The sequence below is a fragment of the Nerophis lumbriciformis genome, linkage group LG11 (genome assembly GCF_033978685.3).
Source record: "Nerophis lumbriciformis linkage group LG11, RoL_Nlum_v2.1, whole genome shotgun sequence".
Classification (NCBI taxonomy): Eukaryota; Metazoa; Chordata; class Actinopteri; order Syngnathiformes; family Syngnathidae; genus Nerophis; species Nerophis lumbriciformis.
The window spans coordinates 11,213,325-11,285,413 of NC_084558.2; the positions used below are offsets into that span (position 1 = coordinate 11,213,325).

At 40.7% G+C, this 72,089-nt stretch overlaps 1 protein-coding gene across 1 annotated transcript; it reads right to left on the reverse strand.

The window, feature by feature from the left end:
- Positions 1–11,661: 11,661 nt before the first annotated feature.
- LOC133610099 (uncharacterized) lies at positions 11,662–14,722 on the reverse strand. Its single transcript, XM_061966168.2, has one exon. The coding sequence runs from the start codon at positions 14,699–14,701 to the stop codon at positions 11,732–11,734; it is 2,970 nt and encodes a 989-aa protein (XP_061822152.2). The 5' UTR covers positions 14,702–14,722; the 3' UTR covers positions 11,662–11,731.
- Positions 14,723–72,089: the final 57,367 nt, after the last annotated feature.

The window sequence follows — 72,089 nt, forward strand, 5'->3', positions numbered from 1 at the left end:
GCAGTGAAGTGTATATACTCACAAGAACCCGAATAGCTTTGTCTTTGACCTTTTTTTTTACTTACAACTATACCTACTATATAAAGGGGTGGAAAAGTGACTATTACCTGCAGGGCAAACATTAGCTAACCAGAAGGCAATAACAATGTAAACAAAAAACACCTGCTTAAAAGATCTAATACAAACATTTATATGCACGTACAACACTTAGAACTTTTAGCATATCAGTATGTGGAATTAAATGATGGAATGGATTAAGTAAAGAAGTTAAAAATTGTACTGATATGATCCAGTTTAAGAGGTTGTTCAAAATAATAGTGCTTACAGAGTACAAAGAAGAAGAATTATGAGAAATACTTTCAACCTTATTGAAAATAAGATATTCTTCATCTCAGTATGTTAATAATGACTGAATTAATTAATTAATTACATATTACAAAACTGTTGTATACTAATTCATAGATGTTATTTTATTATATAAAAAGGTCAGTAAATGATTCTATATATTTGTAAACGCTTTGAAGTGGGAAAGGGGTAGGATTAAATAATCTTTGCTTCTTCCTACTCCTTTTCGGGCATGATGTAAAATGAAATGATATGAAATTGTGTGATGTATTATGATGTAAGTGTGTTCATGTTCCAAATAAACTAAAGAAAGAAAGAAATGTCCCTGAGCAATGTAAGGCGGGAGTACTGTAATTACCTAACGTTACATTATTATTTTCCATAACAATTTAGCCCCCTCCACAATATTAACCCGACGTTAAAACAGAACTAGCTATTTATTGATTAGCAATTGCCGAATCATGTAGCATTAGCTTAATGCTAAAAAGCCAGGTTACTATCACATTCTGTAACAGACAAATAATTTCATGTAGGCTAATACCTACCTGCTACCTCTGTATTTTCTCGTTTCTCCTCCTCTTCTTTTCTCTTTTTTCTTCCCTGGGCACCTGACAGTTTTGGCCGTTTTGACATCTTGTGTTGATTTTTTGATGTGGTGACGTCCAAAAAGAGTCATGATACGGGAAGGGAGGGGGCGCACCGTGCGGGGGGGCGTAATGTTGTAACAAATAATATTTCTATTAAATAGGCTTTACTTTGCATTTTAATTAACGTGGGATTATTTTTTGTATTTAGAAATAATAGTACCAACTTTTTTTTTTTCTTTTTTTTTTTCTCCAACATTTGTGGCACTGGCGTGGCGCCCCCTGATGGACGGCGCCCTTAGCATTTGCCTATACGGCCTATGCCATGGGCCGGCCCTGCCCCTATCCCTTGTGGAAGGGGAGACACACAGATCCGGTGGCCATGGATGGGGTGCTGGCTGTCCGGGGTCGGGACCCGGGGTGGACCGCTCGCCTGTATATCGGTTGGGAACATCTCTGCGCTGCTGACCCGTCTCCGCTCGGGATGGTTTCCTGCTGACCCCACTGTGGACTGGACTCTTACTGTTATGCTGGATCCACTATGGACTGGACTCTCACAATATTATGTTAGACCCACTCGACATCCATTGCATTCGGTCTCCCTAGAGTGGGGGGGGTTACCCACATATGCGGTCCTCTCCAAGGTTTCTCATAGTCATTCACATCGACGTCCCACTGGGGTGAGTTTTTCCTTGCCCTTATGTGGGCTGTACCGAGGATGTTGTTGTGGCTTGTGCAGCCCTTTGAGACACTTGTGATTTAGGGCTATATAAATAAACATTGATTGATTGATTGATAACTGGGTGGCATTCGGCCACAAACGACGATAATTGACACATAAAAATATTGAGAAGCTGCAAATGTTGTGTTTACCATGTTTCAATGTATTCTGTCTTCCCCTGACTCTACTGGACAGCCGAGCATTAACTTTGGTACACAGACATACATATCATTTAATGTCAACTAACTTCTCCGGTCCGTCACTCAAATACATCTGTGTGCAACATAAACAGCGATTTCCAAGTTCCTACACAGTGACGGTCGCTTAATACATTCGGACTTGGAAACACTACAGCTAAAAATACACCGCATTAGTCCACTCTACAAGGTAAATGCTGAACAGTATTTTTTATTTATTTCATAAAACTAAAGTAGTTGTTTGTAGTCCATTATATTGTAATGTTTTTTAAACCATATTTCTTGAATAAAATTTATTTTTTTCTTTGTGAATTGGTACCACTCTAAGTTCTCAACAAAGTACTGTGGCCCTAATGTTTTTTTAGCTACTTCATTATGGATGGATGGATGGCATTGGCTACTTTCCGTGCCATGTCACAATTCACCAAGCAATGACTCGGGCGGTGTCGGCTTTCCCTACAGACACAAAGAGTTCAATATTTACAATCGTCGGGCCAGACCCATTTCCGAGCCAATTATATTGGGACACATTCACTTTAGTTAATACATCTCAGACCACAGGACAATCTTATAAGACATACGATAATCGGGCATTTGCCATCTTTGGTCTAAAAGGGAAAAATCCGGACAAACAGCTCAATTGTCTTTTTGTGTGTACCCATCTTTAAGGATGTGCCCACTTTTGTTGCCAGTGGTTTTGACATTACTAAAATGTTAAAAAAATGTTTTATTATGGGGACGTTAGGGAACTCGGATTAACATTCCAATATAGCTGATCTCAATGGGACAAGGGAGGGTCCAACCAGTATCATAGAATAGATTTTGGTCAGAGGTAGCTGTGTAAAAATGGTTGTTATCACATAAAAGCTGTATGCCAATTGCAAAATGTCAACCTTTTTCTTTATTAACACCTTCATTCCCAGCACATTTACAGTAATAGCTCCCTGGTAAATGCTCAATACTGAATCCTCATCCCTGGACATGTCTTTTATACCATCATGTCCATGCTGATGCTTGGTAACAGACCTGACTGAGCAGCAAACAACCCAGCAGACTTAGAGTCAGCCATATTTTTTCCCAATATAGGCTAATTAAACCTAATTTTAATGGGTAATATGGTTTGCTGCCAATGTGCAGGTTTTTTTTTTGACAACAGTCAATTTGGCCTTCATGCAGCCATCTTGCTTGCCAGTGTGACCGCTCATATGTTGTTGTAGTCTCATGTAGGCCAAAACCGAGTCTGAGACTGAATACAGGACATGGAAATTTAGAAACTAATTTATGAGCTCGGAAAACCGACGTGAATTCCAAACGAAGGAACCGATGGAGGGAGAAAGGAAAACAGTGAATTGCAGGTAAAAGGGAGCAGCAGTCCAAAGAGTTTATGTTTGCTCGATAAGATCTCCCTGCCACAAATAAAAAACACATTAGTAGTTTGTTTCCACAAACCTCCTTTAAAACTCCCAGCTTGCACTTAGCACGGACTCTTGGAGTAAGTGGTCAGATCTGCACTGAGATTTCACAAATGACCTAAGCCATTCTCTTCATCACTCCACCTCCATCCAGCAATAATCCATGTTAGTGCCTGATGCATCTAATGACCCCCAAATAATGTTGATTACTTTATAAAAGACCCTTCTAATATCACCAAACACTGCCCTTCACCTGTAGTACCAAACCCCATGATCTACTTTAAAGCAAGTTCTGCAAGACAGCAATCTATTGAAAATCAGGTGAGGTCCAGATAGAAAAGAACGATAAATTAAATCAAATCAAAGCATTCACCAGAGACCATGAACCTCCAAGCATTCCAAAATAAAACGTGCTGTTTTTTGTTCAGTGATATATAACTTGTTTGTTTATATATGTACACTGGATGTGGACATGTGTGGATTCTTGCATGGCCATATTTAAATTTGAATTGATGCCTGGTTAAACAGTTGCACAGGTAAACACATTTAGCAGGCTTACAATGACAATGCACTCGTATCCATACCGCAGTCTACCGCATATTCTTTTATTGACTTGAAGTACTTTTGCTTCCACGCATTTAAAGGGGAACTGCCCATCGCTTTGCCTATCGTTCACAATCATTATGAAAGACATGACGACGGATACACTTTTTTTAATGCATTCTAAATATTAAATAAACGTAAATAAAAGTCTACTTACAGTGGAGCCAATGGGAGGTCCTCTATTCCGCCAAATAAATCCAATAAAGAACCATTCAAAAAGTGCCAACATTACTCCATTAACATTTTGTGACTTGAATATTAACCAAGTGTTAGTGATATTGTTATTATAAATGCTAACGCAGACAAACTGTTTATAGCGGCGACACGGTCACTATCGTGTGTCCCTATGTTTACATCATCGTGTGGTTTGCTGCTTCCTCACTTCCCTGCTCCCTGTGAGTATGTTCTACATCATAAATCTTGAATCTCACCTGGAAAGTCAATGGCTGAGACTGTAATCCGACAACACTTTGACAGCCATTTAGGACCTAGAACTGGCGGGAACGACACAAAAAGACAACTGGTCCTCGTTGGCCCCCTGCCCTGTTTCTCTGCTAGGATTATGAGTCATTCTTCATCTAAATGAACATCCTAGCAGTTGGCATCCCAATGACAGCAGACTTTGTACAGTAAGTGATGGTTTATGTTTGTTGGCTCTCATAAAGTCTGCACTGAGCAGAAATCAGTGATGAAGAAAAAAAACAAAACCTTGGGATGCTTTTTTGAAATGAATGTGCCGTGTATGCTTAAAATGATCAGAATACGTAAGTATTAAATGTTATTATAAATGTGCCCTTTACTACATTACATACATACTTACATAATGTATATAAAACCCAAATGGAGGATTGTTTGGATGTTTTTTAAGGTTTTTTTTAATGGCAGAATAGAGCGGCTCCCATAGGCTCCATTGCAAGCAGACTTTATTTAATATTTAGAATGCATTCAAACAAATAAAAACATCCATCGTCGTGTCTCTCAGAATGATTGTGAACGAGAGGGAATATCCCAAAAAGTGCAGTTTCCTTTTAAGACGCTGGAATAAGTCCAGCGCCGCTGGAAGCATTATATGCATTATATGCATTATATTGCACTTGAAGTTTTGCAAAAATCCATTGAAATGACACTACAGTAAAATGACCATAATGCCACTCTGAATTAACTATCTAAAACATTGCCCATTATTTACCTGCTGTGTCTCCTGGAGCGTTCAAAGCAATAAACGATTAAGGCTGCCCCGTGATCATTGAACTATTTGACTATTTAATCAAAATGACATGTATACAGTACTGTATCGTTTATCAGATGCTATTAAAAAAAAGATGAGAAGGTGATCATCAACAATCGCTTTATTGAACAGATCAGCAAGAATGTAGCAAGCAGAATAACTGTCACCGACATTAATACTTAACACAGCTCTTCACATCACAAATCAAATCAAAATAGCTACACTAAATAATCAAAACAAAATGTTATCTACCAATTAGTATTCACATCCATCCAGGAAGATAAAGCTATTAATAAGCACATTACATCACCATGACGACACACACACAGCATGTAGCACGGCCTGGATTGACACCGCCTTTTCAATTGTAAGTGTTATCTTCATCATGGATTTCAATGACATTCACAAGTGTTAGTAAAACTTTATGCTCCGTTATTTTCCCACAGCCAAAAAAATGCATCGTGGTGAGGTCCGCCTCTTTAATGATTCAGCCTTCAAGCGTAACGTAAAACAAGCCCTCAGTACAAACAGGAGAATAGGACCCATTAAGACTAAATATGGCTCACTTGCTGGTGTGCATTTCATTCTTCTTCTGTTGTTATTATTGTTGCTGCACACATATTGTACTGAGGGTGTTGTATGGCAGGGCCGGCCCCTGGCGTAAACACTGTACACAGTAGTTTAGGGCCACAACCTCCAGTGGCACAAAATCAAAAAGGCGCCAACCATATTGTAGTCAATTTAGATGCACACTGTTTATATATCCAATGACTACACATCTGGAGTCTTGGAGGGTTTCATTTGATCAGCAACTTATAAAATTCAAACTTATTAAAATTAAAGACTGAAATGACAATATCCAAGAGACTGTTTGTATGCTTATCAATATTACCAAATTGTTGTTTAAATTTGCTGCATTGAGGTGGTGACTTGTCCAGGGTGTACCCCGTCTTCCGCCCGAATGCAGCTGAGATAGGCTCCAGCACCCCCCCGACCCCGAACGGGACAGGCGATAGAAAATGGATGGATGGTAGGATGGATGTTTAAATGTGCGGGATATATCACCAAACTGCGACTGTGGTGCATAACAATCATTCCAATCAATATGCTGTCTTAACAATCTGAAGCACACAGTCCTTCCTGAAAATATTCACAGCGCTTCACTTGTTTCACATTATATTAGTTACAGCCTTATTCCAAAATGGAATCAATTATTTTTTTGTCCTCAAAATTCTACACACAATACCCCATAATGACAATGTGAATGAAAAAGGCTTTTTTTTTTTTTTTTTTTTTTAAATGTTTGCAAATGTATTGAATATTTTAAAAAATCACATCATACATTATTCACTGTATATTGTGACACAAACCCATCTGACTTTTTATTATGTTTGTTGTGAAGTTGGTTACCTTTTGATTGTGCACTGGTTTCTCAGACCCTAAGCACGATAATAAAATAATAAAAATAATAATACGATAATACAAATTAATAGAGACGTCCGATAATATCGGAAATTATTGGTATGTTTTTTTGTTATTATCGGTATCGTTTTTTTTTTTTTTAATTAAATCAACAAAAAAAACACAAGATACACTTACAATTAATGCACCGACCCAAAAAAACTCCCTCCCCCATTTACACTCATTCACACAAAAAGGTTGCTTCTTTCTGTTATTAATATTCTGGTTCCTACATTATATATCAATATATATCAATACAGTCTGCAAGGGATACAGTCCGTAAGCACACATGATTGTGCGTGCTGCTGGTCCACTAATAGTACTAACCTTTAACAGTTAATTTTACAAATTTTCATTAATTACTAGTTTCTATGTAACTGTTTTTATATTGTTTTACTTTCTTTTTTATTCAAGAAAATGTTTTTATTTTATTTATCTTATTTTATTTTATTTTATTTTTTTTAAAGTACCTTATCTTCACCATACCTAGTTGTCCAAATTAGGCATAATAATGTGCTAATTCCACGACTGTATATATCGGTTGATATCGGTATCGGTAATTAAAAATAATGGACAATATTGGAATACCGGATATCGGCAAAAAGCCATTATCGGACATCCCTACAAATTAAATATTTTTACGTTTAATTGTTGAATTAGATATTGTTTATCCCGTTCTAAGTAGCCACTACAGATATATGTTGCCAGGTGTTTAATTTCCAAATGTATTACCATAAAAAAATATTTATATATTGTTTATCCCTGGTATTCTTCGATGGTGGCATCATAGAAAAGCCAAGTAAAAAGCACAATAGTTGGCTTTATCATTTAGTGCATATTAGATGTTAGCTGGAGGTAGACTGGCATAAAATAAGCTGAAGTATTTGTTCGTTTGTTTATTCGCAACTTTATGCAATCAATATTGATAAAGAAAGCCACCTTTCACTACTTTTACCTTTTGGAGGGCTTCTGTGTTGCACTTCACCTTGTGTAGTGTGACAAACATCAAGAGACGGTGGAGCAGCATATGTTTTATTTTAATTTAAGTTACCATCCTTAGTCGTCGTTAGTCCGACGCCACTGATTGCACCCCAAGGTTGCTGGGAACATTGGAGGCGTTGTATGGCATGGGAGCCTCCAAGTCTGATAGATTAACATTAATATGGACTGAGGGAGAAAGCTGGGCATATTAAAGGCCATTTCCCTCTTCACGGCTGCCGAGGGAAAACATAACGGGCCATTGGCGGCAGGGCCACACATACACTCACAATACACACGAAAAGATACAATCGGACATGGAGATATCGGGTGCAGATGTTAGAGGAACACATGGATGAAGAAAAACACTGCACTGGTAAACCCTGCTGTGTTGACAACCCATTAAAAAAAATAATTCATTTATAACCCCTAATTTGGTAATGAAGAATTGTGAATTTCCTTGCTCTTCAAATTGCTGGCTTCAGGTTCTTGTCACACTGGGCCTGTTTTCTCTCTATAAGTTCAACAGCCAGGACTCCCCATTCACCTACTAAATGTTGGAGATTGCTCCAGCCAATATAACATTATTGCATGGCCTTGCCGTGTATATTTGTCACTGTACCTCCAGCTGGATGCGGTGAAAACATGGCTTAGGTTCTTTGGCAGAACTGTCCTTCAAAATGTCACTCCTGAACTCCAAGGTTTTATTTTATGTGGCAAATTCAGGTTAACAAAAACTGTAGCTAAATAAACATAATTTCTACCGTTTGATACCTACAATGTTTTATTTTATTTAAAGACACGTCAAAATACAATTACAGTAGTGCCTCGACTTACAAACTTTACTGGTTCTGTGAAGGAGCTGTTAACTCAAAACACTTGTATCTCAAATCCACGTCTCCCATTAAAATTATTTGAAATCAACTTAATTGCCCCCCTCCCCCCAAACAGCATCATTTAACATGCAACACGCCTTTTAAAATGAAAAACTAACTTTTAGATAAGAAATATTGTATAAAACGATACAATAGCCTGCACTACTCTTAAATACAGTCGTTTTTTGAACAGTGGACTTCTGAAGTATTTCTGTTGAACTGCTTCTCTTTTAAACACTTCATCAGCAGCTTTTCCATTTTTTCATTGATTACTGTCCGCTGTTCAGATATTATTTTAACGTTCTTGACTGGTGTTCGACTCGTTCTGCTTCAGTATAGTGCAGACTTGCAGTCGTACGCTCAAATTGCTTCAGGTATTTTTACACTTGAATTGTTGAAATTAATGCACTTCATTATTTTTGAGTCTCACCTGTATTGTGCATCAATATAATTGCGACGATCCGTCACTTCATTTCTGTTTGTGCTTCCTTGTTTTTGTGTTTACTTCCTATCAGTGCTCCTGTTTAGTTGATATTTCCTGCTTGTTCTGCTGAGCGCTGTTTTCCCGTCACCTGCTGTTGATTGGCAGCCAATCAACATGTTTCTATTAATGCCTGTCTCGCGCGCTCCTCAGTGCTCGAGGATTGACTTTATGTTCGGACCTTGTATGCACAATTGCTTCATTTCCTGTGCTAATTACATTAAAATCCTCTTACCTGATCAGTGTCCTCCTGGTTCCTGCATCTTGGGGTTACAAATACTGCAGCCATGCGAGTTCCTGACAATAATGACGACAATAAATGCAATGTACACCATCTGATGTATCCCTGAATGTTGTTGTGGTAAATTACAGTTAAATCCTGAAAACTGGGAGTCAAACAATAGATGAACAGTTATCAATAATAAAATATAGATGAATAAATCATCTTCATATAGTATATGTGTTTACTTGCTGTCTTTCAAAAGAGATGCTATAAAAACGATGTGTTTTGAAGCGCAAACAAAAGACACATTTTCAGCAGTGTACATTCAGTAAATCTTCGCAGAGCTGCAGGAAAATAATGTCCTAATTATTTTCATATTGTCATCACCTCTATAACTAGTTCAGTGGGTACCTCATAGGCTATCCCATTCTCTTGTTTTTTACCACCACGATAACAAATGTTGCGACCCGGCTCGTTGACGCCGTGTTTTCTTTGGTTGCGCTCCCATTTCGGTCTTGCTTATTTAAAACCGGCACAGCTCCATACATTACCCGCGGACATGAGTCCTTACGTGATGTCACTAAGGGGATCGCGGTTTTGCTTCTGCACTTAAAAGCCCCCCGATGACGGACAAAGACATAATCAAACAAACTGTTGAGGAAAAATGTGCCTGCTTTTTACCCTGCACAATGCAAACCACCCACCAGCATTGTCAATCTATGAGCTGATGCTAAGTGATTTTGCACTCGAGTGACAGCAAGAAGGACCCGCTGTCTCAAAAAGTTTAATGCTTTGGGTCTCTTGAAACAATTCATAATTTTCCTCTATTTTCAGACCCATTAAATATGTTGGGGATGTGCATTGACGCCCATGTGAAGGAACCAAATCATCACTGTTGCATTTTTTACACTGTAGCCTAGATATTCATTTTAAGGAGTCCCTGAGCACAAGTCTCATAACCATAAACTTAGTGTTTGACAGCACTGACCACCACAATTGTCTGACCAGTCACATGACTCATATGACATGTTTTCCCTTGGTCGTTCTAGTCAAACATGGGGCAGAAATAATTACCTCATTTTTACTGTTTTTTAAAACCATACGAATGTCTTTTTTTTTTTTTTTTTTTTTTTTTTTTTTAATAGCGCACAGTACAAGAGTGGACTCAGAAAGGAGTTGGCGTGGCAGTTTGTTGCTCCTCAAGGAAAGCATTGACTCTGGTTGCCCAATGCGGCGGCCAACTGGGTGGTCTTGAATAAGGATTTCTGGGAAAAATGTGTTGTCTGTCGCTGGTGAAGTGACATAGTATTAGACATTAATGAAGAAGTCCTTCTTAGTGTTTTTGTTTTTTGCATTGGGTACAAAAAAGTGTTGACAACATACGTATGTCTAGTGATTATGTCAGACCCCTACCATGACTCTTTTTCACAAAAAGTTACTTTTTCTGTTTTTGGAGATTTTCTCCCTGCGTAGTCACAACATTGTCCTGTGTAATGCCATTTTGATCCTTTCATAGGTCTTTGTAGGGGTCGATGTGCAATTCTCTGAAAACCTTAAATATATACAGAGATATCCGCTGACCTAACTCAGGCAAAATACATCACTAAAATCTCAAATTCCAAACTGCTCGTTTAGAGCAAGTTTTGAACAAGGCAAGATTGTTTCAAAAATATCTTCGCCATGCCTCCATGGTTTGATTTCAGATTTTTGGGACTTACTGGGATCCTAAATTAGGTTTGTCCCGATACTAATATTTGGGTAATGATACTTATACCAAAATGTATTCCAATACTTTCGATACTTTTTAAAATAAAAAGGACCACAATCAAATGTCAATATTGGCTTTGTTTTAACAGAAAACCTTAATGATACTTTAAACATATTTTTCTTATTGCGCTCAAAGAACAATTGTAGAAAATTGAATTAAAAATTTAAAGTAATTAAACACATTGGGCTTTTCTTATTGCACGCATATAAAATTGTAAATTGTTCTTTTTTACATATAACCTTCCAAAATCTAGGTTTAGGTTAGAATAGAATAGAAAGCTTTATTGACATTGTATTAAATGCTTAATGGTTTATGTTTGCCACTCTTGGTCGTTGCTTTAAAGAAATATAGTCATTACACACACTTTCCTGCCTGCAGCATAACACTTGCTCAAATAAGGCAGAATGGAAGCAGGCATGCCACTATGTCCAAAAGGGCACTTGTACTGCCTTGCAAGGCTATTGGAACCCACTATGTGATCGTATCGATTCATGTGAATACAGTGGCAACATTCAAAGTCTTTTTGTAGGCCTGAAACCTGTCTCCGTTCCCTCACTAGTGAATTTCTGACTGATCTGGAATCTCAACTGGAATGTTGGGCTGAGCAATATAATTTAGTCTATGCCCAGCCTGTCACAGCTAACAAACGGGCAATAACTGCTGCTGTCCCTGAGCTCTGCCCTAAATCTGACCTGGATACTGTGTACATACATCTACTGATGCTTAGTCTGGACACATCCTCAGTGACCTCTTGGATTCACCGGGCGTTTCAAGTCTCTCAACTGGTCATACGCCCTCCTCCAAGCGACCCAACCGGGGGTGATCAAATCCCCCGGCTTGTGTCCAGACGGCTCGCTAGCTACCATGACTCCAAGGATCTCCTCTTTTGAGCCACAACCATCTCGAGGCCCTTTCCGCCGCTTCGGTGGTACTGCGGATGGCTCTCCTCTTTCTCTCTCCATCGATGCCCAAACTGCTGAAGGCTCTGACCAAGGAACGGGTTGCAAATCCTCTGCATCCAACCTCCACAGGGAAACACATTGCTCTCCAACCAGCCTGCTGACAGTCGCTGACCAGTCCTGCATACTTGGAGAGCTTCCTCTCGAAGGCTTCTTCCAGGCGATCTTCCCACGGGACTGTCAGCTCCAGCAGCACAGCTTGTTTGGTGGACTCAGACACAAGGACAATGTCTGGTCGCAGGGTGGTGACTGCGATATGGCTGGGGAACTTCAGCTGCTTTTCAAGGTCCACCAACAACTGCCAGTCTTTTGCAGACGTCAGGATGCCTGCTGATGTTTTCCTAGCAGGAGTTGGCGTGTCCCCAGCTCTGACAAAGGCGATGGTTTTCTTGGAGGGTTGGAACTGTTTTGCCCATGCCAGTCCTGTGCTAATGGCTTCAGCGATGGTCTTCAGGACTTGGTCATGCCTCCACCTGTACCTTCCATCTGCAAGTGCCTTTGTACAGCAACTGAGGATGTGTTCCAGGGTTCCTCGCTTGGAGCACAGTGGGCATGCTGATGTCTCTGCAATGCCCCATGTGTGCAGGTTTGAAGGGCTTGGGAGCACATCATACACTGCCTGGATGAGAAATTTGATGCGTTGCGGCTCGGCTTTCCAAAGCTCAGCCCAGGTCACTCTCCTCTCAACCGCATTCTCCCATCTTGTCCAAGCTCCCTGTTGCTTCATTCCAACAGCCTTGCAGGTTCTTGTCTCCTCCACTGCCGCTCTCACCTCATTCTGAACAAGACGTCGGCCTTCCTTCCCCCCAGTGTTCAGTTGGGGAGTTGGAAAGGACCCTAGTCCAGCTCGACCCCGTGTAACTGCTCCAACCAGGCTCCTGTGTCGCAGCCTTGCATCTGCCTCTTGAACTGCTTCCTCTGCCCTCCATTTCCTGCCAGTCCTCACTTGGATCCCTGCTTTGGCCACCTTCGGATCACTTGAGTCCCTGTACTGTACCACTTCTCTGGCTCTAGTTACCTTAAATTCCTCCTCCAAGGATTTGAAAGGCAACTGCAGTTTGTTGCTGTTCCCGTAGAGTGCAATGCTACTCAGGCTCTTAGGTAGTCCCAGCCATCTCCGGAGGTGGTTGCTGACCCTCCGCTCTAGGATCTCAACTGTCGAGATGGGGAACGAGTAGATGAGGAGGGGCCACAGGATCCTGGGAAGAATGCCATGCTGGTAAATCCAGGCTTTAAACTTCCCAGGTAAGCCTGACTTGTCCACGGATTTCAGCCAGCCATCCAACTCAGCGCATGTCGACTGGATGGATGTTGTGTCTCTCAAAGAGCAGTCAAAAACCTTGCCCAAGCTCTTGACTGGCTTCTCTGAGATAGTTGGAATGGCCGTGCCTGTGATGTTAAACCGGAACTTGTCCTCCACCTTACCCTTCTTCAGCACCATTGATCTGGATTTGGCGGGTTTGAAACGCATTCGGGCCCACTCCACCAACTTTTCAAGTCCCTTCAGAATCCAACGGCAGCCTGGGACTGATTCTGTCATGACTGTGAGGTCATCCATGAATGCCCTGATGGGTGGTTGCCTTTGTCCGGAATTTGTGCGGGGCCCTCTGCACTCTGGCTCAGCAGACTTGGTGAGCATGTTCATGGCTAGTGAGAACAGTGTCACAGAGATAGTACACCCTGTGATAATACCAATCTCCACTTTGTGCCAACTGGATGTTGTTGGTCCGGAAGAGACCCTCATCCTGAAATTGCTGTAGTAATCAGCAATGAGGTCTCTACACCTGCTGGGTACATGATGTTTCATCAGAGTGAGTTGAACGAGCTTGTGCGGAATGGAGCCGAATGCGTTTGCCAGGTCAAGCCACAGTACTGATAGGTTGCCCTTGTTCTCTCGAGCCTCCCGAATGAGCTGTGTCACCACACCGGTATGCTCCATACATCCTGACATTCCTGAAATGCCGCCTTTCTGGACAGATGTATCGATGTAGGTGTTCTTTGCCAGGTAGGTACACAGTCGTTTGGAAACGGCGCTGAAGAAAACCTTTGCCTCAACACACAGCAGGGAGATGATGCGGAACTGGTCCAGCTGAGTGGAGTTTTCCTCCTTTGGGATCCATACCCCTTCCGCCACTCGCCATTGCTCAGGGATCCTCCCCCTTCTCCAGAAGACTCGCAGGATTTTCCACAGACGCTGCAGGAGTTTGGGACAGTTCTTATACACTTTGTATGAAGTGCCACTCGGTCCCGGTGTAGAGCTTGCCCTGGCTCTGCGGACAACCTCCCTGACTTCCTTTAGCTGCAGCTCCGACATGTCAAACTGCATTTCTGGTTCAGGGGGATCTATTAGGTTGTTACACTCTCCCAACTCCTGCTCTCTTGCAGGGTCACTGTACGTCTGCTTCAGATGTTGATCTATGTCTTCCTGCGAGGAGGCCAGTTTGCCACTGCGCTTCTGTCCCAGCAAATCCTTCGTGAACTTGAAGGGGTTAGCAATGAAAGCAGCACGTTTACGTGCCCTCTCGCGTCGCCGCCTCCGATGCCACTCTGCCCGACGGAGAATTCTGATCTTTTTCCGAAGGATGCACATCAGCTGGGCCAGGCCAGTGCGTTCCTCATGTCCTGCCGCCTTGTACTGGAACTTCAGCGCTTTCATCTCCTGCCTAATGTTGTGGATCCTTACAGCTCTGTGGTTCTTTGAGTACGTGGTTCCGGAGCTTCTCTTCTCCTCCTCGCCGAACCGTTCAGCTGCAATGCTGACAATGATTGTTGTCATAGCTTGTAGCTTCCCGTCGGCTTCTCCCTTCGCCGTTGCCTCCAGAATTTGGTCAATATCGTCATCGAGTTGCTTCCAGAGTGAGGTCATGCTAGCTGCAGGCCACTTGATCCGCCTCTGTTCAGACTTGATACTCGAGGGATTAGTTTGCAACACATGGAGGTTCTGGGCACTATGGGGTGACTCTGGGCCTGGCACCTCCTGCGTCTCACCAGGTGTAACACCTGTGCGTTGTGTTGCTTCTGCTCCCATCAGGCACTTCTTCCTCGCTTGGTGGATCTTTAAGCCATGGATGTGATATATGATATATGATACTGACATCACCATTGAGGAAGTAAAATCTGTCATGAATGCCCAAAAACAACAAGTCTCCCAGAGCTGACGACCTCCGTCCTGAGGTTTTAAGGCAGGTGGAGATGTACTCGCCTGTCTTTAACACCATTGTGTTAAACAGAGGATATCTCCCAGATGTCCTCTGAGATGCGAAGATCATCATCATCTATAAAATCAAAGGGTCTCCTTTGATTATGGCTTACAGTTTTTGAAAACCATCAATTGAAAATCTCAGAAAATGTGCGGTCTTTGAAAACTGTAAGCCATGATCATCTAAATTATAACAAATACAAGCTTGATATATCTCACTTTACATGTTGAAAGGTAATATCACATATTATTTTCACATTTGACGTTAATCTGCTGACATGAATGGACTTTTACACGGTTTTCTAATTGTATGAACTTCACCTGAGCAATGAAAATGACTGAGTGAATGTGGTTGCAGGAAAACATTCAACTTTTCTCCGACTACAATTGAACATTCACTTCTTGAAAATTGGTAGAACTGTGGAAAATTGGTGCAAGTTTTAAACCACAGACTTAGTCGTTGCTCGTACACTTCCCTGCCGCGGTGAAAGAAAAGATGCTTTAGCGCTGGACGGCAGATATGGAATGAAGCTCATACTTACTGCCCACCTCAAAGCCAGTCAGAATCTGTCTTTCGTCTTGCTCATCTAAATGAGAAGGCATTCATTTCAATTTATTAGGTAATGCTAACATGATAGGCAGGGACAAGCGGTAGAAAATGGATGTATGGATGGAGTTAGTACCTGTTGTATTCACGGTAGATTACGTGCTAGCATTGCAGCTGCTGGGATGAGATCAACACGGTAAAAAAAATGCAACACTCATTTATAATTGTTAAATGCTGTGTGTTCAAATGTTTCACCACATTTCTCCTCCTCTTGATTAAGTAGCAGTTGCAATCGTTTCTTGTAAAATGTAGTCAACTCGAGAGCGTTTGTTTTGCCCGGGCACTGCCATTTTGCTTTCTGACGTCACTACGCACGTCATACCCAACCACTGGCATCATAAGGAAATCACCTGAAAAATTGGCAAACGGTTCTAAGAAATTGATACACTAGGATCCGGTGCTGAAAAAGAACCAGTTTTCGATTCCCATCCCTATTGCAGAGCCTTTCAGGAAGCATGCAAGTCATTCATGGAAGAGAGACGCTTGAAATGTGACAAGAACGGCCATAGTCGTAGTAAGAGACATTTATAATTTTTTTATGGGCATTTTATCAGCAGTCCCGCAATGCATCTACATTGACACCACTTTTTTTTTTGCAGCGGAAACTGCACTCATTGGTGAAGGGCTGTACTTACTGTGGCTCAAGACGCTTTTATATAAGCAATATTTTAATAATATATACAGTACAGGCCAAAAGTTTGGACACACCTTCGTATTCAATGTGTTTTCTTTATTTTCATGACTATTTACATTGTAGATTGTCACTGAAGGCATCACAACTATTAATGTGGAGTTATGTACTTAACTAAAAACATGTTTTATATTCTAGTTTCTTCAAAATAGCCACCCTTTGCTCTGATTACTTTTTCGCACACTCTTGGCATTCTCTCAATGAGCTTCAAGAGGTAGTCACCTGAAATGGTTTTCACTTCACAGGTGTGCTTGAAGCTCATCAAGAGAATGCCAAGAGTGTGTAAAGCAGTAATCAGAGTAATTTTGGGTGGCTAATTTGAAGAAACTAGAATATAAAACATGTTTTCAGTTATTTCACCTTTTTTTGTTAAGTACATAACTCCACATGTGTTCATTCAAAGTCTTGATGCCTTCAGTGACAATCTACAATGTGAATAGTCATGAAAATAAAGAAAACCCATTGAATGAGGAGAAGGTGTGTCCAAACTTTTGGCCTGTACTGTATATTCTAAGTGAAATAAACACATGTCATTTAAAATAAGGCATCAATTACATTTGTTTTAAAATCTAAATCTTCTAGCAGCTATGAAATTATAAAATGCTGCAGAAGATATTGTTATGATCCGCTGCCCGGATCATAGTTTGTTTACGTTTTCAGCATACTTGCCAACCTTGAGACCTCCGATTTCGGGAGGTGGGGGGAGGGGGTGGGGTGGGCGTGGTCGGGGTGGGACGGGGCGTGGTTGGGGGCGTGGCTAAAAGGGGAGGAGTATATTTACAGCTACAATTCACCAAGTCAAGTATTTCATATATATATATATATATATATATATATATATATATTTATATATATATATATATATATATATATATATATATATATATATATATATATATATATATATATATATATATATATATATACATATATATATATAAGAAATACTTGACGTTCAGTGAATTCTAGCTATATATATATATATATATATATATATATATATATATATATATATATATATATATATATATGTTTATTTTATTATATATATATATATATATATATATATATATATATATATATATATATATATATATATATATATATATATATATATATATATATATATATATATAGGTAAAAGCCAGTAAATTAGAATATTTTGAAAAACTTGATTTATTTCAGTAATTGCATTCAAAAGGTGTAACTTGTACATTATATTTATTCATTGCACACAGACTGATGCATTCAAATGTTTATTTCATTTAATTTTGATGATTTGAAGTGGCAACAAATGAAAATCCAAAATTCCGTGTGTCACAAAATTAGAATATTGTATAAGGCTAATACAAAAAAGGGATTTTTAGAAATGTTGGCCAACTGAAAAGTATGAAAATGAAAAATATGAGCATGTAAAATACTCAAGACTTGGTTGGAGCTCCTTTTGCCTCAATTACTGCGTTAATGCGGCGTGGCATGGAGTCGATGAGTTTCTGGCACTGCTCAGGTGTTATGAGAGCCCAGGTTGCTCTGATAGTGGCCTTCAACTCTTCTGCGTTTTTGGGTCTGGCATTCTGCATCTTCCTTTTCACAATACCCCACAGATTTTCTATGGGGCTAAGGTCAGGGGAGTTGGCGGGCCAATTTAGAACAGAAATACCATGGTCCTTAAACCAGGCACGGGTAGATTTTGCGCTGTGTGCAGGCGCCAAGTCCTGTTGGAACTTGAAATCTCCATCTCCATAGAGCAGGTCAGCAGCAGGAAGCATGAAGTGCTCTAAAACTTGCTGGTAGACGGCTGCGTTGACCCTGGATCTCAGGAAACAGAGTGGACCGACACCAGCTGGACTGCTGCTGAGTGGTCCAGAGTCATGTTTTCTGACGAAAGCAAATTTTGCATTTCCTTTGGAAATCGAGGTCCCAGAGTCTGGAGGAAGACAGGAGAGGCACAGGATCAACGTTGCCTGAAGTCTAGTGTAAAGTTTCCACCATCAGTGATGGTTTGGGGTGCCATGTCATCTGATATATATATATATATATATATATATATATATATATATATATATATATATATATATATATATATATATAGCTAGAATTCACTGAAAGTCAAGTATTTCTTATATATATATATATATGTATATGAAATACTTGACTTGGTGAATTCTAGCTGTAAATATACTCCTCCCCTCTTAACCACGCCCCTAACCTCGCCAGCCCCCCCCCCAACCTCCCGAAATCGGAGGTCTCAAGGTTGGCAAGTATGCCTTTTGGTGCCGAGTTTATTAACTTTATTTTAAAAACATGTTGCAGGTCACCCCGGTTTACAACAAGGTGCAAAATACAGGTTACATTCAGTAACTGGAAACCTACTTCAACTAAGATTTTCCAAGGAAAGATCAAAAAAGCCTTGGATGTTCTTGAATCCAAATGATGGGTAGAGAACAGCTCATGATCCAAAGCATACCACATCATGTATTTAATGTGTTGGTATGGAATGGAGCTCGCTGGTGTTTCTTGATGATGTGACTGCTCTATGATCACATTCGACCTCAAACGTCTTGTGAAAGCAACTCCAGACTTTTTGAGGGCAAGAAAATGGATTATTCGTCAATAGCCTAATCTCAAAAAAATGTCCATACTCATCACTTACAGAACACAAAAGTGAAATACATTATATTCCACATCTGTAAGTGGAGCCTTCACACGAGCAACAAATCCCCCCAAATATTCCTTAAAGCAGCGTTGAACCTAAATTTCCATCACACATGTAGTCGGACTGCAACAAGACCCTCGGACTGTCAGCGCAGTATTGTGCAAACAAATGAGCCCAGTGATTGATGGAAGGGAAGTTGAGCACAAAGATCTTCCTGCTGTGAAGATAGGACACCCAGTGTAAAACAGCATGTGGCATCCAGTTGTACTGACTTGCGTTTAAAAACCCTGGTTTGTCTTGTTTTTATGCACAATGTACACCCACAATGTGTCCCTGATGCAAAACAACATGCAGTATTTATCCAGATGTGCTTTGTGAGCACAAAATAGGTTTTTAGGAGTGTGTGTGCTTGTGTGTGTGTGTGTGTGTGTGTGTGTAGTGATGCGCGATACCGCTGATTTTATTTCCGATCCGATACTGAGTAAAATTCAGGCTTGTATCAGCGATACCGATCCGATACATTATGCAACTATATCTAATGTGTTTGGTAAAATTCAAAAAGTAATGTACACTGAACAGGGCAGCACGGTGGAACAGGGGTTAGTGCATGTGCCTCACAATATGAAGTTCCTGAGTTCAATCCCAGGCTCGGGATCTTTCTGTGTGGAGTTTGCATGTTCTCCCCGTGACTGCGTGGGTTCCCTCCGGGTACTCTGGTTTCCTCCCACCTCCAAAGACATGCACCTGGGGATAGGTTGATTGGCAACACTAAATTGGCCCTAGTGTGTGAATGTTGTTTGTCTATCTGTGTTGGCCCTGTGATGAGGTGGCGACTTGTCCAGGGTGTACCCCGCCTTCCGCACGAATGCAGCTGAGATAGGCTCCAGCACCCCCCGCGACCCCGAAAGAGACAAGCGGTAGAAAATGGATGGATGGATGGTACACTGAACAAAAATACAAACACAACACTTTTGCTTTTGCTCCAATTTTTAATGAGTTGAACTAAAAACATTTTAATGTTAACTATATACACAAAATAACTATTCCTCTCAAATATTAGTTAATACTTCTTTTTTGCCAAGATAACCGGTAACAGTTAGAGATGTTACCTCAGTAGAAGCATCCCATCTTTAAACTCATTTTTATACTCTAGCCTTTAAATAGACCCCCCTCTTAGACCAGTTGTTTATTTTCTGCTCTGCCCCCCTCTCCTGCGTGGAGAGGTTATTAGGTGACCACAGATGAGGCACTAGCTGTTCAAAGTCGGGACCCGGGGTGGACCACTTATCTCTGCATCAGTTGGGGATGTCTCTGCGCTGCAGACTTGTCTCCACTCAAGATGATCTCCTGCTGGCCCCACTATGGACTGGACTCTCACACTATTAACTAGATCCACTCGACATCCATTGCACCGGTCGCCCAGGGCGGGGATCCCCACATCTGCGGTCCCCTCCAAGGTTTCTCATTGTATCCCATCGGGTTTAGTTTTTTCTTGCCCTGATGTAGGATCTGAGCCGAGGATGTCGTTGTGGCTTGTGGAGCCCTTTGAGACACTTGTGATTAAGGACTATATAAATAAACTTTGATTGAGTGATTGATTGATTGCTAATCCATCCCACCTCACAGGTGTGGCATATCAAGATGCTGAATAAACAGCATGTTAATTGCACAGGTGTGCCTTAGGCAACCCACAATAAAAGGCCATCCTGAAATGTGCAGTTTTGCTTTATTGGGGCCCAAGAGGGGTCAGAAAAGTAGTCAGTTTCTGGTTTGACCACCATTTGAACCAATGGTACTCCAAACTATGGTATTAGTTTATTTTGAACACGCATTACAATTTGGTACATCACATATTCTCAATTTCAAATGTGTACGTGTGTGGTTATTTTTTCCATATTTCTACACAATAACTTAGATATGGTAACACTAGCAAGCAGTAGAAAATACGGAGTGATTTTTGTTCTCAAACATATTGAGCTTTATTTATATTGAAGTATTTCCTGCCATCTTTAGGTTGTATAATTTTATATAGGATTTCTAGTTTGTTTTATCTATTATTACATCAATAAATCTGATTTATTTTACCTTTTCAGTGTTTACTTCATCCATTTGTATTTGTGTTTAACTTTCTCTCCTACTGTTACCGAATAGCATTATTTTAGTTTTACTGAGATTCAAAGATAGTCTGTTTTTGTCAAACCTGTTATGATCCGTTGCTCGGATCATGTTTTTTTCTGTTACTTTGACTTCCTCAGTTCTGTGTTCAGCACCCCTGGGTTTGTGTGTCAGTTGCCATGACTGCAAATTAAGTTCACCTGCCTCTGATTAGTGTTCGGGACGCTCACCTGCTCCTGGGCACTAATCAGAGAGCTATTTATTCCCGTTTCTCGCCACAATCAGTCTGCCTTCCTTGTTTGCATTACGCAACAGTGACAACATTTTCTACTTGCTTCCATGCAACCCGTACGTCAAGTATGTTTCTACGATCTTTGATTCCTGTCCCTGTGCTAAGCTTCGCCATAGCTCCCATGCTATCGGCTCGCTTTACGGTCTTTTGTATTTTTGCATGATTTCATGGGCAATAAATCATTGTCTCACCTGCACGTCGCCTCCGGAGTTCCTGCTGCATCTTGGGAGAATAACCCCCGCCATACTTGCCAACCCTCCCGGATTTTCCGGGAGACTCCCGAAATTCAGCGCCTCTCCCGAAAACCTCCCGGGACAAATTTTCTCCCGAAAATCTCCCGAAATGCAGGCGGAGCTGGAAGCCACGCCCCCTCCAGCTCCATGCGGACCTGAGTGACGTCAGGTGCGCAACACCACGTAAATCGTTGGCCAACAAAAAATTAACCCCAGTACGCTATAGCCAACATTCACCAGGAGATGGCAACAGACAAACATAGATCACTATTACATTCCTCCCCTTTTAGAAATGTATAGAAGTTACTCAAAATAAATAAACAACCCAACCAAAAAATGCAGCACCTCAATTAAAAAACTGTACTCAAGCCACATCATTTTCTTTTTTTTTAGTACTGAACTCTTAACCCTCATTTAAAAAATAAACATGCTTATTATACAAACAGTATTTGTACACCTTTAACACAGATTTTTATGCTGTCTTCAGAGATTCCGTTTTTTTGGTGGTACTCGAAACTTTTCTGGGTACCTGCGAAAGGGTGTTCAGCATGGTTGGAAAAATAGTGAAAGAGAATAGAACAAGGATGGACAGTTCAACCCTTAACTCAACAATGAGTAGATGAGTGTTATGTGTGTGTATATGTGTAAATAAATGAACACTGAAATTCAAGTATTTCTTTTATTTATATATATATATATATATATATATATATATATATATATATATATATATATATATATATATATATATATATATATATATATATATATATATATATACATATATATATGTATGTGTGGGGAAAAAAAAAATCACAAGACTATTTCATCTCTACAGGCCTGTTTCATGAGGGGGGTACCCTCAATCGTCAGGAGATTTTAATGGGAGCATTCGCATACCATGGTTTATATAGGGCACAGAGTGGGTGGGTACAGGCTGGCCTAGGGGCGTGGTGATTGGTTCATGTGTTACCTAGGAGGTGTTTCCGTCTATGGCGGCATGAAACTGTTTATTATCTACCGTCCAGACCTGTCATCCCTCAACAAGCGCAGCGAAATTGTAACAACATGCCGCCATAGACGGAAACACCTCCTAGGTAACACATGAACCAATCACCACGCCCCTAGGCCAGCCTGTACCCACCCACTCTGTGCCCTATATAAACCATGGTATGCGAATGCTCCCATTAAAATCTCCTGACGATTGAGGGTATTTTTTGGATAACCTTATTAAGACATATATATATATATATATATATATATATATATATATATATATATATATATATATATATATATATATATATATATATATAATAAAATAAAAATATATATAGCTAGAATTCACTGAAAGTCAAGTATTTCTCATATATATATGTATGAAATACTTGACTTGGTGAATTCTAGCTGTAAATATACTCCTCCCCTCTTAGCCCCACCCCCAACCACGCCCCCGCCCCACCGCCCACCTCCCGAAATCGGCGGTCTCAAGGTTGGCAAGTATGACTCCCGCAGTAAAATGCGACCCCCGTCGTTAAAAAAACATATTTTTAATGTATTAATTTTTTCTGTTATTTGCATTAACTTTGATATGTCCTCTCCTTAACATGTGGTCTGCAAATAGGACTAACTTTTCAGTGCTTTGTAACTTATACAAATGTAGATATTGAACAATTTTGATCCCTGGGGTACGCCACAAGATATATTTAGAAGCTGTAGACAGCAGAAATCTTTCCTAACAAATCTAAAATCCCTTTTGAAAGACAATAGAGAAGCTAATTCATGCTGATCTCAGCTCTCTGAGTCCTATAGTATGAACATTTCGTAACACATTAGTATGGGGAACATATTCATCATTAATTAGTTGCTTTATTAACATGCAAATTAGTAACATATTGGCTCTTAATTAGTCATTTTTAGGTACTTATTATTGCCTTATTCTGCATGGCCTTATTATACAACCAGTAAGCCGGTAACACTTTAGTATAGGGAACATATTCACCATTACTAACCCTAACCCTAACAATCTAACCCTAACCCTAACCCTAACCAAATAACTCTAAATTAAGTCTTTTTTACTTACAATATGTTCCCCTAGTGTCCAAATAACTCTAAATTAAGTCTTTGTTACTTAGAATATGTTCCCCATCCTAAAGTGTGACCAAACATTTACAGTAAAACTACCCGAAGATGAAGTTATCCCACCTCAGCGTTTATCCTGGAGTCCTCCGACTGAACCGTGCACCAAAGATTGACAGGTGAGGGAGCTGCAGACGTCTCATCTGTCAGGACGCAGGCGATGATAGATGGATGGCGGGATAGGTGAGTGGAGAAAATGACAAAGTTGTGTTTAGGCGGGAGGGCAAGTGGATGAGGGGCGAGAGGCCTCGATCCCTCTGGTATCCAGAGAGGTTGTAACCTAACCAGCAAGAATCGTTAATGGTATTTTATATAAGTTTTATATTGAATATAGAAGGGCTTTTTATTGTATAAGCGGGCCATGTGCATTGAGCAGCTAAATCATTGGAGAGGGAGCATGAGGGTAGGTTATGAAAACAATAACAATAAAGATCATTCAAAGGCCTTCGCCAAAAGCTACATTTTCATTTACAAAACAGTCAGTCTTGCGCGTGATCCGCCGCTGGTTTCATGTGTGACCCGGGTTCATCCATAGTGGCTTCAGCTGCCTGCTAACAGGCGCAGCAGCGTGCTCTGCGGCTGACGGTCGACCGCCGTTCTCACTCGTGCTGCCGCCCCACCGCCCCTCCGGGCTCCTCGGGGAGCTGCTCCCATGCATGCAAAGACAGGCGGGTGTACTGGCGAAGATGTAGCCAAGCTGAGGGAGACTTGTGGAAACTTCCTGGGCTCCGCCGGGAGCTTGAGGAAATGTGTTACCCCTCAGTCTCAAAATTAGAACTCTGCCAAAGCAGAATGTACAGATATCAGACACACTGTTTGAAATAAAATATAAAAAAAAGTCTGTGAAAGTCTTTGTTCACATCTGTGAAGAATTCCCTGCGTTTTTTTCAGGCAAAGATACTCCCCACTGTTTAATGTTTCTCTCCTTCGGTAAATGTTAAACTGCAGTTTTAATGTTAGACTTAGCAATCCTTTTAAAATAAGTGCTCCATGTTTTTTTTATTGGCACCGTTAATTGGCATTAACAGCTGCGACTGTAGGCAACCTCCTGTTTTGTTGTTGTGCTTTACAATAAAATCCTTACTAATAGTGATGGGTCAAACGATACGGAAGCATTGATGCCTTAATTATTTGTATTTGTTTTATTTATTAACCAATCCAACAAAATAATACACCATAATATAGGGTTGTACGGTATACTGGTATTAGTATAGTACCACGATACTAATGAATCATTTTCGGTACTATATCGCCTCTGAAACGTACCGGTGCTGCACCCCCCGCGCCCTATATATATATATATATATATGTATATATATATATATATATATATATATATATATATATATATATATATATATATATATATATATATATTAATAAAACATTTTAAACTTTGGACTTTCCGCGGGCCGTATTTTGGACGCTGGCGGGCCATAGTTTGGGGACCCCTGATCTAAATCGTTTCACATTAATTTAAAAAAGTGTAAAAAAATATATATATTTTTGACACAAGTGGGCCTCCAAATAATTTCTGCTTCAGGCCCTAATTTAGGGCCTGTATAATGATATAATTATAATTATAATTATAGATGTTGCTGCAATTGATATTTTAATAAAAACATAAAAGTTGCTGAATTACAGTAAATAAGTCAAGAATGGGAGCATTTTATATAAAGTTTTATTAAGTGGTTTTGGAATTGTGTCAGGAGGAATTGGTTTGTTTTTGTTTTTTGTGTTGAACATTTGTTTATTTAAAATTGATCTAAATCAATGGTTCTTAACCTTGTTGGAGGTACCGAACCCCACCAGTTTCATATGCGCATTCACCGAACCCTTCTTTAGTGAAAAATAAAATGTTGTTATAAGTTATATGTTTTTGGTAACACTTTAGTATGGGGAACATATTCCAAGTAGCAAAGACTTAATTTAAAGTTATTTGGTTAGGGTTAGGGTTAGGGTTAGAGGGTTAGGGCCAGGGTTAGAGGGTTTGGGTTATAATAAGGCCATGCCGAATAAGGCATTAATAAGTACTTAATAATGACTAGTTAAGAGCAAATATGTTACTAATGTGCATGTTAATAAGCAACTAATTAATGGTGAATATTTTCCCCATACAAAAGTGTTACCATGTTTTATTACTTGTGCAGAAAATGAACCGTGCATGAACATCACCTGTTTAAACAACGAAACCAACACAGTGCATAAACTCACAACAAATTACACACCTGCAAATCAGTGTGACTTCTGCTGTTGTCGTATCCGTAATAAGTCGATAGGGAGAATTTTTTATTTAAACGATGAGTCGGGTGTGTCTTGACCTCCGCGGAACCCCTGAGCCCGACTCACCGAACCCCTAGGGTTCGATCGAACCCAGGTTAAGAACCACTGATCTAAATTGTTTCACATACATAAAAAAGTGCAAAAAATTAAATATTTTTGACACAAGTGGGCCTCGAAATCTTTTTCTGCTTCGGGGCCTAATTTTTGCAGGGGTGGCCCTGTATAATGATATAAATATAACTATAAATGTTGCTGCAGTAGATATTGTAATAAAACATAAGATTGCAGTAAATGAGTAAAGAAAGGGATCCATCGATGGGAAAATGCATTTTTTAACAATATGCTAGGAGACATTGAGAGTAACAAGCGGTAGAACATTGATTAGAAAGGACAGATTTAAAAATATAAAATAAATAAATAAATAAATACATTTTTGTACGCTGGCGGGCCGTAGTTTGGGGACCCCTGGCTTACACAATCTAGTGAAAAGATTCAAAAGAGCTGCCGTTGTCGACAGAACACTGGCAAACTGCCGCTTCCAAGCTAACAAACACAACTGAGCTAAAATGCTGCTCTGAGCGTGCTCTCGCTTACGTCATCACTTTTAAAAGGCACACACGAAATGACTCTCAATTGCACGAAGTATGACAGATATTTGATTTTTTTTCTTTTTTCAAGTAAAGCATTAATTACTTTCCCAAGTAATTAATGATATTTATTAAAGAGGAATTATGTTAGTAAACAAGTAACTACAATTTATTAAATAGGTTATATTTGTATAGCGCTTTTCTACCTTCAAGGTACTCAAAGCGCTTTGACACTATTTCCACATTCACCCATTCACACACACATTCACACACTGATGGCGGGAGCTGCCATGCAAGGCCCTAACCACGACCCATCAGGAGCAAGGGTGAAGTGTCTTGCTCAAGGACATAACGGACGTGACTAGGTTGGTAGAAGGTGGGGATTGAACCTGGAACCCTCAGGTTGCTGGCACGGTCACTCTACCAACCGCGCCACGCCGTCCCCGGTTTGAATAAGTAGTCTTCTTCTACTGCTATTGTGACACATATGCCTCGCTGTTGCCCCCTGCAGGGTGGCGGGAATATGCATTTTAACAGAAGTGTAGATAGAACATGTTAAAAGAGAAAGTAAGCAGATATTAACAGTAACTGAACACGTAGATTAAAAAATAATTTTCCACCACTTGTCCTTAATAATTGTATAAAATATAATGATAATAAATGTGGTGCCCAGTTGTTATATCTTGTTTTTTTACATTTCTGAGTCTCATTTGCAAGTATGCATTAATTTCACTTTGTCCTCGCTGTGTTGCCGTAGTCAGGATGTAGTCTTAACAGTGGCGCTTTTGGGAGAGTGGCTGTGCCAGCAACCTGAGGGTTCCTGGTTCAATCCCCACCTTCTACCATCCAAGTCACGTCCGTTGTGTCCTTGAGCAAGACACTTCACCCTTGCTCCTGATGGGTCCTGGTTAGCGCCTTGCATGGCAGCTCCCGCCATCAGTGTGTGAATGTGTGTGTGAATGGGTGAATGTGGAAATAGTGTCAAAGCGCTTTGAGTTCCTTAAAAAATTAGAAAAGCACTATACAAGTATAACCCATTAGCCATTTTTAACCTTTAAGTTGAACGTACCAGCCTTGTCTTTTGTTGAACCCTACAGAATGTTTTTACAGTAAATATTGTACTTATTGCACACCAATGTGCATCTTAGTTATAGTTTTGATTACTATATTTGGAGGTGTGGATATCGCGATGTAAAATCTCTAATGCTAATCAGTAGCATGTGTATGGCATAATTATGTAAATTAGCATAGAGATTGTGCATTTTGAAAAGTGAAGCCTTAGTTTTGAGTGCTTTCAATCAGGCACGTTTGCATTGTTGGAATTGAAATTGGGGCACACCTGAATGATCTCTCAAAACACAAAAAATGCTGCACAGTGGTTGGGAATTTGTTTTAACCCACTAAATAACACACTCTTCTAATCAGCCATTTTTTTATAAGCAGCACACGGTATACCTGGCGAGGGCCACCACCATTCATCGTGTCAACGAAACCGGAGAGAACTGATGGAGTGCTGGCGGGTACGTGGACGGATGGGCACGGAAGAGTGGAAGGAAAGCGAAACGGACAAACAGCTGGCAAAGCGAGAGGGACGCTCTATTGGGGAGGAATAGATGCGCGAATTGGCAGCTCATGGACAGACGGAAAGTGCGTGTGGCAAGGTTTGCACAAGGTGTGTGTCGGGTCGGTAATCGAGAGTATAATAGAGTGTGGCATGATGGGCATGGTCATCCTGTGCGCCACAAACCTCCCATGCTCCAGTGATAACTTGCAGCTTTTAAAGTGTTCCTCTGAGCCACAAAGAGGCCTAAGAAATGGCAGGAGCTCGGCCAGAGGCGCACCGTTCCATCACAAACAGAGACCTGAGACCGTTACTCTTCGAGTCGGAAATGTCTCTTAAGCCAAATAGCACCCAGTTTACTCTGGCACCACTCTGAAAACCAAACCTTTCATATGCTGAGCTTAAGCATCATTTTTTTTTTGTTTTAACGAGCGAGCAGATGATGGACGAGGTCGGAAAGCTACTTGCTGGTACACTGAAACGTATCAAGTCATAAGCCTCCTCACCACTTGTAAAATGTGGAATCCGACCAAACTTTTTGAGACAAATATGACGTTAGCATGTACCTCACCAGATCTCAGCCATAACTGTTTCAAAAGGCAGTTTGCAACTTGCTATTTTTTATACCGTATTTCCTTGAATTGCCGCCAGGTATATAGTATGCGCCTGCCGAGAATTACCGCTGGGTCAAACTTGTTTCGCAAAATAATTAGCGCATGCTTAACATTACCGCCGGGCAGGGCCAGCCCGTGGCATAGGCCGTATAGGCAAATGCTAAGGGCGCCGTCCATCAGGGGGCGCCACGCCAGTGCCACAAATATTGGAGAAAAAAAATAAAATAAAAAAAAAGTTGGTACGGCGTGGCGCAGTGGGAGAGTAGCCGTGCGCAACCCGAGGGTCCCTGGTTCAATCCCCACCTAGTACCAACCTCGTCATGTCCGTTGTGTCCTGAGCAAGACACTTCACCCTTGCTCCTGATGGGTGCTGGTTAGCGCCTTGCATGGCAGCTCCCTCCATCAGTGTGTGAATGTGTGTGTGAATGGGTAAATGTGGAAGTAGTGTCAAAGCGCTTTGAGTACCTTGAAGGTAGAAAAGCGCTATACAAGTACAACCCATTTATCATTTATTTACTATTATTTCTAAATACAAAAAATAATCCCACGTTAATTAAAATGCAAAGTAAAGCCTATTTAATATAAATATTATTTGTTACAACATTACGCCCCCCCCACTCCCCACCCGGACGGTGCGCCCCCTCCCTTCCCGTATCATGACTCTTTTTGGACGTCACCACATCAAAAAAATCAACACAAGATGTCAAAACGGCCAAAACTGTCAGGTGCCCAGGGAAGAAAAAAGAGAAAAGAAGAGGAGAAACGAGAAAAGAGAGAGGTAGCAGGTAGGTAACGTTAGCCTACATGAAATTATTTGTCTGTTACAGAATGTGATAGTAACCTGGCTTTTTAGCATTAAGCTAATGTTACATGATTCGGCAATTGCTAATCAATAAATAGCTAGTTCTGTTTTAACGTCGGGTTAATATTGTGGAGGGGGCTAAATTGTTATGGAAAATAATAATGTAACGTTAGGTAATTACAGTACTCCCACCTTACATTTTTCAGGGACATTTGTATTAGATCTTTTAAGCAGGTGTTTTTTGTTTACATTGTTATTGCCTTCTGGTTAGCTAATGTTTGCCCTGCAGGTAATAGTCACTTTTCCACCCCTTTATATATTAGGTATAGTTGTAAGTAAAAAAAAAAAAAATGTCACAGACAAAGCTATTCGGTTTCTTGTGAGTATATACACTTCACTGCCGATGTGGGGGGGCACCACCTAAAATCTTGCCTAGGGTGCCACATTGGTTAGGGCCGGGCCTGCCGCCGGGTCAAACTCGTTTCGCAAAATATAATTTTTATTAGCGCATGTCTAGAATTTCCGCCGGGTCAAACTCGTCGCGTCACGAGTGAACTTCACCTGTCATCATTTTCAAAATGGAGAAGACTGATTTCAATACTTTGAAATCGCATAAAGGGAAGAAGATTAAGAGCTATTCGGTAGGATTTAAGGTCCAAGCTATTGAATATGCTAAAAAGAACAGTAAGCAGCTATGTTTTATTAATATACCGTAGCTGCGTGTGTCAAATATGAGTCATTAAATGACTCCCGCCTCCTGGTGGTAGAGGGCGCTAGTGATCCTTCTTGCGACTACTCGGCTGCAGAAGAAGTGACAACAAGCAGCAACAGTGAGCAGCGATCGTTTATTTTTTCCTCTCGCTTGCACTTTTAACATGGAGGATTACATATGTAAAATAAAAAAGTTTTCTAAACTGGACTTTCAATCGAAGCAGGAGGTAATAATTAAAGGAATATCTCCATCGAGACAAAGAGACTTTTAAAACTGAAGAAAGATAAGGAATACTTCTATAAACAAGTTAACGATGCTTTTGTTCAGAAGGAGCTGCACATGGACTTCATTTATAAGTAAAGGTAAGACCATAATAACGTTTTTATTATTAAATGTGCTTTTCATGATGGTATCCTTACATCACACTCAAATTTATAAGCACAGGTCTAAATTTACTGCATGCCTTTGGTAAGCGCCAGAGTGAGAAGAGGTTTTAAAATAATTAGCGCATGCTTACATTTACCGCATGCCTTTGGTAAGCGCCGGAGTGAAAAGAGGTTTTTAATTAATTACCGCCCCGGCGGCAATTCAAGAAAATACGGTAACCAAAAAATGTAACAAGAAAGCTACTTACAGTATGTTAACATTAGTGGTTTAACAGAACACAAGTTTATAAAGTGTCTAAAATTTTCACAATTTCTAATTATATTGAATGAAAATTGCTTATAGGTCCGAGGAATTTGTTGTGTACACATCCACAAAAACAACCAGAGAAGCAACCGACAACTAACAGTCAAGTTGTTGTATGCTGGACTATATATTCAATAATGGCTAACGTTAACTATCCAAATTGCTATCATTAGGTGACAATACACAAAGCTAATGAGTTGTAGTTACGTCATTATGTGCTGTAAGTCGTAAGAGGGCATGTTTTGTTTTTTCCTTTGGATTCGTGCGGCCATTCTCATTAAGGGAAGACGAAGGTACAACAGATGTTCAACACTAATGGTATGGTATGCTCTTTATTGTCTTTACACAAGTACAATGACATTTCATTTTCACCACAAACCCAATCAAGATTAGACAAACTGTACAAATTGTACAGGAAGACATAGCAGGAATGGTGATGGGCCGCCATTTAATGGCTCCATGTAAAAGGTGGGAAAAAGGTAGACACTGGGGTAACCTGAATAAAAAAATAGTCGGAGAATGAGTGGAAAAAAAAGTCGATATCAGACTGGGCTCCTATTGGGGAGGGGTACAGACTGTGGCCAAGAAAACAACTTGAAAGCCAATAAGCACACACAAACATTTTACACAGAAACTACAAGACTTGCAACAGGAGGGGAAGAGGCATGTGGCCCGAAGCTGCCAGCCACTAGGGCGCTGCTCCGTTGTTCGTCATACCACGTGGGGTGAAGCGGTGGCAAAGACGTGGGATGGGGGTGGGGTTATGGGTGCATATGTATCCATGGTCCATGGTGTGTACGTTAAGTCTGTAGGCCTGGAATCGCTCCGCAAGCGGTGGCAAAGAAGAGAGTTTATCTTTCCACTTGTTGTTGACAGAGAAGGAGTTTGTTTTGTCTTCGCTGCACTGTCTTTGAGGGGAATCTTGAAGCAATGACCTTGCCACTGCTTAGCCAGGGAATAATTGTGCTGAGTGAGCAAAAATAAATTTAAACTTTTCACTCTTGTCTATTTCTGGTCTTCAAATTTATTCTGCAGGGCAGACAGTCCGATGTTAATTACAAAAGTCTGAGTGTCCAGAATTCTGCCTGCATCCTCCAATCATTTGTGGCAGTTTTGGGGTACCTTGAATGGCTGCCAGCATATTCCAATTTGTCGATACAGGGCAACGCCTACTACGATCAGCAGATGTCCTGTTATCATGATTCCAAATAGGCAGATGTCGTCAGTGTCTTCGATTGAAAGGGTCGCCAGGCACGCGGCACTCCTCTTCTCCCAAGAGTCCGTTGTGTGTTCAGCAACAACCGTTCTGACAGGGCAGACAGGTTCTCCTGAACCTGAGATCTTTTTAAAAAATTTGAGAGGCCAGTTGATCAATTCCATTGTTTAGATTTTAGAGAGCAGTGCTAAAAGAGGAAACAAGAAAGTTAAACAAGATAAAACAAAGAAGCGAGCAGGGCAGACACGGAGAGGGGAGGGAGTGAGACCGTCTTTGCCAAGAGCCAAGACAGAAAATTAATTAATTAATAATAATCATAAAGTGAAGTAAACTGACTCAAATTGGGAGCAGAAAATAATTGCGCTATTAGTGGTGAGTTTTCTACTTAATGTTATTTTGTTCTCATTCCCTTTGGAGTATATCAGGACTCTCAAATGGCGTTGACCATTTTTCTGTGGACAAATGGTATAAACTTTGTATATTTTGTGAATGGTGTTGAGCATTTGAGACAATCCGTTTGACAAGAAGGACTTATGTTATGTTATGCTTTGTTAGCTTTTCACGCTAGGTGCTGGCTACCTAGCCAGCTAACTGCAGGCTGTCTAGCTAGCCAGCTACCATTTGCATTTCAATTGTTATTAAAAGTAGCATTTCTTATTGATCATTTTAAAATGTTTTCATTAATTGATAGTACTTTAATTGAGTCGTAAATTGAAACAATTACATTTACAAAAACCTACAATCATTAAGATTACTGTATTATATATGTTCTTGTTTGACACTTAGAAATGTTTAAAACCCAATAGTAAATTTCAGTTTACTTTGGAGTCCTGTAAAATTTGAGTGTGACTTGTTGCAGTATAACACGTGTGTGTGTTGATTTGTTCCCAACAACGTTTGGTTGATTTAATCGAAGCATGATTTCAACTGAGAAAAGAACAATTCAGAAATAGCTTTTCTCTTCAATTTGAATTTTGGTGCCCATCACTACCATCCTTATCTGCCTCTTCCAATCTCGGCTACCTCCTTTTACCTGCTTTTATGTCGCTGCCTTCCGCAACCTAATCCACCCTAATGTTTACAGACCACTGCAGTTCTTAAAGGGGGTGTCAGCTGGTGTTTCTCAAACAAACCCCTCAAAAACAGATGAGCCTTTGCAGAGGTCCAAGATGCAGTATTAGGACATTTACACACGTGAAATTTCAGCGAAAACACATGTTTTTAAACATTTATTTTCACATCCAAATATCACTTCTGCGTTTAGATAAATACAAAATGTGTTTAACGGTTGCCTCAACCATCCTTTTGCCCAAACGCCGCACTGTGTTGCAGGACTGGGAGACGATCAGAAGCACCGAAACAAGCTCACTATTTAACTAACCATCTAGCTAGCTTACTTCTTATTGCCTCCGTTTGCACTCCAAGCCACAAAGTTGGTGGATGTCCACTTTGCTGCTAATCATATTTGGATGATTATGATCCTAACACCGTTAATTCCGAACCAGTTGTAGTTTGAGAGTATTCATTAGTAGCCATTGCGAAGGTATATTTTTGACATGACGGATCGTAAACAAAGGTCACAACACCATTACCCAATGGAGATGGCTACAGGATAGCCTAATGGGAAACATTTTCTGCGTTCTTTGCATGCATGTAATACAAGTTTATATTACATTTTCAATTATGATAATGTCAGTAAATCATCTACTAAAAAACTTGAAAAAATGTGGTACATTACATGGGACATGCGTAAGTGTCAAAAAGACAGCCAAAAGAGGTTGGCAGATGAGAATAAATCGAAAGGTAAAATAAAGTGTAGAAATGCACACTGGCCCTGATAGAAATGCCCCTAATTTGTTCTCAAATGCTGCATTTAATAGCGTAACATGTTTTTCAGACACTGGTATCATTAATGCCACTCTTTTTCGGTCGTGCCCTTCTACTAATAGAATCCGTTGGCTAAAAAAACAAAACATTTCTATATATTGGAGCAAAACTGTGACATTCCTATGATGAAACATGATTTTTATGTGCTCTTTCTGAAAAACATTGTACTATTTAGCCTTCACGATCCTTAGGAAGGAAACCACAGTATTTTATGATGTGTAACTGAAAGCGAGACTAAGATGCTGAAAAGTTACATAGCGTAGTCAAAATAGGTGAGGAAGATCACACAAGTAGTCAAGTTAAATAATATCTGTCATATGTGTCAATTTATCTTATGGAAGATGCATGATTTTATGTCTGAGCCAGGGTATCAATGCTTTGACAGAGAGCAGGGAGGAAACTAGAATTCTGATGGGATGGGATGACATTAAGGGTGCAAAGTGGATATGTGAGGGGGTCAACACCGAGATTTAGTACTCTTGGGCCAAGAGTTATTGTGAAAAAATGTACCCAATTTATCACTCAATCAACATGTATGTTTATAGCCCTCAACCACAAGTGTCTCAATGGGCTTTACAAACAACATCTCTTGATTTAAACATACATCCCAATTTGTTCATTTATGTTGCCGCCCCACATCATTGCAACACAACACTAACATATTTTTTAACATTACAAGTAGTAAGCACTTAAGTCTCCTTGTCATTTGTTTTTTTTTAAAAGACCATCACTTAAACATGCAAAAGGCCAGTGTTAGTGGGGTCAGTGTTTATCAACCCGTAATCTAAATCAACTCTCGCCTGCCTCCCCACTTATGTGTCTGATAAGACTATCAGCTTTCATGTGACCTCTTCACCTTCATGTCTTCTCGTCTTGATGTTGAGAGCATTAGACGCATATCTCGTGGCTCTACATTAATCAGCCGGGAGTGCAAACAAACCGCTAACCCACAAACTCTCCCCTTTTTCGGGTAAACCCAACCCTGCACAGCGTGGGGTGTCATTTATGAGATGTAATTATGAAGGTGTCAAAGGAACAGAAACAGTCCTGCTTCCCAAATGAGTGACACACACAGGTCACTTCCTGTTTTTTTTGTCTAATCAATGAAACATTTTTTTTAAAAATGCACGCTTTACTTGAAAATATGCTTAAACAATAATGCACTGTATGGTCTAAGGTAAAAAAAAAAAAAAGATTGTATTCCCTCACAGTTGGTTTGAATAAACACATACACGAACATTGATGGGGTGTCTGACTTTGGCATCCATGGTCTTTCTTGAAAGTATTATCCCATGACATGAGTCCAAGCAAACTTCTTCATTTGTTCTATTCTCTGTGGACTATTTCTCAGGTTCTCAGTTCAATGAGATGGAACCCTCTTAAGAGGGGTAGACGTTCACAGGAGATGACGATCCCAGACTGGGAGGCGTCCTGTTTGGAGCAAAATGAAAACAACCAAGAGAAACTCGAGGATGGCACTGCGGAGAAGTGTCAAATAAAGGTTTGTACACACATGAATTGCTTCTTGAGATGTATCTTTTTTTCATTTCATTTTTTTAAATTTATCTCCTTCATTGATGTGCATCTTTGATTGATAGACAATTATACCACAATTATTCAATTATACATTTACACACCAATGCCTGAGAAGGAGCAGGATGAAGAAAAATCTTATATTTTCCTGCTCCCTTCAACATAATACGTAGTCTTACTTAATATTATATAAACCAACAATTACATCCAAATATAAAAAAAAACAAAAAAAAACATACAAACAATCACAACAAGTGCAAAACTTCATGAAGTATAAACAAAAGTATTATACACCTCACGGGATGATACAAAACAAATACAAAACCAGGCAAACTATTAAGTAAAATAATAAATATAAAGCAAAATGGAAACACTTATGGCTGTCCATATGATCTTATTGTTTTGTCTTTATAAATTTTTTTCACTTGGAAAATATTTTTACAATCTTTGATCTCATTGTAAAGCGAATTCCATAGTTTAACCCCCACCACTGATATGCACATTTGTTTTAAAGTTGTCCTTGAATACTGATGTTGGAAATGACCTTTTCTTCTATGCTCTTCATTCTCAGAAGTGATGACAAACATTTTTTGTAAATTTGCTGGTAATGTTTTACTTTTAGCCTTAAACATGACACATAATGTCTGTAACTTTACTAGCTCCTGTAATTTCAATAAACCCGAATTAATAAATTATATGTTAGTGTGTTCTAAGTAATCTACTTTATGAATAATCCTTATAGCTCTTTTCTGTAGTAGATACAATGCCTTTATGTTACTCTTATATGTGTTCCCCCACACTTCCACACAGTAGCTGATATATGGCAATATAAGTGCACAATACAATATACGCATTGCCTTATAATCTAACACATATTTTACCTTATTAAATATAAAAATACTCTTAGACATATTTTTACGTACATGTGCAATATGAGATTTCCATGTCAGACCGTCATCCAGTATCACTCCTAAAAATCTAAGTTCAGAGACCCTTTCAATATCAATTCCATCTATTGACAGTTTGATCGTTTCCTCCCTTTTCCTCTTACAAAAAATCATGAACTTTGTTTTTTTTACATTTAATGATAATTTATTGACATCAAACCATCTCTTAAGTTTAATCATTTCCTGTTCAATAATGTTTGATAATGCTTTTAAGTCATGTCCCGAACTATAAAAGTAGGTGTCGTCCGCAAATAATATCTGACCTGGAAATTTTAACAGCTTGTAGTGACCCACAATTATTGACAAAGGCTGTTACCTTTTTAGATATGTTTGTTTGTATTATGGTCAAGGTTAATGTTTATTTATTCATTATGATTTGATTTTACATGTCAGAAATATTGGAAGTACAATTTCAATCAATGCCAATGCCTTTAAATACAGCACAGGTTAATAAAGTACTATTGATGGCAACATTCATCACCAAGCCTGCAATTACTGCAATTGAATGTAAAACTCGATTATTACTAAGAGTAGTAGCCAACATACGACCAAAAAAAATCCATTCTACAAGATTGGCGGTTTTGAATTAAAATATTACAAAAAAAAAATCAAGACACTAGACTTCAACGTGGGATCGAGAACCATAAATGAAGCCTAATGAAAACAAAGTACTTAGTCTGCAGAACAGTAAAATCACAGCTTTTACTTTTATATGCTATCTTTCCTGCAATGAATGCTGTCCCATTTTCATTTTTCAAGGTGATTCACGTTGAAACATATTTTAAATAGTCATGCCCATTTGGGACAAATAAAAGTGTTAGTTGGCTAGTTAGTTTGTTAACTTACTTTGACAGAAACAACCCATGTGCATATGTGGAAAGTTCAAATGTCATCAGTAGTATCTATCTCTTTGGCTCACAATCTTAATTGTGATTTTTTTTCCTACATCCCATTTTGGGATTGACACAGGGCATGTACAATGGTTGTCTGCGTTAAAGGCCATTATGTAATGGTATACACGCACACAAAAAGGAAAAAAACAACAACAACATTGTCAAAATCAACAAGAGAGTTTTTTGACTGCTAAACCATTAGCGTCCACTGTCCAAAGCCTAAAGTTCAAATACACACAACAAAAATATAAATGCTTTGTTCCCATCTTTTATGAGCTAAACACAAAGCTCTAAGACTGTTGTCTATTTACACAAAAGGCCAACTTCACTGGTGTCACAAGTATTAAGTGAGCGAGCTCCATTTCGTCCACGACCAAGCTTGTAACTCAAAACACTTGTACCTCAAATCAGCCCTGCACATTGAAATTAATAGACATTGATTTAATCTGTGCTTGGCCCTCCCAAAACACAGCAATTTTAACATGTAACATTCAATTTAAAAAGAAAAACTAACTTTTAGTTCAGACATATTGTTTGAAAAACAATACAATAGCATGTACTACAAACAACTACAGTAGTTTTATGAAGTAATGTAATAATATTGTTCAGCATTTACCTAGAGGACCGGACTTTTGTGGGTGTCTCCTACAGGATGCTTCTCAGTTGTGTACCGATAGGAACTGTTATTGTTCTTTGTGTTGCCCACAAATGTTTTTGAGTGGCGAAGATCAGAGCTGACAGAAAGCTGTTTGTGTACCAAAGCTAATGCTCGTTTGCTCAGTTTTTTGAGTCAGGACCAGGAAAAATTAACTAGAGTACATCAAACAACATCAGCAACTTTTTCATATTATCATGGATAAATGTGCGTTCTCTGGGTGTGTTTGGCCGGTGCTTGTGTGAGGTAGACTGACGGTGTTTCGGTCAGGCTGACTCACTTTGTCGGGTAACTGGTAGAACGTTTTTAATGTTTTGTTTCACTGATTCGGTCATCTGCTTGTCCTCCTTTAGATTAACTTTCTTAGTTCCAGTGTTTAAAGGGTAGGATTTTATATACTATTCAAGTTTCAGTTTATTATTTTATTTTTTGTCTTTCTCTCTGGTTCCCCTGCAGTTATTAGGTTCATTAATTCCATCGATCATTCGATCTCTGACTGTGGTTGTAGACTATGCAATTTGAACCGTTGGCCGGGTGGCTTGTAACTCAAATTATGTTCACTGTACATCACACAGGCCTTACAATGACAGACCATGTGTAACCGCACTAACCCAGGAGCTCCACATCCAGCATTTTCATCTTTCAGAATCAGAATCAGAATCAGCTTTATTGTCATTACGCAAGGTAACGAGATTGAGGCCATTCCATACAGTGCGATGTGTGCATGCTAGAAAAACAATGTGCAAATATATAAAAATATAAAAAATGTAGAAGTGCAATGAATATGGTGTGAAATGAATATATATTGAAAAAAACAAAAAAACAAAAAACAAAAAAAAAAAACAGGGTGGTTGGTGGAATGGGTTATTGCACCGAAGCGAAGGCAGTTATGAGGGACAATGGGGCAGTCCGTTCAGGATGGTTATGGCCCTGGGGAAGAAGCTGTTCTTTAGCCTGTTTGTTTTGGTTTTAATGCACCTGTAGCGCTTCCCAGAGGGCAGCAGGTGGAACAGGTCAGAGCCAGGGTGGGTGCTGTCCTTGATGATGGCACTGGCTCTGTTGAGGCAGCGGGAGGTGTAGATGTCCGTCAGAGAGGGGAGAGGGCGGCCGATGATCTTCTGAGCCGTCTTGACCACTCTTTGCAGCCTCTCCCTGTCTGCTGCAGTGCAGCTGCCGTACCATACCGTAATACAGTAGGTCAGCAGGCTCTCGATGGACGAGCGGTAGAAGGTCAGCAGCAGGTCAGGCTTCAGGTTGTACTTCCCGAGGACTCTAAGGAAGTGTAGCCGCTGCTGAGCCTTCTTGATGATTGATGTGGTGTTGACTGTCCAGGAGAAGTCATTAGAGATGTGGACTCCAAGGTACCTGAAGGTGAGGACCCTCTCTACACGCAGGGTCGGTGCTGCTCCTCCTGAAGTCGACGATGATCTCTCTGGTCTTGCTGGTGTTGAGAGCGAGGTTGTTCTCCGAAGACCAGGCCGTCAGCTTCAGGACCTCCTCTCTGTAGGCAGCCTCGTCACCCCTGGAGATGAGCCCGACCACTGTGGTATCGTCGGCAAACTTGACGGTAAGGTTGTCACTGTGGGCCGGACTGCAGTCATGGGTGTAAAGGCAGTAGAGGAGGGGGCTCAGCACACAGCCCTGTGGGGAGCCGATGCTCAGCGTGCGGGAGGATGAGAGGTGCGGGCCAAGTCTCACATTCTGGGGTCGGTCCGTTAGGAAGTCCCTTATCCAGGCGTTTGTGAGAGGGGGGAGGCCAAGAGTGTCCAGTTTATTGCAGAGTCTGTCCGGGATTATTGTATTGAAGGCAGAGCTATAGTCCACAGAGAGCATCCGGACGTAGCTCTGCTGCTGCTCCAGGTGGTTCAGAGCAGAGTGGAGAGCAACAGCGATGGCGTCCTCTGTGGACCTGTTCGCCCGGTATGCGAACTGGTGGGGGTCGAAGTCTGGAGGGATATGGTCCTTGATGTGCTGGAGAACAAGTCGCTCGAAGCACTTCATGATTACCGGAGTGAGGGCCACTGGTCGGTAATCATTCAGGCTGGTGATGGGAGACTTCTTCGGCACCGGGATTATTGTAGATGACTTCAGGCAGGATGGGATGACTGCCTGAGCCAGGGAGAGGTTGAAGATCCTGGTGAGGGGGGGAGCGAGCTGGTGGGCGCACGTCCTGAGCACCTTTCCAGGTACTCCGTCTGGTCCGGTAGCCTTCCTGGGGTTCACAGCCAGGAGCACTCGTCTGACACTGTGCTGCTGTACAGTGAGTGGAGTGGCGCCGGAGCCCGGTGGGGGCGGGGGCAGGGCTGGAGCAGATGAGTGTCGCTGGGGGGTTTCGAAACGGGCAAAGAAACAGTTAAGCTCCTCTGCCAGTGTCGCACTCTGATCCGCAGTTGTCATATTGCAGCCTCTGAAGTTTGTGATGTCATGAATGCCCCGCCACACCTCCAGTGAGTTTTTGCTGGACAGATGGGACTCTATGCACCTCCTGTGGTCCGCCTTTGCTTTTTTAATCCCTCTCTTCAGGTCGGCTCTAGCAACACTGTACAGTGCCCTGTCCCCTGACCTGAAGGCTGCGTCGCGGGCCCTGAGGAGTGTGCGAGTATACTGAGACGAGCCACTCCAACAACTGCTGCAAAAATCGTTTTGTGTAACCAAAACATTTCTGCACAACCTGACAGACCCAGGAAACCTTATCTGCATGCTCAATCTTCCTCACTGTGGTTTCAATTTGACTGCCTTTTGTTCTTGTAACCATCTTTGGTGGGCAAATACTTACATTAGATATGAATCCCCTTTGTACTGTACTGAACATGTTTATGATGCTATGAGACATCCAACATCTTCTTCCCACAGTCATAAAAGTGGATTGGACAAACATTCCACAGGCCAAAATCAACAACCTGGTCAATTCTGCAAAGAATATGTGTTGCACTGTGTGAAGCAAATGGTAGTTACACTACATACTGACCAAGGACTCTTCAATACATTATTTTTGGGAGCCTTCTGCGAGGCAAACGTGCAATAATCATGCTGTCTAACCAGCATCTTGATACGCCACAACTGTGATGTAGATTGATTATTTCAGCAAAGAAAATTGCTTCAGATGTAAACAAATTTGTTAAAAAAAATGCTGAGAAATTGGCCTTTTGTGAGTTTGGCTCACGGCGGTCAAACTTGCGGCCTGCAAGCCCACAATTTGTGGCCCGTTTCTTTAATTCAGTTTAGTGTAATTGTTAAAGTTCATTGGTACTTTAACTTTAACTTTAAAGTAAAGTACCAATGATAGTCACACACACACTAGTTGTGGTGAAATGTGTCCTCTGCAATGGACCCATCCCCTTGTTCATCCCCTGGGAGGTGAGGGGAGCAGTAAGCAGCAACGCTGGCTGCGCCCGTGAACATTTTTTGTGATTTAACCCCCAATTCTAACCCTTGATGCTGAGTGCCAAGCAGGGAGGTAATGGGTCCCATTTGTATAGTCTTTGGTATGACTCGGCCGGGGTTTTAACCCACGACCTACCGATCTCAGGCCGGACACTCTAACCACAAGGCCACTGAGCAAGTTAACCGTGCACCCTGGGCTGCAAATAGTTAAATATACTATGCCAATCTTAAATCCCATTAGAAAGGACGTTGAATACAATAACGGTACTTACACAAAAATTATAGCACCAAAAACTCACAATGGGCAACTCAAAGAGCAATTTCATTGTAGCAAGCAGAAGTGTCTGTGACCTCAACAGCGTCAAAATTATTTTTTTTTATTTTTAACGACTAACAAATGATTGCAGCAGGATTCTGAGGTGAATACTTTGTGTGGCCCAGCCTCACCACGACTGTACCTTCAGCGGCTAAATTGAGTTTGAGACTCCCTGTTTAGCTCATGAAAGATGGCCGCAAAAACAAGCTTTGCGTTCCTATTTTTGCCGTTTGTACGGAACAACATACTGGATGTGGTATCAAAGACAAATAATGCATGCGGGTTATTATTTTGCGTTGCGCTCACTACCTGTCATGACCCGGAGAAACAGTTGTCTTGTCCAAATCCTCACACAGATCATCACCACGGTTTCAATGTTTTTCTTTCTGTCTGTGGTGGGACAACACGCTGTGTGGGGGGAGGCGAAAGCTTCATCACTGTTGACTTTCTCCATGCTTGGACTGTACTAAAGCGGTGTGTGGCCCAGATTCCCTCTGTGAGCGGTGCTGGAACTACTGTCAGCGGCGAGGACAACAGCAAACTCACCTCCCACTGCGCCAACAGGTTCTGCACCATTATCTGTTGTCTACCCCATGTGTGAACCGTAGAAAAAAAAAAAGTACGGATACAATTGTTGCACATGTTCCAGTTTGGGCTGGACTTCACTCAGTTGCTGCGTGGATAGTTTGTTGTATAAGTTAGATTTTTTTTTTTTCTTAAAAATCACCCTGCCCTTTACAAGTCTTTTCAAACATGAGCTTTGGTGCTTTCCATTGACACATCTGAGATAACATTAAGATGATCCTAATTCCGCCTTGTAAACCCTACAATGCATGCAGAAATTCCTTACCATTTCCTGCTCGTCCTCATGTAGTCAAGGAGGTGTTCCACAGTACAATATTTGGAACAACATACCGGCGTTTTGACTTGATATTATCATTTTGGGGTGAATGTATTTACACAAAAACTTGAAAAAACTCACACAAACAATGCATCAATTTCAGAGATGCAACTGCAAATATTACACAAACTTCCCTTTACAATATTAATGTACAGAATAAAAGCTCAAGAGAAATGAATTTGAATATGTTCAAAAACATATTCAATTTAAATCTTAAAGGCCTACTGAAACCCACTACTACCGACCACGCAGTCTGATCGTTTATATATCAATGATGAAATCTTAACATTGCAACACATGCCAATACGGCCGGGTTAGCTTACTAAAGTGCAACTTTAAATTTCACGCGAAATATCCTGCTGAAAACGTCTCGGTATGATGACGCCGGCACGTGACGTCACGGATTGTATAGGACATTTTGGGACAGCATGGTGGCCAGCTATTAAGTCGTCTGTTTTCATCGCAAAATTCCACAGTATTCAGGACATCTGTGTTGGTGATTCTTTTGCAATTTGTTAAATGAACAATGGAGACAGCAAAGAAGAAAGCTGTAGGTGGGAAGCGGTGTATTGCGGCCGACTTCAGCAACACAAACACCGCCGGTGTTTCATTGTTTACATTCCCGAAAGATGACAGTCAAGCTTTACCATTGGCCTGTGGAGAACTGGGACAACAGAGACTCTTACCAGGAGGACTTTGAGTTGGATACGCAGACGCGGTACCGTGAGTACGCTTGCAGCTGCGGCTTCCAAACATTTGATCGCTTGCCCGTACGTGTGTGCCGCTATGTGCATGTCACGTATGTAACTTTGGGGACTTTGGGAAAATATATGTGCTGTATGAACTTTGGGGAGGTGAACGGTACACTTTGGGCTGTGGGATTGAGTGTGTTGTGCAGGTGTTTGAGTTGTATTGGCGGGTTATATGGACGGGAGGAGGGAGGTGTTTGTTATGCGGTATTAATTTGTGGCATATTAAATATAAGCCTGGTTGTGTTGTGGCTAATAGAGTATATATATGTCTTGTGTTTATTTACTGTTTTAGTCATTCCCAGCTGAATATCAGGTCCCACCCGCCTCTCACAGCATCTTCCCTATCTGAATCGCTCTCACTGCCCTCTAGTCCTTCACTCTCACTTTCCTCATCCACGAATCTTTCATCCTCGCTCAAATTAATGGGGAAATCTTCGCTTTCTCGGTCCGAATCGCTCTCGCTGCTGGTGGCCATGATTGTAAACAATGTGCGGATGTGAGGAGCTCCACAACCTGTGACGTCACGCTACTCGTCTGCTACTTCCGGTACAGGCAAGGCTTTTTTATCAGCGACCAAAAGTTGCGAACTTTATCGTCGATATTCTCTACTAAATCCTTTCAACAAAAATATGGCAATATCGCGAAGTATGACACATAAAATACGAAAATCACATTTCAGTAGGCCTTTAATGTACAGAATAAAAGCTCAAGAGAAATGAATTTTAATATGTTCAAAAACATATTCAATTTAAATCTTAATAAGCCAAACTTTAATAGTACAATCTGCATACAAAAGATGTATACAAAACATAACAGCACAAGTGTCAAACTCAAGGCCTGTCACATCATTTTATGTGGCCTGTGAACACCTGGAAATAATATGCACCCATAAAGTACCTTATCTTGTCTTACTAAATGTTTTCGTTGTGTACATTTTGGCATCCATCCATCCATCTTCTTCCACTTATCCGAGGTTGGGTCGCGGGGGCAGCAGCCTAAGCAGAGAAGCCCAGACTTCCCTCTCCCCAGCCACTTCGTCCAGCTCCTCCCGAGGGATCCCGAGGCGTTCCCAGGCCAGTCGGGAGACATAGTCTTCCCAACGTGTCCTGGGTCTTCCACGTGGCCTCCTACCGGTTGGATGTGCCCGAAACGCCTCCATAGGGAGGCGTTCGGGTGTCATACTGACCAGATGCCCAAACCACGTCATCTGGCTCCTCTCGATGTGGGGTAGCAGCAGCTCTACTTTGAGCTCCTCCCGAATGACAGAGCTTCTCACCCTATCTCTAAGAGAGAGCCCAGCCAACCGATATATATATATATATATATATATATATATATATATATATATATATATATATATATATATATATATATATATATGTACTGCTTGAAATTGCATACATTTAAATATTAATATTGTCCGATATTGCAAGAAATATTATTTTACTTTCAAAGCATTTTTTGTCAAAATAAAAATAAATACCCAAATATCTGCTTGACTTATGATTTCAAAGCAAGTTATTCATCAAATTGGAAAAGTTATCCGATGTTTTTTTTAATTTACAGTCTTCATGTCGCTAATTACTGTAAATTTAAAAAACTCTAGCACTGGTTTTTACGGTAAAATTATGGCGACTGAGCTGCCAGTTTTTCGCCATAAAATCTACCGTTGTTGTTTTCACGGTTTATTGCTTTTTGAAAAACAGGAACCACCGTGTTCCTGTTTTGTTTTGTTTTAAGGTAAAAAAACCAAACAAACTGACAGCTCATTTGCCAGAATTTAAAAATCAGTACCATTTTTCCATTTCATTTGCCAGAATTAAAAAATCAGTACCATTTTTCCATTTGTAATATGTTGTAAAATACGTGGCAACTTAACTGCCAGTTTTTCATACTGTTTTTACATTTACTGTATTATGTTGTAAAACACTGTATATTACACTGTATATCGGTAAATGTAATAGGATATACCAATTTTTTTTTTTTGCATTAAAAAAATATATAATAGTCAAATACATAGGCACATTTACATATTATTCACTGTTACAAATTGCCCTCTGATGGCAGCCATAATGGCAATGTGGCCCTCAATGAAAAGGAGTTTTACACCCCTGATGTAAAGTTCTTATGATGCAAATTGGAATTATGACCCAAATTAGAGATAAATACATGAGCGCTGTCAAAGGATTAACATTTTTTCTCACATTAATCATAGGGTGGCTGGGAAATAATTGGGATTATTCACGATTTAATATCATTAATTTGTTGACATTTATTAAACACCTTTGACGTAATGTTCATGTTTTCTAGAAAAGATGTATCCACATTAATATAAACGTGACTCCTACTGCGTTACTAATGTGATATTTTAGGATGGAAGTGCTTGGTAATGAAATTTCCCATTGAAAGGGCAAAGATGCTTTTCAGATAAGATTCATATTGCTCTCCTGGGCATGGGCCTTCAAGTAAATTGAGGGATGTTTAGTGCAATTGTTTTGCCGCTAAAATTTAGCGTCTTCCATATAAGTTGTTTGATTCTGCAGCCTGTCCCGACCGCATCAACGGTAACACTACTTAGACAAACTGCCTAAAATGTGCTACCCGAGACATTTCAGGGAATCTGAGTCATTCTATGGTGCAGATGCTTTAATTGCATTCAGATCTGATGAATATTGATCATTTATTAATCTGCATTATTGCATTAATTTTGAAAGCCCTAATAAAATACATATTATATGAACATGATGGTGCAGTAGAGAGCAAGTGGTAAGAATGGTTAAAGCAAAAGTGAAAAATAAAAGTAGTAAATACAAAACATATGTCATATCCTCTGTGACAGTTGTGGACATGTGTTGTTTTTAAACCTTATGTGTGGTATTTGTGTTCCTGTTCAATGCTCTTGTAATGTCACTTCCCATGTCTGCTAATGAGCACTGGCATCCACACCTGTCCTTGACTGGCAATCAGTTCTTGGTTGCCAATCAGGCTCTTATATATGCCTGCCCTGTCGTTCAGGTTGGATCCTTGTCCATTGTACACGGTTATTCACTGTGAGAGTCTATGTTGTTTTTTATAAGAAGTTTGTGTGTCCTGAGCACTTCTTAGCTGCACTTACCTTCGTTGTTAATTAAATATTATTTTACTTAAATTTCATCTGCTGTCTGTACATCTCTGGGGTCACGCTCATCATTACGACATATTTTTTTAAATGTTGTGGAAATAGCTGTTTTATGCACATCGAGAGGAAAATTTTACTATGGTAATCTGTCAACATTTTGGCAGATCAATTCACCAATATAATTTGCATTTGTAATACAGATATAAACCCAACAGCTTTAGATAGTTGTTTTTATTTAATTTCAGGCTAATTTCATGTATTATAATCAGCTGAGATAGGCTCCAGCACCCCCCGCGATCCCGAAAGGGACAAGCGGTAGAAAAATGGATGGATGGATGGATGGATAATTAATAAGGTATTAGTAATTATGGCCATAGAATTATATTAATTATTTAAAGTTAATTTGTCAAACTTATTGTGATAAAAAGTTAACAAACATATTTGTCAACCTCACGGCAGGTATGTTTTTTATTGTCAGAAGAGTTTGTGTGTGTGTCTATTTTGTGTTGAGCTGTACAAAATAATGTAAAACATTTGCATAAAGCAAACACATTCTCCAGTTCCATGTTGATAGTATAAAAACGTGAACATTATCCGTCTAAGGGAAATTTATTGAAGATATAAAAAAAAGTCTCTGATTAATCACGATTAAATACTTTAATCGTTTTTTCTGCATTATTTTATTTCATTAGGTTTCAAGCATATTTTAGCAGATTGTTCAAAATTGTGTGGAATTAATTAACCTGATAACTGTAGGGGAACCCTAGAAAAAGACAACAAATTAAATAATGAACTGAAACTTGAATAGTATAAAAATGTACGCTTATTTAAGTCCTGCTCAAAAATTAAAGATGCAAATTAAATAGCATACTTTCGGACCCGCTGACACAGTCAAGATCATACTTGCCAACCTCGAGACCTCCGATTTGGGGAGGTGGGGGGGGGGGCTCGGGGGGAGCGTGGTTGGGGGCGTGGTTAAGAGGGGAGGAGTATATTTACAGCTAAAATTCACCAAGTCAAGTATTTCATATATATATATATATATATATATATATATATATATATATATATATAAGAAATAATTGACTTTCAGTGAATTCTAGCTGTATATATGTATATTTATTTTATTATATTTATATATATATATATATATATATATATATATATATATATACATATATACATATATATATATATATATATAAACAAGAGAAATACTTGAATTTCAGTGTTCATTTATTTACACATATACACACACATAACACTCATCTACTCATTGTTGAGGTAAAGGTTGAATTGTCCATCCTTGTTCTATTCTCTGTCACTATTTTTCTAACCATGCTGAACACCCTCTCTGATGATGCATTCTGCTTCGTCTCCTTGTGTGCGCAGTTGTGCACTGCACTCTCTAAAAGCCCTAGATGTTATTGTCACATATGCATGTACAGTAGATGGCAGTATTGTCCTGTTTAAGAGTGTCACAACATTGCTGTTTACGGCAGACAAACTGCTTTACGGTAGACAAAAACGTGACTGCTGTTGTTGTGTGTTGTTGCCGCGCTGGGAGGACGTTAATGAAACTGCCTAACAATAAACCCACATAAGAAACCAAGAACTCGCCCTCGATCATTCTACAGTTATAACGTGATTGGGCAGGCACGCTGTTTATATTGTGGGAAAGCGGATGTGAATACAGGCTGTCGACACGTCACTCAGGTGCACCTGAATTTAGGGAGATTTTCGGGAGAAAATTTGTCCCGGGAGGTTTGCGGGAGAAGCGCTGAATTTCGGGAGTCTACCGGAAAATCCGGGAGGGTTGGCAAGCATGGTCAGGATACTAAGAACAACTCACTTCACATCCTTTCATTAAGAAAGCTATGATTCATTAATTTCAACCTGCAGACACTGTCTCCTTGTCTCTCTGGACCTGAATTGTCATCATAAAACGAAGAATACATGTTTACAGTCGAGCGATGACATCACCAAAGTCAAAATGCACATGCTTCATCATTCTCCTTTAACTTCCTTCAGTCCAAATTCTGGTTGCAAACAACCTTAAACTCCCATGTTCACGTATGCTGTTTTAGTTATTTTGACAGTCAATGAATATAAAAACTTCTACTTAGCTCTTAAGGTTTTAAAATGTAATATTTTTATTCCGTTGACATAGTCATGGAAGTTTGTTTTCTGCGCGTGTCTTCAAGAACTTGCACGTAGAATTTAGTTAAAACATGATTGAAATTGTGGCAGATTTTTTTGTGAGAAGTTTGACATTCCAAAAAATCTTTATGGGCCTATTCCCTGTTGCCTGTAATGATAAAAGAATTAGGTACATGTTAAAAGGGCGCTCAAAGCAGGATATACTGGTGCCTTTTTTTAAACTGTGTACATAATATTTTCTGCTGAAGTTTTCATTTTCCTCTGAATCTCATTGCTGTCACAGCCGCTTCTTGCACAAGACTGACCTCCCTCGTTAGACATTCAGCAGCCGCAAGGTAACCTGAGCCCTGCACACACACACATGCACACACACACACACGCACACACACACACACACACACACACACATTTAATCAAAGCGACCCACTTGCCATCACACTGCTATCACAACCTGTCTACATCTCCTCCTATATGGCTGCGTGGTGTGGTTATATGCACACACATGTGTGCAGGACCGGCCCAGAAACTAATATTCCCCCATTGGAAACACATGTGGAAGTCTGACAAAAGCAGACACGTTCCCTGCGCCATGTATGCCAGCAGCCAGTTAGTCTCCATGCTGGCTTATTTTTAGGTCGCGTATCTTTTCGTTAATGTTTGGCAATAGGCTGCGATATTTTGTATTAGAATCTGTATTTGATTTGTATTTCTTTGCACGACCCCGAGAGGGAGAAGCGGTAAAAAATGGATAGATGGATGGGGCACTTGAGTGAGATTTTTAAGTGAAAAGTTTAACTTCTTGCAACAATATGTTGGAGGCTCGTCGGCTACTGTAAGAATTAGATATTTTAAGTGCCCATCCATCCATTTTCTACCGCTTGTCCCTTTTGGGGTCGTGGGGGGTGCTGCAGCCTATCTCAGCTGCATTCGGGCGGAAGGCAGGGTACACCCTGGACAAGTCGCCACCTCATCACAGGGCCAACAAGTGTTCTTTTTTTAATTCATTGTAATGTTTAAATCAGCTAGTATTTTCCTATGTAGTGCGTCTTCTCGTGATCTCCGTGTTTTTTTATCTTATGTCTGCTAGTAAACTCTGTGTTTCACCTTGAAGGCGCTGTGCTGTCCGCGTAGAGGTATAACATAATCCCTTCCTGTGGAGAAGGCCTTATCTGTTTTGAAACAACAGCTATATTTCTTTCTGGGCGGTAGGGGCTGTTTTCACGCTAAATAAGCTGACTCTTCTTCTTTGAGTTTAGACCGCTTCTTGATGCTGCTATTATCGCATTGTAAGGGCTGGTCTCCTAAAGCTTTAGTAAAACCTGGCCAAGTACTATTCTGTCTCGATGGTCCTTCTTACTCATCATATGTCATCCAAAAGAACTTGGGATTGACCAGTGTGTTTTATTCCCTGAGAGGAATAGAATACAGATAGAATATATCTTCATTGTAATTTTACATTGTACAACGAAATTGTAAGCAAAACTAATTTGGACTAGGAAGACTGGTCAAATGCAACACTACCTACAGTGTACTAATTAGCAGAGGTGGGACCAAGTCATTGTTTTGCAAGTCACAAGTAAGTCTCAAGTCTTTGCCCTCAAGTCCGAGTCAAGTCCCGAGTCAAGACAGGCAAGCCCCGAGTCAAGTCCAAAGTCAAGACTGGAAAGTCTCAAGTCAAGTCCTAAGTCCTGCATTTTGAGTTTCGAGTCCTTTCAAGTCCTTTTAACCACAGACTAATATATTAACACAGATTGTGTATGCTTTTCAAACGCTGTATTTATTTATTAAAACAAGTGCATTTTAAATTGCAGGAAAGAAAATTGTGCTGACATTGCACTTTATAATAGCACTATTAACCAGTCATTTTAAACATTAACTCATTCCTTTACAGAACAAACACATTGAAAAATAAAGTGCAAATGTACTTATTTGTACAAAAGTGTTAACATTGAAAAAACATGACATATACGTGAACATAACAAAAAAGCTGTACTTTTTATATGTCAGGGCCCTATGCTGCATTGCATTTGCAAAAGACCAAATTAGCCAAGAGTCTGTCAGTCATTTGTGCACGATGGGGGCGTAGTATGATGCTACCATGGCTGAAAACTCGCTCCACTGGAGCACTGGAGGCAGGCACTGCCAAGACTCTCATGGCCACTCGGAACAGTGAAGGAAGAGTCTTCATGTTCAATGCCCACAACAAAAGGGGGGAGAGAGTTGTTTTGGGTTGGTGCACTACTTGTAAGTGTATCTTGTGTTTTTTATGTTGATTTAATTAAAAAAAGAAAAAAAAAGAAAAAATTATTGTGCGGCCCGATACCAATCGATCCACGGACCAGTACCGGGCCGCGGCCCGGTGGTTGGGGACCTCTGAGGTAAACAACCAACAGTATGTCAGAAAGCTAGCTAAAACGGTACACATATTCATAATATAGTATACATTTTAACTGACCTTTATTTTACTATTTTTGTCTTTTTTTAGGTGGCTAAAATACGAGGTGCTGCTGACCGCCGTCTAACGTTACGTGTGATATATTGACTAACGTAACCCTGCTTGAAAAAAATCACTGAACAAAAAGTATGAATAAGGTAGTGAACTGCAACAGATTCCCGTGTTTGCAATAACGTTATAACGTTAGCAGTGAGTTTACAGCCTCACTGATTTAACTACACAGCAATTAAAAGTCACGTTACTTAGCCAATAAACGTTATCTTACATTCAAAACTTACCGTTCTTTGTGCAACTTCAAATGCCGGACGAAGTTTGAAGTTGTTGCCTCTCCATCAGTAATTTTCGAACCGCATGTGTTGCATACTGCAAACCGTTTTGTGTTGACCACCTCGTAATTTTTATACCCAAACAAAATTATTTTAGGTATCATTTTTTGTTCACTGGCGTGTGGTTTGGACATGTCTTCTTCGTTGGTTGTCCTGCAATTTGATTGGATGAATGCTGTGTGATGAAAACAAAGTAGATCTAATTTGATTGGCTGTTGTACTGAGACCACACCAGCTGACACACGCAACGCTGATAGACAAGTACACAATGAAAAATACGGAGCGCTCCCGAATAACTTTTTCATCTTTGGGTTTTGGGGAAAGTAGCAAGTCATGTCAAGTCATGTCAATTCAAAAGGCTCAAGTCCAAGTGAAGTCACAAGTCATTGATGTTAAAGTCTAAGTCGAGTTGCAAGTCTTTTTACATTTTGTCAAGTCGAGTCTAAAGTCATTAAATTCATGACTCGAGTCTGACTCGAGTCCAAGTCATGTGACTCGAGTCCACACCTCTGCTAATTAGTGGTTGATAGTGTGAGCCAGCTTGTAGCACCAGTGTTCATGCCTATTATTCTGTTCAGTTTGTTTTTAGACAATAGTTATACGAATGTAACCGGTGGTCTTTTCCTCTGCGTTGTGTGAATTTTATGGAACAATACCGACACCATGGGTTGCTGCTCAGCTGCACTTTACTGATAATACATAGAATACAATTGTTGTCAATAACGTTCTGCCATCGTCGAGCCCCTCTCCCGTTATCGTAGACAAAAGGGCGGGGTTACGTACAACAGTGAAATAAAAACATACCTGATAATACACAGAATACAATTGTTGTCAATAACTTTCTGCCATCGTCGAGCCCCTACACAGATACAATAATGAACAAGAAAGTGAACTTAAAGGCCTACTGAAATGCGATTTTCTTATTTAAATGGGGATAGCATGTCCATTCTATGTGTCATACTTGATCATTTCGCGATATTGCCATATTTTTGCTGAAAGGATTTAGTAGAGAACATCGACAATAAAGTTCGCAACCTTTGGTTGCTGATAAAAAAGCCTTGCCTGTACCGGAAGTAGCAGACGGTATGCGCGTGACGTCACAGGTTGTGGAGCTCCTCTCCTCCGCACATTGTTTACAATCATGGCCACCAGCAGCGAAAGCGATTCAGACCGAGAAAGCGACGATTTCCCCATTAATTTGAGCGAGGATGAAAGATTTGTGGATGAGGAAAGTGAGAGTGAAGGACTAGAGGGCAGTGGGAGCGATTCAGATAGGGAAGATGCTGTGAGAGGCGGGTGGGACCTGATATTCAGCTGGGAATGACTAAAACAGTAAATAAACACAAGACATATATATATTCTATTAGCCACAACACAACCAGGCTTATATTTAATATGCCACAAATTAATACCGCATAACAAACACCTCCCCCCTACCGTCCATATAACCCGCCAATACAACTCAAACACCTGCACAACACACTCAATCCCACAGCCCAAAGTACCGTTCACCTCCCCAAAGTTCATACAGCACATATATTTCCCCAAAGTCCCCAAAGTTACGTACGTGACATGCACATAGCGGCATGCACGTATGGGCAAGCGATCAAATGTTTAGAAGCCGCAGCTGCATGCGTACTCACGGTACCGTGTCTGCGTATCCAACTCAAAGTCCTCCTGGTAAGAGTCTCTGTTGTCCCAGTTCTCCACAGGCCAATGGTAAAGCTTGACTGTCATCTTTCGGGAATGTAAACAATGAAACACCGGCTGTGTTTGTGTTGCTGCAGTTGGCCACAATACACCGCTTCCCACCTACAGCTTTCTTCTTTGCTGTCTCCATTGTTCATTGAACACATTGCAAAAGATTCACCAACACAGATGTCCAGAATACTGTGGAATTTTGCGATGAAAACAGACGACTTAATAGCTGGCCACCATGCTGTCCCAAAATGTCCTCTACAATCCGTGACGTCACGCGCAGACGTCATCATACCGAGACGTTTTCAGCAGGATATTTCGCGCAAAATTTAAAATTGCACTTTAGTAAGCTAACCCGGCCGTATTGGCATGTGTTGCAATGTTAAGATTTCATCATTGATATATAAACTATCAGACTGCGTGGTCGGTAGTAGTGGGTTTCAGTAGGCCTTTAAGTTCTTAACAAGACAATACATTTTCTGTCGTCGCATGGATGCCTATCTCTCCCGTAATCGTAGACACAAGGGAAGTTGGAAGGCGTGTCCAACGCATATAAAAAGACAGGTGTCACAGTAATTATTGCAGTAGGAGGGACAACGAGACAATGGTTCCACATTGACAAAACATCGAACAACATTCAGGTATTTACATGTAACTTACACATTTTGTGTAATTATAACAATAATAAAACATTATAAAATACATTATTTACAAGACATAATTGACCCTGTTACACGAAGACATGATAGTGTAATGCAGTGACTTGCGGGTAAGTTCAAACTTTAAATGCATATAGGGTTGATCGTTTTTGAGCTTGGATATATAATCCTCTATATTGGCAGCCATATTTATTAAGTTATTCAGCAGAGCATTACAAAATAATCTGCCCAAAAAAATTGTCTTCTTTTCTGAAAAGAGACGGTAGCAACAAGCTCTGGCTATCTGTAGCTCACATATTCGCCTCCCTTCTCCTGGTGACAGAATACTACAGCGTCTCTCAATATGCTTATTATGTATCTGTAACCCAATTAGCAAGGATATGATGTTACACTTATGTAAAATACATTATTAGATTTTACAGCAGGCATATTCCACTGGCGGCGTGCGGGTCACTTCTCATTTGGCCCGCCGAACATCGCCCAAATATTGTAATCGTGATGAAACTATGTATGCAGTACTCCCGCCACCTCACAGGGGGCAGCAGCGAGTTATATGTGTCATAATGAGGCTGCACTGGGGTGAGTAGAAGACTACTCATTCAACCCTTAAAAAAAATCTAAATACATAGAAAAAATCTGACTTTTAACGACTGAACAACAAATTCTGAATGTCCTGCTTGAGCAAGTGCTCAACTCATTGCTTCTTGGTGAACCTTTTAAGCGACGGGCATATTGATCCAGACAAGCAGCAACAATTGTAGAAATCCCAGCGTGTAAGCTTCATCACGAAACTTGGTCAAACATGTACAAACCCCAAAACCAGTGAAGTTGGCACGTTGTGTAAACCGTAAATAAAAACGAAATACAATGATTTGCAAATCCTTTTCAACTTATATTCAATTTAATAGACTGCAAAGACAAGATAATTAACGTTTGAACTGGAAATCGTTATTTTTTGCAAATATTAGCTCATTTGGAATTTGATGCCTGCAACATGTTTCAAAAAACCTGGCTCAAGTGGCAAAAAAGACTGAGAAAGTTGAGGAATACTCATCAAACACTTATTTGGAAAATCCCACAGGTGAACAGGCTAATAGGGAACAGGTGGGTGCCATGATTGGGTATAAAAGCAGCCTCCATCAAATGCTCAGTCATTCACAAACAAGAATGGGGCGAGGGTCACCACTTTGTGAACAAATGCGTGAGCAAATTGTCGAACAGTTTAAGAACAACATTTCTCAATGAGCTATTGCAAGGCATTTAGGGATTTCACCATCTACGGTCCGTAATCTCATCAAAAGGTTCAGAGAATCTGGAGAAATCACTGCACGTAACATTGAATAGTACTTAATAAGTACTGTATGAGGCTACCACAACTGATCAATTCCCTGTTCAAATCATGCTTGACACTGGCAGTCTCCCTGAGTTAGTGAGGGAGGACAATAGCGCAAGTGAGGCCAAGATAGACTGGTCTAAACTCTCCTCAGAGGATATGTTATTGTATTGTGGGAGATCAGATAAACTCTTGAGCAAAATACATTTACCCATGCATGTCATACTATGTTCCAATGTCAACTGTAATGCCACCTCTCACTGTGATGACCTCTGTGAAATGTACAATTGTATTGTGTGTGCTTCACTAGAGGCCAGCAGACCTCTACTCATCTTAGTAAAGCTAAAAACACCAAGCCTGGGTGGAACAGGTATGTAGCTGGCCCACATGCTGGTAGGCCTAGACAGGGACCTGTTCTTGAGCATAAAAAGCTAAGCAATACTGATACAGATATAGATACAAACATGCAGTGCGCTTTGTTGGCAAGCCTGAGAAAGCCCTGAGAGCTGACTCTATGGTGTGGAAACGGCTTGACAGCAATGTCACTGGCTTCTGGAAGGAAGTTAAAAATATAAATAGGGTTAAAGCAGCATTGCCATGTAATATTGAGGGCATATCTGGTGGAGGAAATATAACTGAACTATGGAGGCAGCTCTATGCTGCTCTATTCAACTGTGTCAGAAGTGAGCCGTATTGTACAGGTAACATAGAGGAGGAAGTGGTATACATCAGCCCCAATGACATCTACCAAGCCATCAGGCAACTAGCTGTTAACAAAGCATGTGGCATGGATAATATTACTGCAGAGCACCTGAAGCTAGCAAGCCTTAGGGTAGCTGTGTTGCTCTCCATCTGTTTTACAGGGTTGGTAATGCATGGCATCCTGCCAGATGCTATGCTGACAGTTATTTTAGGACCTGTCATTAAAGACAAGGCTGGTAAGGTAGGGAGTAAGGACAATTATCGACCTATCGCCCTAGCCAGTATAATATCTGAAGTGCTGCAAAGTGTGATGATATACAGATTTGGGGATCTTATTTGCACCACAGACAACCAATTTGGCTTTATAGGGGAACATTATCACCATACCTATGTAAGCGTCAATATATACCTTGATGTTGCAGAAAAAAGACCATACATTTTTTTAACCGATTTCCGAACTCTAAATGGGTGAATTTTGGCGAATTAAACGCCTTTCTAATATTCATTACAAACACCGAGTCAAATCAGCTCTGTTATTTTCCGTTTTTTCGACTGTTTTCCGTGCCTTGGAGACATCATGCCTCGTCGGTGTGTTGTCGGAGGGTGTAACAAGACAAACAGGGACGGATTCAAGTTGCACCAGTGGCCCAAAGATGCGAAAGTGGCAAGAAATTGGACGTTTGTTCCGCACACTTTACCGACGAAAGCTATGCTATGACAGAGATGGCATAGAAGAATATCGACCCTAGCTTCCCTGGCCTGCTGACATCAACTCCAAAACTGGACAGATCAGCTTTCAAGAAAAGAGAGCGGATGAGGGTATGTCTACAGAATATATTAATTGATGAAAACTGGGCTGTCTGCACTCTCAAAGTGCATGTTGTTGCCAAATATATTTCATATGCTGTAAACCTAGTTCATAGTTGTTAGTTTCCTTTAATGCCAAACAAACACATACCAATCGTTGGTTAGAAGGCGATCGCCGAATTTGTCCTCACTTTCTCCCATGTCGCTGGCTGTCGTGTCGTTTTCGTCGGTTTCGCTTAGACAGAGAATAATGCTGTATGTCCAAACCAATAGGCTGGTGAGAAAATTTCACTACTGCTCTGATGAAGTGAAGGTGTACTTGTTTAGAGCTTACTGCACTCTTATGTACACGGCACCCCTCTTGGTGAGGTTCAAGAAAGAGAGCTTGCGCAAACTCCAGGTTGCATATAATGACTGTCTCAGAATCCTGCTCGGAAAGCCCAGGGGTAGTAGTGCCAGCAAGATTTTTTGTGATTTAGGGATAAACACCTTCCACGCCACCCTGAGAAAACTGATGTTTAAGTTTATATGTAGACTGCAGGGGTCTGAGAATACTCTTATTACACAGATAATAAATCCTACGTGTAGTTCTGTTAGGTATGAATCCTACATATGGAAACACTGGTATCTGTGTCTTTAATAGAATGTGTAGACACATTTTTAAAGTATATATATATATATATATATATATATATATATATATATATATATATATATATATATATATATATATATATATTTTTTTTTTTTTTTTTATTGATGCTTTTATTTATTTATTAGATGCCTTTTTACTGAATGTGCACAAGCACACTTTTATATAATGTGACAATGCCTTTTATATTGTATTTTTTTTCTTTTTTTTGTTTGGTTTATGAACTGTTTGTGATTGTATGTCTACTTGAATGTTGGGAGTATGCAATCAAGCTTGATTGAATGAGGAACAATAACTGGTCCATATTGAAGCCGTCATTATGTGGCAGGGCAGGAGACGGTGAAGGGTTTGGGGCAGCATTCTGCTCAAAGCTACCTACAATACACATGAATAATGTATATCAAACAATCTACCATAGCCATCACTTTTAAAATTATTATAATTGTATCCTACCTGTTGTGATGTCCTTAGCTATCACTATGGTTAGCGTACTGCTGCAGTCTGCATAGATGTAATATGGGGCCACATTGTCTTCTCTTCAAAAGAAAGGAAGAGAAAAACGTGTCTGCAGGTGTTGTTCCACTAACAGACACGCATTTCTGTCCATATAGACTGAGGAAAAACAAAAAGTCAACATCTATTCCATTTCCGTTTTTTTTTACATGGAAAATATTTGAGGAAAAAACTTTTCCTGTTTATAGCCAGAGTAAGGGTTTAGGCGTAACTATTAACTGGTCGGTTATAACAATATTCAGAAAGTGTATCCCGACTACTTCGTGCACTATTTTTAATTAATTAAACAGCCCACGAAAACATAAAAAAACATGTCAAGGAACAATCAGGTTATTGTTAGCAATAACAGCACGTCTGCAATGTATTTAAAAAATGGTAATACACGACAACGGCATTAGAACGTAAATATGTCGAACTATACTATCGATACGGCTTATTAGTTCGACAAAAAATACCAAGAAATGCCAATAAACTGATTATTACAGTAGCTTCTATTTACTGTTAACACTTGGTGTAGCCATCTTGGGAAAAAAACAACTCGGGGATGGTGAGAATGCACTGACTTTCTGTGTCGAGAATCTGACCTCCAGTTAAATTCCGACTAGAAAGTTGGACGACAATTTTGCCTTTTAAGGAAATAATGTTACGTACGGCGCGGGAAGTAGACAACACTACGGCAGGAATCAGTTCAATAGGTTTATTGACACTGATGATTAGGTGGGATGTGTATGCTACTCTAAGTGAAAGGTGCAAGACGATGTGTAGAATTAACCATGTAAATGTTACCAGAGTTTGTTGTATGTGCGTGTTGGATGAATTCTCCGTCAGACCAAAGGGGCAAGGCAAGAAGGCAGTCCGTGGGCAGGCAAGCTGTCTGGGGATGGAGAGAAGTAACAAGGTACGTGTCCAAGCAGGGGTCGAGGATCAGGGGAGGCAGTCCGGAATCCAGAGGGAAGTCGAGGCACACAGCTCGATCACGGGAAACAGGGAAAGCACTGCGGGAAACACAAAGGGCTTAAGACACGGGAACAAGGAAGGCACAGAGAGAGCGCAAGTACGCGGGAGGGAAGCCAGAGACGGGACATACGAGAGTGAACTACGTTCTGGCACTGGATCTTCGGGTCCGCTGGTCTTTATGCTGTCTGTCTTTATCGGACACAGGTGCGCTGATTGTAAATTGCCTGCAGCCTTGCAGGGGCGTGTCCCGGCGCGCGTTTGTCAAGACTTAATATATTGGTACACGTTGCTGTATCCGCTTTGTCTACACAAGAATCAAACATAAGTTCTGATTAGATATTTGATGTGTGTGGTGTGGTTGAGCACCAATCAGAGACACATTTAAATGGTGAAAATGACGGCGATTGAGCAAAATGTGGAGGAAAGTTGCGGGAAATTGGAAACATATTTTGCATAAATCGGTGCGATTGCAAAATCCCGGAGGTACCGAATATTGTGTTTTTGTTATCTCTTGTCTAATATTTGATATGATAATTACAATTTCCAGCTGTAAGTTTAACTGTAGTGTATTAGTGTTATATTGCAGGGATTTCTTAAGTATTGTAGAAAAATGTCTACACTGGTAAAGTTGCTAACAATGTAGCAAGTATTTGCAGTAGGTACTATAACGGTACAGTGAAAGGAGACGGCATGGAGGCAGGGACGTCGTTAGCTTGCAGCGTGTTTATTAAAATATATACATGACGTGTGTGACTATTAAAATATATAAATGACGTGTGTGACTAATCCAAATGTATACGGTGTGACTGTATGTAGTCAATTATATGTGGAGTGTTACCGGGTGGTGTTGAAGGTGCGTGTTGAGATCGGTGTGGAAGTCCAGAAAGGGCAAGGCAGGTTCGGAGGTCCAGGGACTGGCATGAGGTCAGGGGCTGGAGCGAGACGTCGTTGTCCGAGGGCAGGCGTGAGGTCGAGACCCAGGAAGGCAGCAGGGAGTCCAGAGGGGAACCAGGAAGACGAGACACACAGCTCGAAACCAGGGGATGACGAAGGACTGCTGGATGACGACACAGGACAAGACACAATGAGCACAATGGAGGGGAAACACAAAGAGCGAGGAAGCACATGAGCAAGGAAGCTAGAGACGTGTAAGGCTTACTGTACAGGTACTAGTAGCTACGTTCTGGCACTGGAACGCAGGATGCGACGGCTTATAAAGCTCGGGAGTCTCATCAGCGTCAGGTGTGTTGATTGCTGCACGGCTGCAGCAGGAGAGGAACGCCCGTGGGCGTGTCCCGAGGCGAAGCAGTGTGAGAGGCGGCAGGTGTTTGAACCGTAACAGGTACCACTGTAATTTGGCCTTATCCTTCATTGTAAACCTGGGTAAAGAATGCATTAACGACCTGACACGGTAAGTCTGAAAGAGAAAGGGATGGTACAGTATTATCTGCTCACAAATGGTACCTGGATAGTTCCACTCCTAAATGCTTCAGTCACATGAAGGATTATCACAGGAATGAGGCAAAAATACAGTGAAACCTACTGTATAATACTGTTTTTTACTCCCTAAACTGAATGACGATGATAGTTAAAATGTTCTTAACCCACCTGTTCTCCTATTGCTAATGTTTATATATGGTAGCAATAGTGTTTGGTAGAGCACTTTTCTTTCAAAATATGGCTGAGCTGATGGAAACACTAAAGCTAACACCTTGCCTCAAAGTATGCCAACATTGAACTCATTTATTCTCGCCTAGGTCCTCGGTCGTTGTGCTGAGTGTGATGACAAAGTTCCTGCAAGAAAAGCAAAGGTAAGCGGCTGGTAAGACCACAAAACCTTGCACCTTGCTAAAGTGCCAAATTGCCGCCGTGGTCGCAGCTGGCCACCGCGTCGACTGTTTTTGGCCTCGAAGAGATATTGTGGCCGAGCTTCACTCAGCTGCACGGACAGCTTGTCTTAGCCGCAGAGGTTTAAGTACACCTAACGGAAGCTGTCTCCATTCTTTGTGGCCACTGACTTTTCATTTCTCGCCGATTTGAATGACTAAATAATTCACAAACCGTTGCTGACATTCGGTTTTTTCTCAAGTGGCTACTAATCAGCGCTCCTTCAAGTCGGAGGAAGTAATCCGGCACGGTGAGGAGCTTTTGAAAAGCTGTTTGGGTGCTTTGTCAAAAGCCTTCTTTTGTCGCCGCTGCAAGTTGGAGAGCTAATAGGTGGTGAAAAGGCAGTTCAGAGACCCAGATGAGGAAGATGATTATACGAATGAACGGGAGGGATTGCCAGCATTAGCATGTGTGCTAGCCAGAGTGGGTCCCAGGAGAGAAACAGGAGTCTGGCTCTGCTGTCTCAGTGGACATCCTCTACTGAGCTTGGCGTATCCATGTTTCGCCTGAGCTGCTGAAAGTCAGTGTATGTGTGTGTGTGTGTGTGTATGTGTGTGTGTGTGTGTGTGTGTCTGTCAGGGGGGATGGACTGTGTATATGTGCATAGCAGCTGAAAGATTTGTTATTCAGAACGGTGACTTTTAACAACGTTTGTCAACTCTAATATGCAGAACTGCCTGGCTGTGGACGAGACTGAAGTTTCCTCAGCTTACCTGGAGTTTAATTAACACAAGTGCGCTTAAAACGGCAACCGTTTCCGAGATAGATACAATTATTATATAGAATCAAAGATCTACTCACAGAATAAAACGATGCAGAGGCATACGGCAAAGTGCAGGTAAAAAGTCGACTTAATAAGGACAACCCAGGCAGTACCAACATGATCGAAGCAGAATTGTTTACGGTACAGCAGGGGAAGAAGACGGCACAGAGGCGAGGACGTCGTTTAGCTCTATTTATTAAGAAATACAATAGGAAATGAGGCGTTTAAAGGCCTACTGAAACCCACTACTACCGACCACGAAGTCTTTGTATATCAATGATGAAATCTTAACATTGCAACACATGCCAATACGGCCGGGTTAGCTTACTAAAGTGCAATTTTAAATTTTGCGCGAAATATCCTGCTGAAAACGTCTCGGTATGATGACGTCTGCGCGTGACGTCACGGATTGTGGAGGACATTTTGGGACAGCATGGTGGCCAGCTATTAAGTCGTCTGTTTTCATCGCAAAATTCCACAGTATTCTGGACATCTGTGTTGGTGAATCTTTTGCAATTTGTTCAATGAACAATGGAGACGGCAAAGAAGAAAGCTGTAGGTGGGAAGCGGTGTATTGCGGGCGGCTGCAGCAACACAAACACAGCCGGTGTTTCATTGTTTACATTCCCGGAAGATGACAGTCAAGCTTTACCATTGACCTGTGGAGAACTGGGACAACAGAGACTCTTACCAGGAGGACTTTGAGTTGGATACGCAGACACGGTACCGTGAGTACGCATGCAGCTGCGGCTTCCAAGCATTTGATCGCTTGCCCGTACGTGCGTGCCGCTATGTGCATGTCACGTACGTAACTTTGGGGACTTTGGGGAATTATATGTGCTGTATGAACTTTGGGTAGGTGAACGGTACTTTGGGCTGTGGGATTGAGTGTGTTGTGCAGGTGTTTGAGTTGTATTGGTGGATTATATGGACGGGAGGGGGGATTGATTGATTGATTTCGGAGGTGTTTGTTATGCAGGATTCATTTGTGGCATATTAAATATAAGCCTGGTTGTGTTGTGGCTAATAGAGTATATATATGTCTTGTGTTTATTTACTGTTTTAGTCATTCCCAGCTGAATATCAGGTCCCACCCGCCTCTCACAGCATCTTCCCTATCTGAATCGCACCCACTGCCCTCTAGTCCTTCACTCTCACTTTCCTCATCCACAAATCTTTCATCCTCGCTCAAATTAATGGGGAAATCGTCACATTCTCGGTCCGAATCGCTCTCGCTGCTGGTGGCCATGATTGTAAACAATGTGCAGATGTGAGGAGCTCCACAACCTGTGACGTCACGCGCATATCGTCTGCTACTTCCGGTAGAGGCAAGGCTTTTTTATCAGCGACCAAAAGTTGCGAACTTTATCGTCGATGTTCTCTACTAAATCCTTTCAGCAAAAATATGGCAATATCGCGAAATGATCAAGTATGACACGTAGAATGGAACTGCTATCCCCGTTTAAATAAGAAAATCGCATTTCAGTAGGCTTTTAACTAATCCAAAATGTGTGTGGTGTGCGAATATGTGAAGTTGAGTGTTACCGGGATGTGTTGAAGGTGCGTGTTGAGGAAGTCCAAGGAGGGCAAGGCAAGCTCGGAGGTACAGGGACAGGCAGGAGGTCAGGGGCAAGAGTGAGGCGTCAAGGTCTGTGTCCAGGCGGGAGGTCGAGATCCAAGAAGGCAGCCAGTGAACCAGAGGGAATACGGGGAGACGAGACACACAGCTCGTCACCAGGAAACGGAGGAATGTTGCTGGATGGCGACACAGGAACACAAGACAAATGAACACAGAGGGGGAGAAACACAGAGAGAGAGAGAGAGAGTGAACATAGAGCTAGAGACGTGTAGGCTTACTGTACGAAACAAGTAGCTACGTTCTGGCCCAGAAAGCAGGTTTGCGCTGGCTTAAGAAGCGCAGGGGACTCATTAGCGTCAGGTGTGTTGCTTGCTCGTTGATTGCAGCTGGGCAGGAGTGGCGCGCTTGAAGGTGCGCTCAGCGGAGCGCACAGATGAATGCGCATTGGAATGCGCCCGGGCCGTGACAAGGAGTGGACCAAAGTTACGCACCACAGATAAACCAATTATTATACTTGCAGATCACAATGAGGCTTCCTGATTGGCATCCAGGGAGACAGGTTAGTGAGCCCACACTCAAACCAGAGGCGTGGTGCAGGCAAACAGGAAGTAGAAACAAACAAAAAAAAAAAACAGTTCTGGAGAGCAAATTAACTCAAATTAAGGAAACAATGAACAAATGTCCAGGTACGTCACAAAGGATCATGACAGTTATGGCATTATAAAAATAAACAATATTCACTGCTTTGAATTGCATTGTAAATAAGGATGTCTCGAAAATTCTCGATCCAATACTTTGACATTAGTAGTGAACACAATAACACATTTTTATAACTTCTCATTTAAAATTTAGAATTTGCTATTATTGTTGTAAATCAAATGATGTAATACATTTGTGGTATTGAACGCTCAAACTTTTTTTTAAATACAAAATAAGCCAGAATAAAGTGGCTAACGCACAATAACTAAGCAAAATCAAAAACTACTTTTGGCTGCCATTTAAATCATTTGGGTTTGGCCCTCAAATCCTTCCTGTGTGCAGATAATTATTTCCTGATTTTGTAAACAATAACTGTTGGCAGATTGCAAATTGACCCTTGTATAGTGTTTGTGGCGTTTCAGTAGCTTTTGACACGGACCTATCCCAGATTTTTGACTTTTGCTTTATCATTTCATTCACTTTCACCGCAATGTTTACAAACGCTTCCCTCCTCAATGGCTCCACATCCGGGTCCTAAACATGTAATACGTTTCCATCCACCGCCTTCAACCATGCATTAAATTGATTGTTCTAAAGCCACACATCCTTGAAGTTGCACTGTGCGAAAATGTGCAAAGATGCTGTTTGCAGTGAATGGTGTTCGAGCAAGCCATTTTTTTTAACCCTGCCACCCTCTTCCGTGTCTAACACGAGCCACAGAAGTCGGACATTCGCATTCAACGATACAACGTTACCACGACACAGTTTGATATCAACATATTTTATATTATATTTCTGTTCGCTAGAATATATTCTGTGTGACGGCCGCATGCATCTTTGATTGACAACTATGAACCCCAATCATTGCATTCCGCCGTCAATACGGAGGGCCACCAAAATGGGTGGGGCCCCCGGCTTTTAGCCTGTTCGTTAAGATAGCCTTGGTTGACTTAGTTTGACACTTGCATGACCTTCAGGAAATGTAAAAATGTTAGTTTGCAACAAATTGACACGTACACTGGAAAGACTTGCATTTTGATTTCCTTTCATCAAATAAAATATAGGAAATACCAGCTGCATCAGATGAGTTTCCAGAACCGAGGAAGGAAGTCACACAGACTGAAAAGCATCCTTAAAGAAAACACTTATACTCTGACTTTAGGAGGGATTATCATTATATTGTTACTTCGATCGTGGAGTTTTAGAAAAAACTAGCAAAAACCTTGGGTATCAGTGTTAACAAGAATCTGAAGACACGTGTGCGTCTTGAAGCCAGTGAGCTCAGTACGGTTGTCATAATCTGCATCCCATCAATCAACAGACTGGACTAACTGCAACCATCTTCTCCTCTTCCTCCACTCTTTACAGTTTTCAGAAACTCTCATCCATCCTGAACGTAGCGAATGCATCCATTCACAGCTCATCATCATTTTTAGAAAAGGGACGATCAAGTTTTCTCTCAGTGCAGTATTGCAATAGTGTGTGTCAAGTATTCCACAGTGCATGCTTGAAGCGGTCAGTGTTTCTTTGTACCGTTGAGGCCTGACAGCTGGCTAACACACACGATTGCTCCGTAATTCACCCGACAGTTGCTGCATAATAACTGATTGACAGGAAGTTTGCGCCAATTGTTAACCTGTTACAGTGACTCACCGTATTATGTTAGGTAATATTTCCATTTAAAAGATAAAACGGCTTCTATTCAGTTCCACCGTGAACACCATTGCTTACATAACTGATGGTTTGCATGTGCCTTCTAAGCATCTTTGTTAGATTTGCCAGGAAGTTAATGTTTTTGGATGCATTTTGAAGGAATTAATCAATAAGCGCAGAAATATGGGTAAACGAGATGGAGATCGGGATAATATGCCTCACAATTTCCCAATGTTTTTGTTTTGTTTTCTCCCATTTTTTTTCCAACATTTTTAACTCAGTCAGGCTTTGCAACATAGCACTCACAAGACATCCCATAACTAAGTTACGTTGCTTTGATGTGTACTTGTAAGCAGACATCATAGACAAACAGAATGTTGTTTACTTTTTTAATTGATTTAGCGCCAGTTGAATCTACACTAAACTAAGATTATATTGATACACTAAGCAGTAATCAAAATTAGACATTCACTTTTACAATTGAAGGCTTAATGCTTAAATATGTTGCTACATACTTTTGACGTTGACGTTTTTTTGCATTATTGTGTTGCTCACTGATTGAAAGCCTATTGTATTATGCTGGGTGACTTTTATAATAGCAAACTCAAATGTACATTTAGATCATAAGAAATATACTCTGCAAATATTTTAATTTGTCTCAGGCATTTGATAATGTCAATTTTGAAAATATTCTAAGAAAATTATGTACACATGGCATTGAAAATGTTATAAAATGTCTTCATAGCTATCTTTGTGAAATCGAACAAAAGGGTTCCATTAATAATTAAGAATTCTAATACAAGCTAAATTAGTATCTCGGGGTTCCCCAAAGTTCGAATTTGGAACCACGTTTATTTTAATCCATATAAATGATTTAAAAAAAATGTTGGTATGAGCTCCCAAGCTCTGGAACGACCTACCCCTGAGTGTTAGACAAGCCTCCTCTCTTCCTGTTTTTAAATCTCTCTTAAAAACATACTTTTATTCCATGGCTTTTAACACTGAGTGATATCCATCCTGCAATGGCGCCCCATAATACACCTGCTGTGATCCTGTTTTTATGTTTTTATTAATTCTATTTTAATTATTTATTTTTTATCGTGTTCTGTTTGTGTTGTGTTGTGTTTGCTCGGTACTCGTTTTATCTTTTAACCTGTTCATTGTACAGCACTTTGGCTACCCCTGTGGTAAATTTTAAATGTGCTTTATAAATAAAGTTGATTTGATTTGATTTGATTTGATACTGACTCTGTTTGCAGATGACACCGGTCTTTAAATAATGTATCACATTTTAATATATTTATTGACAAAAGAAGCAAATAAAAAACGGTTTAGTTTTTCTGAATGGATTAAAATTAATACATTTTCACTTATTTTTAAAAATAAAACTAACTTCAATGATTTTCAGCACAAAATACTAAAGCTACAATAATGAAGATGTGAACTTATTCATGGATGGCATCAGAATCAGTGTGATGCCTCAAACCGTTATCGTTATTGTTGATGAAAAATTAACATGGGAAAAACATACATAACTTGTCAATAGCAAGATGATAAAATTGATACAGTGGAAACACTTACAATCTCACCCAGTATATATTTCAAATTTCTATTAAAAATATCTAAACAAACATTATGTGTACAGCTCTGGTAATGGGTACATTCGCACCCACCTACACAAATGTACTTCAAAATGTAACAATCAAAATAAATATGACTTTTGTTTTGTTTACTAGGGCATGCATATATAATATGCATTAGTTTGACCATTTAAAATCAACGATAATAAAAAGGAGATGCTTGGAAATAGCATAAAAATGCCCCAAAAACTTGGAAAAACGCGATTCATAGCGTTACTTTTTGGTGTAACCATCATGAGCGTTCTGTTCAGGTATATTTCTTTTATATTTTGATAAATTATCATAAATAGGTATTATTCAATATTTAAGCTGTATTTGATTTCAGTTTGCTTTTGACATCTTATTTAGAAGTGTAGTTGAAACTTTTACAACCTTGTGTTGCGCTCATGATAGCGTAACCAAACGAGATTATTTTGTATATTTATTCCCTTTTTTACATGTAGTATATTTAAATATACTGTGTTTTGTGCGTTTTTCTTTTTGGAACATGTACTATACATATAATCCAAATATGAACTCTGCCACGATCAGTCTCTTGCTAAAACCTGATAAAGACCCAACACTTCCATCCAGTTACCGGCCAATCTCCCTGATTAATGCTGATCTTAAAATTATCTGCAAAGTATTAGCTCAAAGATTAGAAAAAGTCACTCCATATATAGTACATCCTGATCAAACAGGTTTCATCAAAGAGAGACAATCGTCCAACAATGTTCGCCGTCTACTCAATGTGATAGACTATTCTGTTATTCATAATCTAAAAACAGCTGTTGTTTCATTAGATGCTGAAAAAGCATTTGATAGAGTGAACTGGAATTTTCTTCTAGCTAGTCTACAGAAATTTGGATTTGGAGACTCATTTATAGAATGGATTAAGGTCCTATATAGTTTTCCTACAGCTTCGGTTAGAACGAACAGCCAAATATCTCCAAGGTTTAATCTTATGAGGGGCACAAGGCAAGGGTGTCCACTTTCTCCGTCACTGTTTGCTATATTTATTGAACCTCTTGCAACCGCTATTCGACAGCATGCAAATATTAAAGGCATCCATACCGCAACCGTTCATCATAAAATAAGCCTTTATGCTGATGATGTATTACTTTTCTTACAAAATCCACATTCTTCTCTTCAAGATACAATCTCACTTATCAATAAATTCAGTTCTATTTCAGATTACTCCATCAACTGGTCCAAATCTACTGTGTTACCAATTAATTTTGACTTTCAGAGCACCTCATCGATTCCACTGCATAAAGGGAACATTAAATACCTGGGAATCAATATTTCCTCCACATTGTCAGATCTGAATCGCTTGAATTACTCCCCAATCTTAAAATCGATTGAGGATGATCTGGCACGTTGGAAAACACTGCCAATCTCACTTATGGGAAGGGTTTCTACCGTGAAAATGATGGTCTTGCCTAGGGTTAATTATCTATTTTCAATGATTCCAACCAAACCTTCTCAAATCTGGTTTAAGTCACTAGACTCACACATCAATCAGTTTCTTTGGAAGAGTAAACCAGCACGAATCAGCCTTAAAACTTTACAAAAACCCAAAGAACATGGGGGTCTAGAACTCCCAAACTTTTCCTATTATTTCCTTGCAAATAAACTACAATATATATTAAAATGGATCAATCCCACTTCATTAGATAGTTTATGGTTAGAGATTGAACAATCACTTAGCCAGGAGATCCCAATTTCTAACTTGCCCTTTATTAGCCAAATTCTCCGAAAACACAACTGCTTTAAAAGTATTAATATACGCACTACCTTAACAGCTTGGTGGGAGTTTTTGAAAATAACTGGGTCCCCGCTCACTCCATGCCAATTTACGCCTATTTGGAATAATCCTGATTTTCTTTTAAACAAGAAGCCATTGAACTTTCCAACATGGTATGATAAGGGAGTCGGATGCCTTGGGGATATCATCAATGCAAACAGTTGTATCTCTTTTAAAAGTTTAATAACACAATATGCAATCAATCCTAATACATTTCTAGAATATATACAAATCAAATCTGTAATCAGCGCAAGATTCAACAAAACAACATGGGAAAGTAATCCTACGACCGTTAAATTCTTCAAAACATCTGCCCCCAAAGCTTTATCCAAATTATATGCTCTCTTATCAAAAATAGATAACACAATAAGTATTCCAACTTCTAAATGGCACTCAGACGTATCAACAAGCTGTGACCCAGAATTCTGGAAACAAATATGCCTCAATACTACTCGTTTGATTAAGAATCCAAATGTACGACTGATTCAGCTCAAAATACTTTACAGAATACATTACACCGGTCTAAGAATGTATAAAATGGGTTTAGCTGACTCTAACATCTGTGTACACTGCTCAGATAATAAGATAGATAATTACTTGCATTCAATGTGGTCCTGTGCTCCCGTGAGTAACTTTTGGCTTGGAGTGTGCGAGAACCTATCATTAGGGTTAGAGATTCCTATTCCCATCTCCCCCGCACTCTGCCTGTTGGGTGATCTCTCCGCAACTGATCTTGATATAAACAAAACATACCTCCTTATAAATGCGTTAGGCATCGCCAAGAAAACTATTCTCATAAATTGGAAATCAAAAAATAATTTATGTATAAACCTTTACAAAAACATTTTATTAGATTATGTAGTTATGGAAAGAATGTCTGCTGAATCAAACCAACAACTGACAGAATTCCGATCTCTTTGGGCACCGCTAATTAATTTTCTGACCTGACTCCCTTGGGGGCCGGGGCTGGGGCTCTGTCCCGGGGGTCTTGCTCCGTGGGTGGGGGGTCCTGGGTGCCGGGGGGGCCGTGTGCCGCGGGGTCGGGTGGGCCTGGGGTGTGTTTCCTGGTTCCGGGCTGGCGGGCCGATCCGTTGGTGGTCTGGTGGCTGGGGGTGGGTGGAGGTGCCTGGGCGGGTGTTGGGGTGCGGGTGGGGCTGTGGGCGGCCGCCTTGGGTTGGTTGGGGGGGCTGTCCCTCCCGTGGGTGGTTGGGCGGGGGGTTGCACCCGTGGGGCTGGGGTCTTGCCGCTGTCGGGCGGGGGTCGGCTCGTGCCCCTCTGGCTCCGGGTGTCCGTGGGCTTCCTCCTTCCCTTGGGGCGCCGGGCGGGGTCTGCCCGGGGTCGCCCTGCGCTGCGGCTGTGCGGGCCTGCCTGGTGCCGGGTTGGGGGGGACTGCTTGCCTCCCTTGTTGGGGCCCCGGCGGTGCTGCCCGACTGCCCTGCGGGAGTCCCCCTCCTGTGTTTTACTCTGCCCTTATTTTTTTATTAATTTTATTTATTTATTTTAATTTATTTTATGTGTATATATATATAAATATGTATGTATGTGTATGTGTATGTGTATATATGTATATGTATGTATGTATATATGTATGTATGTATGTATGTATGTGTATGTATGTGTATATATATATATATATATATATATATGTATGTGTGTATGTATATATATATATATATATATATATATATATATATATATATATATATATATATATATATATATATTATTATTATTTTTTTTTTTTAATCTATTTAATATATTTAACTTATTCTGTTAAAATATATATGGGTACGCGTGTATGTGGGTGTGTGTACGTTTGTATATATGTATGGTGAAATCTGTGTGTATGTATGTAGGTACATATGTATGTGTCGCTGCCCCGGTGTGCATTGCTGATCGCGGCGCCGGGTCTGCTGAGGTGGCGTGGCATGCCGGCTCTGGGCGCAGGGCTGGGCCCTTATGGCTTTTTGCCGGATGGGATGCCTGGTGGGTGGTGGGCGGGGGGGGCCTGGACGTGCGGGAGGGGCTGCGGGGTTTGGTGGCGTTGGGCACTGTTGGCGACCAGGCCTCTTGTTTATTTTTATTTATTTTATTTTATTTAAAGGGTTTATTTTTATTTTATTTTTATTTTTTTCTTTTCTTTCTATTTTTTTTCTTTTTTTTAATTTTTTTTTAATTTATTTATTTATTTTTTATTTATTTTTTTTGTGTGTGTTGTGTATGTATGTGTTTGTGTATATGTGGGCTTATGTATATGTGTGTGGGTGCATTAATGTGTATATATGTGTGGATGTGTATGTTTATATGTATATGCATGCGTGTGTATATGTGTGTATGTGTATGTATATGTATATGCATATATGTATGTGTGTATGTATGTGTATATGAATGTGTAGGTGTGTGCATGGGTGTGGATGTCCGGTGGCTCAATTGGCCTGGCTGTGGATGAGTTGGGGTAGGTGGGTTGGTGGCCTCGGTGGTAGCCGGGGGTGTGCGTTGTTGTGGTTTACGGGGTCGGTCGCTTTTTTGTTTTGGTTTCGGCGGCCGCGGGTGTTTACGCTGCGGACGGGCGGTGGTGGTGATGGTTGGCCAGTGGTTGGCATCGCTGTGTTGGGTTGGAGTGGTTGGGGGACTGTGGCTGGTGTCTGTGCGCTTGTGGGGTTGTGGGGCTGGCTGGCGTTGGCTTGCCGGCTGGTTTGGGGGCTGGCGGGCGGACGGGATGCATTGGCTTCCTCCCCCGTTGGGGGGCTCCTTCCCCTGGCCGGGACTCGTATGGGCACGTTGCTGTGTGGATGGCCGGGATGCGGTGTTTGCATTGGGCGTGGGGGCTGTGCGGTTTTTCTGCGTTTGGTTGCCGGTATGGGCTCTGCAGGGTTGGGTTGGGGCGGGCGGGGGATGGCTTTGTTTGGCGGGGGGAGGGCTCGCGTGGCGTCACGTTAAAGTGGTCTGGTGTGGGTCACGGGCTGTGGCGGGGGGTGGCGGCCTCCTGGCCGTAGTTCCTGGTTGTCGGCCGCGTGGACTGGGGGGATGTCCGGGCCCTCTACTCCTCCTACTTATAGCGCACACAGTCACACATATATAGGACTTTGGGGATTGTCCTGCGAGGAGGCATGGCGGGGTGTTGAGGATGCCTCCAATGGGGCTCCAGTCCTCCTGTCTTGTCCCCTGCTCGTCCATCCCTCAATCTTAGCTGCATATTAGA

What these genes read in the sequence shown, in the direction of transcription:
- LOC133610099 (XM_061966168.2), bottom strand. Translation starts at nt 14,701, where the DNA reads ATGACCTCACTCTGGAAGCAACTCGATGACGATATTGACCAAATTCTG.